The sequence below is a fragment of the Mytilus galloprovincialis genome, chromosome 7 (genome assembly GCF_965363235.1).
Source record: "Mytilus galloprovincialis chromosome 7, xbMytGall1.hap1.1, whole genome shotgun sequence".
Lineage (NCBI taxonomy): Eukaryota > Metazoa > Mollusca > Bivalvia > Mytilida > Mytilidae > Mytilus > Mytilus galloprovincialis.
Window position 1 is genome coordinate 51,051,783 of NC_134844.1, and position 72,089 is coordinate 51,123,871.

At 32.6% G+C, this 72,089-nt stretch overlaps 3 protein-coding genes across 3 annotated transcripts; all 3 read left to right on the top strand.

The window, feature by feature from the left end:
- Positions 1-9,557: 9,557 nt before the first annotated feature.
- On the top strand, positions 9,558-15,721 carry LOC143083226 (glycoprotein-N-acetylgalactosamine 3-beta-galactosyltransferase 1-like). Its single transcript, XM_076259477.1, has 3 exons — positions 9,558-9,849; positions 12,492-13,150; positions 14,755-15,721. The coding sequence occupies exons 1-3, from the start codon at positions 9,579-9,581 to the stop codon at positions 14,893-14,895; spliced, it is 1,071 nt and encodes a 356-aa protein (XP_076115592.1). The 5' UTR covers positions 9,558-9,578; the 3' UTR covers positions 14,896-15,721.
- A 14,571-nt stretch (positions 15,722-30,292) lies between these two features.
- Positions 30,293-33,190, top strand: LOC143084212 (glycoprotein-N-acetylgalactosamine 3-beta-galactosyltransferase 1-like). The gene is made up of 3 exons (XM_076260623.1): positions 30,293-30,713; positions 32,122-32,148; positions 33,171-33,190. The coding sequence occupies exons 1-3, from the start codon at positions 30,293-30,295 to the stop codon at positions 33,188-33,190; spliced, it is 468 nt and encodes a 155-aa protein (XP_076116738.1).
- Positions 33,191-36,374: 3,184 nt separating this feature from the next.
- On the top strand, positions 36,375-49,769 carry LOC143083227 (alpha-L-fucosidase-like). The gene is made up of 8 exons (XM_076259478.1): positions 36,375-36,892; positions 40,507-40,613; positions 41,355-41,485; positions 42,898-43,031; positions 43,874-43,971; positions 45,085-45,217; positions 46,369-46,539; positions 49,161-49,769. The coding sequence occupies exons 1-8, from the start codon at positions 36,540-36,542 to the stop codon at positions 49,435-49,437; spliced, it is 1,404 nt and encodes a 467-aa protein (XP_076115593.1). The 5' UTR covers positions 36,375-36,539; the 3' UTR covers positions 49,438-49,769.
- Positions 49,770-72,089: the final 22,320 nt, after the last annotated feature.

Here is a 72,089-nt window from a genome sequence, read left to right on the forward strand (position 1 = left end):
CTGTCAGAGAAAGGAATAACAAAGTGTATATTTAGATAAATTATATGGTAATCATTTGGTAGACGTTTCATCCAACTTACTGGATATTTAAGAGAAGATTTTGCCATTCTTATGGAGGAATTATACCTTCTTAAAAGGACCTGTAAAAAGTATAGACTGGTTAAAGAAATATTTTGTACTGGGTCTCAAATAGACCACTTGGATTTATCATGAATCCGCACATTTAATACTACATGGGTTTATCATTAATCTGACCAACAAATTTTGCGATACTTAACTAAATTTATGTTTTAGTTTCATTGTTCACATGTACATTATGTGGAACATTTTAATAAAATATCTGAACATCTGTATTTGGTCTCATTTGCCAGAGCTCAGTCACAGAAGAACGAACCTTGAATCGACAATAGGGAACGGTGACGCATAGCCCCCCGACCCTCCTGTTACATCATAAAAAATATCAATGTCTGACATAACAACTCAATGTACTGAATCCAGTGGTGTAATTATTTTTTTTCTAGCTTCGATAAACGATCTATAAAATGAAAAGGCGGGTTACTCATTAATAAATTTATACACATTTTACACACACAAAATGTACACAAAATGACACATTGGTTGAATTTACTTGCATGCAATATTTTGAACATCGAAAAACCAAAAAAACAAAACAAAACAGGCATTATGTTTGTTAACCATATTAATATCATTGTGGAAAACTTTACACAAAAATCTGTATTTTGGTGACATTAATCATTTTTTATTAAAAATCTGATCCGTTAATTGGTCGGATGTATAAAACCCGGTCTGTTAATTGGTTTGTTTATGAATGGCAATAAAAGTATAATTCGATTGCTATATATGGGGTGTTATCGGAACAAATGGGTAGGCTGAAGACGAGTGGCTAAAAAGTACGGAAACAACAAATGAACAATGGAACATAATATATACGGAAACAACACATGAACAATGAACAATTTAAACAATGGATATTGAAAATTGATAAAAATGGTTTCAAAAAGTTTAATATTTAAATAATATTAATTTCATCCAAGAATGGTCGCATACATCATGTGAATTCTGTTTAATTCTCATGAATGACACCAATTTGTCAACTACATTGGTAACCAGTATATAAATCAGAGATAAACGTCGTAATGTATCTAAACATCAGTAATTAAAATATTTTTGGAGTCTAAAATATAACGAATAAAATAGAATAATGAGTAAAATAAATAAAGGTAGAGAAAAGTGACTTAACAATTTAAAGAATACAGAAATGAATAACACCCCCAATCCAGACCCACGAGAATCTGGATGAAGAATATTGATTCTAACATGAAGTCTTTTAAACGCTTTGAGTACACACCAGTGGTAAAATATGAATATATTGTTTGGGCTGTTCCGAACGTACTCTTACGGCATATGCTGTTTTACCCGACGACACAGAACGATTACATCAGAATATAAGCATTTTCTGGGAAAATACACAATTGCTAAACCGAAAATCATCACAATAAGGAAATATAAACAAACGATGCTAACATATGTTATATAAGCCATTTTATTGTAAAAATATAAGACATATAAGTACAAGTATTATTTATATTTATTTAAACCTATCTAAATATATTATTGTAAATATCTTAAGCATGTCACTTATTCAGTTAGCTCCGTTAATTTACGTCAATTCAATAGTGCGTTTATTTATGGGAACGGCAAATGGTGCCTTCCCCTAGAGCGCTTCGATTCAAAACAATTACCGTATTAGTCCTTTCAGAATCGAAATAATTCATAAGGGATTGAATATATCATGATTTTACCACGGGTTGTTCCTTAATGCCGATATTTAAGGTCTTTCCTTTTTCTATAAGGAAAGACCTTACTGTATTTCTTCTGATTATTATTATTGTTCTTTCCGTCAAACTTTAACGACATTTCCCAAAAAAGTACGCGACATGTTAAAATGATATTAGGTATCTAATATTGGTTGACCAAAATCTATCTTGTGGTGAGGGCACGACCCCCTTACATTTCCTTTATAGGGGTTATCTCCCCTAACACCGAAAACCTTGTAATCATTCTTACTCCGTAACCATAATAGGTAGAAAAAAACAAAGGGTGGAATTTGTTCAGGAACAGACCCTGGTTCTTCGTTACATATATGGATCGAAAATATTCAACGACGCATTGGTAGGGTTATGCCCTTTCGAAAATTAAACGATGTCGGTTGGCCACTAAAACTCAGAAACCGTAAGTTGTAGCCACCTAGGATCTTCACCAATGATTATCAATTTATGTGACTAAGAAAACTGACCTAAGGTCAAAGGTGAAGGTCATGACCTAGATTTTGACCTTAGCTTGTTATCGGATTTACTAAATAACCGTAAAAGATGGCTGATAAAATATAACGAAGAAAAGGTGTGTCTTGTCCAGATCTACATTTGTTATGTTTGGTTCAAAATTATTGGACCAATTATTATGGACCTAAAACTGTTTTTCGTGTCCAAAATGATGATTTTTCGCTTATAGCTCAAAAGAGGTTAGAGATAGGAAAAACCTTTGAATTGCAAAAATGATCAGAATAATAAGATCTATAAAATTAGGTCAAGGTCAGAGGTCAAGGTCCCTAGCAGCGACATAAAACACCTTAGCAACCATATATTTTTGAACTTAGAAGGTTATGAATAATATAAATATGAAATTTTTAATACTGGAAATGACATTTTTGTTCCTAACAACGACATTTAAGTCCTTAGCAATCACTTATTTTTTTAACTTTAAATACTATGAATAGTACATATGACATTTTTAATACTGGTAGTAATATTTTTATCCTTAGGAATGATTTTTGTCCTTAGCAACCACTTGTTATGAACATAATTTTTAACCCTTGTTAACGCTCAGGGTAAAATATTTGTCATAAAAGGCCAACCCGTGGTAAAATTGCAATATATTCAAGCCCCAATGAATTATTTCTTAATAGATGAGGACAGTAGAGAGAAATGCATTGCTAAAAAGGAAAGAAAAAATAACAATTATTTGAGAATACAGACATGAAACACCCCCTTTTTACTATTTAGACCCTTGAAGATGATTGTTAAAACAGTTTTGCCATTTATTCCTCATCTCCTTATTTTTAGGTTAACAGTATAGACAACGATATCTTTACATATGCTTTAAAATTTTAAAATTAATAAAATTGGGATTAGAAATGGGGAATGTGCCAAAGAGACAACAACCCGACCATAGAGCAGACAACAGCAGAAAGTCACCAACAGGTCTTTACTGCAACGAGAAATTCCCGCACCCGGAGGCGTCCTTCAGCTGGCCCCTAAACAAATATATACTAGTTCAGTGATAATGAACGTCATACTAAACGTTAAATTGTACACAAGAAACTAAAAGTTAAAATATACAAGACTAAAAAAGGCCAGCGGCTCCTGACTTGAGACAGGCGCAAAAATGCGGCGGGGTTAAACATGTTTGTGAGATCTCCACCCTCCTCTTATATCTCTAGCCAATGCAGAAAAGTGAACGTATAACAATAAGCACATTAAAATTCAGTTCAAGAGAAGTCCGAGTCTGATGTCAGAAGATGTAACTAAAGAAAATAATACACAAATAACATCAGACTACTAGCAGTTAACTGACATGCCAGCTCCAGACTTCAATTAAACTGATTGAAAAAGTATGTCTTCATCATATAAATATTAGGCACAATCCTCCCCGTGAGGGGTTTAGTATCATACCATCATAGCATATATGAGAAGAACATAACCCGTGTCATGCCAACAACTGGTTTATTAATAATAAATGTGTTTAGTTCCGATGCAAAGACCCTATAAGTAAATCAATATTAACGCCAAAATATGCAATCTTTAATGACCTGACAACAGTATCGTACAATGTAACTATATCCCTTCTTAATAAGTATATTTAAAGGTTTTGTTAACTTCTGAGGTGAAAACTGACAATTTTGTGCTTTATAAAGAATATTTCCATAAAATATTGGATGTGAAATACCTGAACGTATAAGAAATCTGCATTTAGAGCTATATTTCCGAATGATGTTCTCATACCGATGATAAAATTTAGTAAATGTTTTGACTAGTTTGTGATATCGAAAACCCTGGTGTAATAATTTTTCAGTAATACATGAATTTCTCTCGTTAAAATCTAAAACATTGTTACATACACGAGCGAATCGTACAAGTTGAGATATATAAACACCGTAAGATGGTGACAAGGGAACGTCACCATCTAAAAATAGATAATTAACGATAGGAAATGAGAAATCATCTCTCTTATCATAAATTTAAGTATTAAGCTTTCCGTTAATGATATACATATCAAGATCGAGGAAAGGGCAGTGGTCATTGTTAGTATTAGCTTTATTTAAAGTAAGTTCAACAGGATAAATTTCTTTAGTATACATACTGAAGTCGTCATTATTGAGAGCCAAAATATCATCCAAATATCTAAAAGTATTATTAAATGTGTGTATCAGATGTTGCTTCGATGGGTCTTTGCTGATTTTTTGTTATAAATTGTAACTCATAGCAATACAAAAACAGGTCAGCAATAAGTGGTGCACAGTTAGTCCCCATTAGAATTCCGATAACCTGACGATATACGGAATCTCCAAAGCGAACAAAAATGTTATCTCGTAAAAATTCAAGGGCAGATATAGTATCAAAGCATGTCCAATTGACATAGTTTGTTTTTTTTTTTTTTTTTGCTTATTGCTACAAAACAATGACCTAAAAGAGTTTTTAAATCCCCATTTAAGTAGGTGTGTGATTTTTTTCTTAATGAGAATGTGAGGCAATGTGGTATATAGGGTAGACAAACCAAAGCTTAAAGCAGATTCAAAATCACCAATATAAGCATTCAATTTATCAAGTACTTCCAACGAGTTTTTGACACTCCAAAAGTAATTAATTCCACTATTCGAAGACCTTATTTGAACAATTTATTATCAGGTTTTTGATTGTACCAAGTGTACTGGTAAGAAAAATAGATATTTTAGTAGTGGAACAATGGCTTGAAGACGAAATAAATCTATATTTGTAAGGTGTTTTGTGTAGTTTCGGAAGCCAATATATAGTTGAGACTTTCATTGTTTTTGTTTCTGCTTGTAAAGCGGTAGCTAAAAGTTTATGTTTGTTACAGATGTCGTTTTCTGAAAATGGGGCCAGTTGGAATGTTGGTGAATTGGTGATTTCTTTTTGTAGAACCTCAATGTAATATTTACGTCAAACAATAATAATGTTGTTAGCAGCTTTATCGGCCGGGACAAAAACAAATTCCTTGACTAGTTCTTGGCTAGTATATCACTTTATGTTATTTGAATCTGGACTCCGATAAACATTGGCTTCCTGTAATAGCTGAATCTGATAGATCAGTAAATGTTGCATTTATTGTATTTAGTGTACACCAAACAAAATTGCAGGGGTGTGGGGTGCAGCTCTCCTCTGCACTTATGTAAAAATGAATCAAACAGAATAAAATTAATTAAAACCTAAGATAACCAAATGTATCTGCATTCGCTCCTTTCAATTTACTTCTTTAGAATGCTTGTAAACAACATATGATTAAGTTATAAAAGAAAAGAACCATGTGTATGATGCTGACGAATTACGGTTAAATGTCCAGTTATATAATAATGCTGTAATTAACATTGACTATTCGAAAATAGTAGCCAGGATGAGAGACAATAGTGCACGACGCGACAGGGGAGTGCACTATTTTTCCATACCCTGGCTACTATTTTCCGTAGGCTATGTTAAACACAACATTAATATCATTATTATACTGACTGTTTACTATTTTGAATAGTTGTGTACTTCAATGTAAAAAATGCCCTTTATGTAACTTTGAATATACATGTATTTATAGTGCAACTAGTTGTGTTTATTTCCTAAATATAGAAACATAGCTATATTTTGTATAATGTCAATTTCATCAGGGAACATATTGTCCGCAATAAGAGGTCCATTAAGGGATGAAAATAAGTTTGACATTTGTGTTACGATTAACAAAGCTATCATTTTAATAATTCAATTTGCAGTATAAAAACAATATTAGGTCAATGTCATCAATATGTAAGCTTTTTTTGTACTCGGCGCAAAACTGGGGAAGGGCAAATAATTGATTCAATAGTATGTTTTGAGTAGAAATGATTGATGTTAACTGAATATAATTTTTGCAGACTACAATTTAGTCAATAATCGACTTTAAGGATTATGTACCCTTCTGTTGATTCAATGCTAAACATATGGAAATTTTATAGAAAATCCAAAGCCTTTATCCTTGTACTTTCATATTTGGCAATTTGATGACTAATAGATATAGGATTCTTGCATGCAGTGCTAGCATTGTTTTCCTTAAAACAAGTGTATTAATGTAGTTATTAGTTAAAACAAATAAAAATATGGACCGAATCAAGTACACCTTTGAGGGTGCACTCGACTCTAGTGTCTCTGCACGATGTATTTTTGAATTTACAGGTTAGTTAGAACATTTTGTAGAAAATGAACACTAGCACATCATAGAAAAGTAAGTGAGTAAACTATGTCTCGAATTTTATAACGAAAATCTCTGTATTAAAGGCTGTGGATTTGCTATAAATATATTGGTTTATTTGCCACAAAATACTTTTTTTCTAGTAAATGCAATGACACAGTAATTACTTATGTTTTCCATCAAGTTTCCTCTTGGTATATGTACTAAATGGCCTATCTCTATTATTCATTATATCTGTAGTTCTGATACAATTAAAGTTTGAAAAATTCGTAAAAAAATTGCTACAGAAGAGGTCATTAACCTTAATAAGTGGTTTATACCATCGTCATTTCAAGCGCACATATGATCAGGCTTATAACTTCAACTCACTTGTCTGTCAAAGCGACTACGCTCCGACTTTGCATGTAAAATTAAACAATGATTGACGTGAAAATCAATAGTCTATCGCAACAGCAATGCATAAAATAGTGCAGTTAGCGCTATATATTTCTTTTAAAAACTATGCAAAAATAAAGCAATTCTAGTACACAAAGCTCATTTGTTAAAATTAATGTCACCTATACATTGTATAACGTAGAAAATTGCTTGATTACTATTATATCTGTACAAATAATGTCATACATGTAATACATGTAGGTAGGCAAAAATAACACGTTCAATTGTATATATGTTATTGCTTTCATAATAATTTAAATTCTAACAATTAAAGAACACGCAACTAATATCTATTTAAGATAGGCAGAGGGAAAGTATGAACAGAATGCGACTTTTTCTAATGTAAAACAGTTTAACATGTTATTCAAATGAAGAAAGTGGATATAATGTCTGTGCTCTGGTTATCCGTGCATCTTTTAACTACATGCAATATATATGTGGCTCTGCAATTATCACATAATTAATATATATAAGTTGTATTATCAAAACGTTCACACAGACTAAATGTCTGATGACAAACCTGCGAAATAAATGAGTTTTGGATTATTCCTGTAATTGTATGGTAGTTGCTCCCTCGAGCTCATATCTAAAATTAACTCGTCTCGTAATCGTAATAAAAGCATTTTTCTGGAATTAAATTTTTATCAACAGCCTGATTAATTTGAATACTTTAAAAGTAGAATTTAAAATGATCTTACTATTAAATGCCGTTTGACATACCAATTTGCATGCTGGTTAAATTCCATAAGCATGAACTGGAATCTCTACCACTGCGCCATCAACTCCATGATTGAGGTTCGTTTATAAGCTTAGGCGATGACGGATTCACTAATACTGGGCATCTAACAAAGACAAAACAACAATCTACCTTTTACTCTGATTTACATAATAAAGGGATATAAAAGTTAAACTTCTGTTCCTCCGTATATGTAGCACACTTATACTGCAGTATTGTCCGCAGTTTCTATTTATTTCTTCTGAGTTGATATATCACACAAATTTAAACATAGTTATTTCATACATGTACCCATGTTCCAGTTAAGTAGATTAAAACGTCACAATTCTAGATAAGGGAAAAAAGGGGGTGTTAGTGGCCGAGTGGTCTAAAAAAGAAGTGTTTTCTATTGTAATCACTAGCCAGTAAAAACTAAGGTTGTGAGTTCGAACCTAACTTGTGTTGGCACTCTCGAGTTCGATCTAAATCGACTAGGATTGTCATTTTTCCTACTTTTTTACGGTGATTTTCTCCGGGGACTTCGGCTTCTCAACCAATAGACATTGACCACCACGAAATAGAACAGTGGTGTTGAAAGTGGCGTTAAACACCAATCAATTAATTAATTACAACGTGTAATGAACAGAAAACTCTCCCCCACGTTGGTTCCGTGAAAGAGTTTCCTGTTTATCTAGCGCTCGGTGTATATAGTAATCAATTTCAATTTGATCGACTATTGACGAATGTGTTTCATTCAATTTATGACGTAAAAAAACATGAACATAGTAGTTAACAATATTATTCCTTAATATAACTTTTATTTAAAAAAAAAAAGAAAAAAAAAAAAAAAAACTGTCGTCAATTTCGATTGCAGATGTTGCATCATTTATTTTAACACTCCACTGGACGTTTATTGTTATCCTTATTAAAAATATATAATTAACAATTCGAAGAAGACGCTTGTTATCAACAATGACGACAAAACAAAACATTGCTTTTCACTACAAGTTCTTTTTTATTATAATAAAAATAGTGCATTGATTGCTATATACCTAATGCATTTAAAAAAAAATTGAATCCACTATTTTCTATGTAAGGAAATACCTGTAGCAAGTCAGGAATATGACAGTTGTTCTCCATTCGTTTAATTTGATGTATTTGTGCATTTGATTTTGCCATTCGATTAGGGATTTTATGTTTTGAATTTTCCTAAGAGTTCGGTATTTTTTGGATTTTACTTCATACATGTTGTGAGTGCAAATGCAAATGTAAAATTATTTAAACAATGTCGATCTTGATCATGTTGTCTGTTGTGAATATCATCATCGTAAACAATCCTTTATCACAATGTATGTTCCTATGTAGACTGGTCAGGTTATTTAACTGGTTGTTTTGAATGTCGGGTTGTTGTTTCTTTGACACATCCCAATTTCCGTTCTCAATTTTATACTATAGCTAAAAAGTAAAAACTGAGTATGAATGAGGACTATTAATTAACTATTATTTTCTGGTCATCGTTATTTGCTAGGACTATGGAAGACAATGATGGAAAGCCTCCCAAACATATCTGATCGAGACTATGTCGTTCATGTCAATTATTGTTAGTTGAATGAGCTCACTTTACATTTCCAAATCTAATGCAATATATTTTTTTATTGATATAGGTATGTTTAGCAAGCTGTTCATCTTTTTGTGATAACTAAGATCATTGTAGAAATTTTAATTAGGTAATAGAATCATTTCAAACAACCGTCTGTTTTCAATCGATAAATATTTTTTTACTTTATTTATGTACGTTTTTTGTCAAACAAACTAAATAAAAGGAAATCAGTCGATCTCTTATTTTTGAACACATTAACATGTATTATACATTGTAATCGTCTGTAGATTTTGTACGAAAATGAATCGATATAGTTATATTTGTAAAATACATTTTCTTCTTGGACTGGTCATCGGGATTATGACAGCTTTCTTAACAATGGTATTCTTACAACCTCGTTATCAAATTATAAAATCTTCAGCGTCGAATACACTAGATTCATTCTTTGAATTAGGGACAATGGCGAAGATATCAGGTAGATTATCTGATTTTGTAAAGTATGACGACACACACAGGACATCAGGTCAAAACGCCACCAATATTCCTATCGACGACAGCCATATACATCACGGTAAGTGTCCTCCTATTATTGGAATTTGCGTTACTGATACTGTGGATGCATTTATTTTCGTGGGTATTTATTTAAGTAGATCGAGGAAAACTTGCATTTTCGTGGTTATTTGATTTCGTTGTTTTGTAGATTTCTGTGTACAAAGCTTATAGAAAATTTGAAGTTCGTTGCATACTTAAATTCGAAGTTTAGCTGTTCCCACGAAATCCACAAAAAATTGGTATCCAACGAATAATAATGAATCCACAGTAGATTTTTTGTATATATAAAAAGTTTGATATATTATATCAGTTTGAATTTTGATGGCTTAAACTTCAAACTTAATTGTTTTCAATGGTCATTTTCAAATTTGGATTAGGGAAACCGGGAATATGGTAACAGATCTGGAAAAGATCGTATCCAGAATAATTCTAATAAAAGCACAGTATTCGACAATCGATTGATACAAATACATATGCAACACCGGGGTTGAGTGAAAGACCTATCTACTCAATCAACCAAAATAAATCAAAAACAAATTGCGAACCATATTTCTTTACAATATATGAGATTGATCATGACTGTATCATGTGTAATCCACTGTGTACAAAATATTTAAACAGATCAACAAAAGGCCTCAATCGTAACGATATATTAAAGTTGTATTCGATTGATCACAATTGAACTTCAACTGTCAACACAATCAGTGTAACCAAATAAAATTACCAAGCCTCGATTGTAACGATAAATCATATCGATAGCGATCAAACAATTCCTGTCCACTCAATTATCTCAAGCAATCATCACAAAGACTCGATAAAAACCTCGTTTGATTGGTCTTCCCGGTTACAAACCAAAGCAAATAAACATTGACCAATCAACCAGGAAAATGAGATCAATGTGCAATGAACCATGCCAGGCATGTACAGTTTACAATCCTTCCATACAACAAATAAAGTGGACATACTACTTATACAGTTATAGATTAAGAACAACAGACCAAAACACAAATACTTAACACTGATCAATGAACCGTGAAAATGAGATCAAGGTCAAATAAACCATCTAGAATAACATGTACATTTGTACATCATAAAATATTCGCATACACTAAATAAAGTTAACCAAAACTCGAAAACTTAACTTTGACTATTGAACCATGAAAATGGGATCAAGGTCCGATGACACTGCCAGTTGAACATGTATATCTTACAATCATTCCTTACATCAATTATAGTAGACCTACAGTATAAGAAAAACAGATCGAAACACAAAACCATAACATATATAACCACTGAACCATAAAAATCGAAGTCATGGTCAGATGACACCTACCAGTTGTACATGTACACATTATAATCAATCCATGCAGCACATATAGTAGACCTATTATTGCTTATAGTACATTTGTGTATCTTAGATATAGACTTGCAAGGTACGTTCATATCGAATATATAAAGTTATTATACTACTCATACTAAGAGGGGAGCTAATATGTTTTCAAATAGTCACTGACACTGAAAATAAGGTCAAAGACATGTGACAGACGGAACTGCGTAATTCAATGCATCTGTATACAAAGTATGATGCATCCAGGTCTTCCACCTTCTAGAACATAAAGCCTTTAAGAAGTTAGTCGCCGCTGCTGCTGGATCACTATCACTATGTCGAGCTTCTGCGACAAAAGTCGCAGGCTCGACAATAAATGCAAAACTATTAAAATGATCTTATTGTAAGGTATTGTCATTAATTATTAGATATGATTAAAGGTTTTCTTTACAAAATTAATAATGTGTGGGCCTGCCAAATCCGACTATATCATTGTAAATGACATGGTTTTTTCTAAGTATTTATGTTCAGTTCATTTTAACTTTGGTGGATACTGTATCAATGATAAGCATACCTTTTCTCCGTATTTTTATAATGTGTTACGCATTTACGTCAGACGCACATTTGTTTGTATAAGACTGAGCAGTTGAACTCAAATAAAAACCATCAGAAGGCCAAAACAAATTCGAAGAAAAAGATCATTCGAAAACCTAAAATTCCAAAAGTTGTGCAAAATACTAAAAACCTTTGGTTTTTCAATGGTTCAGTATTTGTTTCACAGAAAATTCACTGGACATGAACATAAAGTATCAATGATATGAAATGTCAATCAAAAGTGATAAATACTGGTCAGCTGATACTCTTAATAACGAAAGGTCAACAAGTAGTGGTTTCGGACCAGTTGTTATTTAAACACAGCAAAGATACCCGGCCTGCTCTTTTGTCTAAATAAGACTCACCAGTTAGGCTGGATTAAAACATTAGAAGTACGAAATCATATAAGATGTGGCGAAGTATTCATAACCGACAGTTCTGCCAAATATTGCAAAAGCAATATTAATTCGATGACAATGCCTCTCTCTATACGTCCTTACCTTCGTAGTTATATCTCAAATATACTTATCAGAATAAAACAAACAAATGTTATATACAAATAAACTCATCATAGCTACCAGGATTGAAATTTTACATTACGCCAGACGCGCGTTTCGTCTACAAAAGACTCATCAGTGAAGCTCGAATAAAAAAATGTTAAAAAGGCCAAATAAGTACAAAGTTGAAGATAATTGAGAACCAAAAATGTCTGATAGTTTTGCCATTTATTTTATTTTTAGATAATGACATAACAGCAAAAGATTTAGAAAGAAGAATTCGGGTCTTATGTTGGGTAATGACAAGTCCTCGGAATCTACACAAAAAAGCCCTTCATGTAAAGAATACATGGGGGAAAAGATGTAATACATTACTTTTTATGAGCTCAGTGTCAAATTTAACTTTCCCAGCCATTGGTCTGAATGTTTCAGAAGGTAGAGAACATCTCACTGAGAAGACAATTCTTGCATTTAAATACGTATATGAACATTACAGGGATAAAGCAGATTGGTTTATGAAAGCGGATGATGACACTTACGTTATTCTGGAAAATTTAAGATATTTTCTGAAAGACTATAATACAAGTGATCCTGTTTATTTCGGTAAACATTTTACCAATCCCGCTAAACAGGAATATATGAGTGGTGGGGCGGGATACGTTTTAAGTAAGGAAGCATTAACAAGATATGTCATGAAAGGAAATGATTCTACAGTATGCAAGCAACATGGACCGAATGAGGATGTCACTTTGGGTGAATGTATGGAAAAAGTTGGTGTTAAGATTGGCAACTCTACTGATGCACTAGGTCGAAGTAGATTCCACTGTTTTATCCCAGAATATCATTTGAAAGGAAATTATCCAAAATGGTATTACAGTTTTTCTGTGAATGACCCTCAACAGGTAATATATCTTAAAAGAGAGGCACAAAATAATAAAACACAAAACAGAATAAACCTAGGGGATATAAGTTACATGCTGCGGGAGGGTAAATATTGCTGATATGAATATACATGAATAATTAAATGTGACAATAATTATTATTTTCTTATCTATCATAGAAGCTATGGACGTTATAGACATTTTGTTTTTCAATGCACACTGTCTTTTGTGAATTTTGTTATCAGTTTAGTTTGCTAACGAACTGCTTTTTTCAAACGTTTAATCTGAGTAACACGCGATCTTGTAATAACTTGATATATGGAAGTGACGCCTTTTTACCTTTTGATGTCTTTTTGTTTGCCAAGTCAGGCACTTTGTGATATTAATTGTTTGGTGTCTTCAGTTTGTTTTTTTTTTGTTTTTTTTTTTTTGGTCTTTGGAGGACTTTGCTGCTGACGTTGGTCTAGTATGGTTCAGATATAATCATTGTATTTCACTCGGAGATGATTCAAACTAGTGTCGAGCATGACTTTTAAGTGGTTAATAACTGGTCTAGATAAACTTTGGAGCTACTAATCAGACATTCAGGAAAGGTCTCTTTATATCACCGTTGGTCCGGTCAGTTTATAGTTTGCTATTATATGACTCAAATTCGATTTTTGACTGTTTGTTTTTCCCTTAAAGTTATAGATGTTTATTTCAGGCGTTATTCAAGTTATATTATTTTCATAAAAATGATAGGCATATTATGAAGAAACCTCAATTTTAAGATAAGGTTTTTTTTCTGTAACTAAATAATTTAAACCCGTATATTCATTTTAATAACATAAACCAAGAAAAATACGCAAGATTTATAAAAGAACAATACCGACTGTGTCTAACAGTGGGGACAGTATGCATATTCATCTATGCATGCAATAGAAACATACAATCTGTAACATGAACCAAAAAACATATAGAAAACCATACGAAAAAATTCTGATCTAAAACAATATAAAACGCTCCTGTTTGACAGCATTATTCTAAGCTATGAAAATTATGTATCGTGTTTAAGTTCAACAATTTTGAGATGATACAAAGCTACATGTATATGGCGTTTTCTTTTATTGTTGTGATATCATTTTGGGCGAGACCGTCTTGATAATGTCCTTGAAACGTACATCGCCACTGGTACATACATATAGGAAAAATATGACAAAATAAAACAAACTACTTAATTGCAGTTATTTTCCTTCTTCTTTTGCTTAGGTGGCGGATTAGTATAAGGGATCCTACCTTAACCGAACCTTTTGTATTTATATATTATTGTATTTATATGTTTGTCATGAATATGCATATGGTTTAAAGAAAAAAGACATATACACCTTATAGGGTACATATACTATTTCTGTTTGTATTATTGTCATATAATTGATGCAAACCTCTTTCGTTTTATGAGTGGTAATTTCAATTTCTATGATGTTATTAAAACAGCAACTAAAATACTTATTGTTATGTACTTTGTTTAACCTATTTTTAATTTTATCATGTTATTGTAATCATTCTAATTATTTTGGAAGCCGTGATTGGCTAAGTAAATATTTGTTTGTTCTTTGTGTACATGTCTGTATATATTTATTTTACAGGGTACAGAGAGTGTGAGTGACTATGCAATAACTTTCCACTATATCTCACCAGAACAAATGCATGTAATGGATTTTTTTATCTACCATTTAAGACCGTATGGTATATATTCTGGCGAGCAACAGCTGAATGGAAATAGATAATTTGCAAATAACACTAACATAAAATGTTTTATGCATGTGGGTGCAAGCCAAATATTTACGGAATTACAGAGACTATTGTGTATATCAAATTCAATTAATATGTGAAGTAATATATTGCTCTTTGAAACAGTGTCCTATAAAATAATGTTTCATTATTATATATCACTATGTGTTGTCCCAATCTATGAACAAATATCCGTGAGAATGAACAGGTCCCAAATGAAATGTTGTCTATATCATGTATATGTCAATATATTTCCTAGATTTGGTGACCAATTAAAGTGGGGTTATCCAACGTTATAGGGTGCGTTCATTACGATTATCCTATTGTTAGACTCATATATATTTTTGTTTTAAATTAGAGTATTGAGATTTTTATACTCTTACTGAAGATTCGCTTATATAAATCTATGGACACAATACAGACTGCGTTGTTTCGAATCCAAATAGCATGAGTTGGAATCCCGGGGAGGGAAGAACAAGAATCGTTTTCTGTATTAACATTGTTGCGCTTAATATATTAAGAGTATTTATATATATATATATATATATATCTAATGTTGAATCTGCAAATTGTTGTTCTTCCACTAGCCGGGATTCGAACTCTATATGGGATATCGCCGAGACAACATTACCTGCACTATGCCTATCGCTCTAGAATGTTTTTTTTTCAACCTCATCCCTCATTAATTTGTACAAGAGACCGTCACCATGCCAAATTATAATAGTACTATGTATTTGGTTGGTTAATGGTTATTATAAATGAATTTGTAAAACACTATGCTGATTTTTCCTATTCCTAACAAGTTTTCAGAATAGCAAGCAAGGAGTCATTAGTACAATGTAACATTCATTAGATATTAATTTAATTTTGGATGTAACGCGTCTTCTGATTGGCTGGCGTTATTTTATTATGAGCCCATAGACATAATTTATTGACGTCATCAACGTTTTTTCATGGTTTTCTACGGTTTAGAATGGAATTTAGAATTAAATTATAAGAAATGACTGTAATATTTTTCTGTCTATTCGAAATAACATAAAAAATGTGGTGCACACTGTTAAATAACCCGCAACGCGCGTTATTCAGTGTGCACCAAATTTTTTATGTTATTTCTTCATAGACAGAAAAAATATTAAAGTCATTCCTTTAAATACATTATTGCAAAATCTCGATTGGAAATGGCGACTTGCACTGTAGCGAACATGCATACATGATATTATCCATTGTTACATATACAATGAACAATATGTGATGAGACATATACCAAATGACAAAGAAGTTAATAATTTTAGGTCGTTATTGTACGTACGACCATCAACATACAATCATTTAATTTATAACTGAGTTTAATGGACAATGAAATATGTATATTTGTACATATACATGAACAGGTAGAACTGTGAATTAATAATTCATTATAAGTGTTATGAGGTGACTTTAATTAATTATTTGTGTATTATAAATGAACAAGTAAGAATAAAAGTTGAGACTGATGTCAATGATTATAAATGTAATAACATTTTACGTTCATTATCACTGAACTAGTATAAATATTTGTTATGGGGCCAGCTGAAGGACGCCTCCGGGAGCTGGAGTTTCTCGCTACATTGAAGACCCATTGGTGGCCTTTGTCTGTTGTCTGTTCTATGTTCGGGTTGTTGTCGCTTTGACACATTCCCCATTATCAATTTTATCTTAATACAGGTTTAATTTATATGAAATATAGTACAGAGTGATCTAAATTGGTGGTCTTTTAACACAGGTTTTTGCTTAATACAGTACTGTAGGTCTCTTAAGTAGGTTCGACTGTATTATCTATATTGAATATACAGGGATTTTTTTTAGAAATGACTGCTGCGCTGAATATACTTTTTGGAATAACGGTCTACAAGGAGAGATTGTTTATACACAATTTTCCTTTAATTGGGTTTTCAAACATGGTCATTACATTATAAAATGATAGACACAATGGTTACCAATGCGACAAATCTACTTCATATATATGTGAATGTTAAAATTAAGACGTAGTATGATTGTCGTTGAGACACATCTCTCTTTCCAGAAACCAACTGACATAGAAGTTAAAAACTATAGGTCACCAAACGGACTTTACCGATTAGCAAACCCAATACCGCATATAAGCTTACCAATGTCACGAAACAAGTATAAAGTTTATACAATATGCCTAAGCTTGTATTTAGAATTTCTTCATAATTCCATACAGCCAAAACGTAAATAAAATGTCATCCAAAAGAATTTTAGGATTGCGCATATCATAGAATTTTGCATACTGTAAATATGGTAATATATTTATTAAATTCAGAGGATTCAGAACATTTGGGGAATTTAAAATTGGGCAATATGATTGACAATAACCCGTCATGTTGATAGCACTTAACAGTTTACATTTGAAGCATTGATTCTATTTAAGGTGGTAGAGGTCGGAAGACATTTTCAAATGGATCAATAGCATTTAATTTACCTTGTTTTTACATACTCATTTCCATGTACTGATTTTTTATAATATTATTACATATAAATTACCAACACACACTAACGTATTCCCCTATAAATTGAAAACACACCAGCGCATGCAGAAAACAAAATTAAAAACGAGTTAGCATCGGAGAACCGCCCACCCCTCTTTCCACAAGAAAAGGCTAAAACAAATAAATAAAGAGTATTTTACAGAAAAATCGATATAAACAAAGAGAAAAAATATCTAAAAGGAAGAAAAGGCCACATTTTAACGAAATGCAACATTAACACAAAAAAAAAAAGGATCAAATAAGGTAAAGGGCATACTTTTTATAAAGGTCCGTGCTTAAACCCAATAATTGCACTTGATGCAGTACATACTTCCGGTCAAAGATGGCGTCGACCACGTTTTTTCTGTAGAGACAAAAACAGCCACTAAGCAGCCAAAATCCTCATATATCACATGCATATAAACTAAGAAATATATTTAACATTTAAAGGAATCACTCATTATGACTACGGCTGACCAAAATAACGAAATAACTGGTGATAAACACAAAGTAAACATTACCTCGTATGACCTCAGTTTCAACAGTGTGTATAAGGACTACCCAAAACAATGCTTCCCAGATAAACTCAGTAAACCAGCAGGGACAAAAGCAAAAGAACTTCAATACGAAGTACTTGATGAAAGTCTTTATGAACAGCAAGCCAACATGGTTGCATTTAGAGTCCCAGTAAATAAACTTGTCCCATACATAAAGAGCCTTTCATTACTTTACTATGAAATATATGGAGCAAATGACCAATGTCTTGTTAAATGGTATGACGATCCATTACAATGGAACAAGAAGTCTGGGGGAAAGAAAGCTATCTGTATAGACGTTTCAAATCGTGAAATACCCTTGTTATTCAAAATAACGTTTCATATAAATACTGGAATTGTTCAAATCCAAGGAACATACAAAGACCAGTTTGTAAATAAGGACTTCCCCATCTTGATAGACATCGTGAAACAAGTCATTGAACACAACACACCAACTGACATACAAGTAGAGGGTAGTGATGAACATTTCACAGTTAATCAAGAAACAACTGCAAAGACATTAGTAGAAACTACTGATCAGCCATTTATAAATAATGATGGTAATAACAACAAATTGAAGGTTAAACATTCTTCAAACCATTGCTGTGGACCAGACCACTGTCAAAGTGTTGTAGCATATAACCAAGAAGAGTCGGTAAACAAACTTATGCACAATTTTGAAGATAAATTTACATTAGCGCTTGAAAAAGTTTGTAGTCAGCAAACAGCAATGCTCTGCAAAAGCATTGAGACAATGCAGGAAAAATATGCACAAAACATTAAATCCTATGATACAAAATTTACAGACATGCTAAATAAGTTTAGTACTATTATTGACAAATGTGTCACAGTTGAAAAAGAAAATTCAGAACTCAAATGCAAGCTGAAAAACCAACAACATACAAATACCTTGGAGCAGCAAATTATTAAATCCGAACTGGATGCCAAATGTAATTCTCTGAAAACTCAGTTTGACAATCAAAAAGACATAATCCAAAAATTAAACAATGACATCGGAAGAATTTCTTCACAATTAGCTGACAAATCAGTTACAATCGACAATCTTCAAACCGAGATAACTTTTAAAAATAGTATCTTGGAACACAAGGATATGGAAATATTAAGTTTAAAAATTCATGATAGCAGAGATGACAGATCTGAATTTCAACAAGTCCCAACTAGAAACTTAAAACAAAGAAAACCTCATGTTACAATAATCGGAACTTCTAATATAAAAGGTATTCAAGCAGAAAAACTCTCAAATCACTTCACCACAGACAGAATTACTGCATTTACATTACATGCATTAGAAGAAACTGCAACGGAAATAAAACAACTAGCTCAAGCCCCATCAGTGCTTGTTCTACACTCACTAAGTAACGAACTACGTACAAAGGAGGCTAAGGACTGTGTTGAAAACATGTCAACAATGGTTAACTTCACACAAGACGAGTACCCTGATACACCAATAGTGATTTCTTTGCCTACCCCTAGAAAAGACTCTGATGAACTTAATTTTAAAGGGCAAATGATAAGCTTAATGTTAAAAGAGCGCCTTAGAACAAACAGAAATGTATCTTTTTGTGATAACTCTAATATGTCATACAAGGGAGAGGCTTTGCCAAGATTTATTGATGACAAGGATGGTTTTCATCTCACCCCGAATGGTACTGCAGTATTGGCATCAAACATCAGAGACTCTATTGACAATATTTTAGACTTGCCTAAACGTGTACCAAGAAAACAAAATGGCAATCGAGGTCGGGGCAACCCTTATTACAGAGGACGAGGCGGTGGACGTGGCCGTGGTGGATACAGACGAGACTAAATAGTATTTGGAAAAATAATATCACAAACTAGTATCTGTGAAGATATTATTCATTGAGAAACATTAGTTTGTTTCATTTTTGTTTAAGTATTGTTATTGAAATTTTTATTACTGTAGAAAACCAAGAGTGTTTCATTTAGATCTATTTTAAAGTACAGATACTTTTATCTTTAATTATTACACCATAAAACATTATAAAAAAAGTATAGATATAACACTCTTTTATATATACATTTGTAACTAGATACAAAATCAGTTAATTGTTTAACTGCATAGAATTTAGAAGGTGTAATTTAAATCATTATATATCACATATTAATACTTTAGGGAGATTAAAATGAGAACATCATTGAATATTTCAACATGGAATGTGGGGGGTCTTATATCAGAAAATCATGACAAGACAACAGACCCTAGCTTTTTAGCAGAGTTCAAAAATGATGACTTAATATTTTTAACAGAAACACATGCCGGATACGATTCAATTGTTTCATTTGAAGATTTTCAGTATTACCCTTTTTGTAGGACTAAGTCGAAGAACAACAGATATTTTGGTGGGTTAGGCATTTTGATACGTAATAGTATCAGAAAAGGCGTAAAATTTCAAAATGATGGTACATCTGAATATCAATGGTTAAAACTCTGTAAGGAGTTTTTTAACTTTAAGAGAGACATATTTATCTGTATAGTTTATTACGCCCCTAAATGCTCAATTGATTTAATAGAAATCTTAGAAAAAGACATAATTGAGAAATATGGAAAAAAGGGAGAAATCATATTGCTTGGCGATTTTAACGCCCGAACTGGAAATGATTGTGATTTTATTGAAGGGGACAATACCAACCACATTCCATTAAACAACAGCAATTATAACCTTGATATTTTGAATGAGAGAAGAGCCAGCTGCGATAATACTGTAGATTCTAGAGGGAAAGACCTTCTTGATTTTTGTATATGTAATCAAATCCGTATCTTGAACGGGAGAATATTAGGTAATAGCACTGGCAAGCATACATGTTTTAAGTATAATGGTTGTAGTGTAGTTGATTATGTGTTAGCATCAGAACAATTATTTTGTAACATTTTATATATGTGTGTATCAGATTTCAAGGCAACTTTTTCCGATTGCCACTGTAAACTATCATTTAAGTTATTAGCCTCATTTACAAACGAGAACACTAACTCAAATTTAAAAGATTTCCCAACAAGATATGAGTGGAATGAGGAAAAATCAATAAGTTTTCAAAATGCCTTTGCTCATCCCGCTATCCAAAACGAGTTAAAAAACTTTATAACAGAAGATATAAGTTTTGATTCAGCTGGTATAAACCAAGCAACTAAAACAATCCATTCACTGTTTGAAAAAGTTTGTAAAATCACCCTTAAGAAAAAAAAGAAAAGAGTGAAAACTGATAAAAAATGGTTTGATCATGAACTGACATCGTTAAAAAAAAATGTTGATGGAAAAGCTGCACTGATGAATAAATATCCTAAAGACCCATTTATTCGTGGGTCATTTTTTAAAACATATAAAAAGTATGCAAAACTTAGAAAGTATAAAAAAAGGGAATTTAAAAATGTAATTCTAAATCGTCTAGAAAATTTGGAAACTGAAAACCCTAAGGAGTATTGGAAAATTGTGAACCTCCTACGCAATGAGAACACGGATAAGCCAGAAAATAATATTGATGGTGAAACCTGGTACAAATATTTTGCTTCTTTAGCATCTATTCCAATAGACAAACATGATCAAATAAAAAAGATTGAAGAGAAATTAAAGTTACTAGAAAGTAATATAACCAGCTTCACACTTTTAGATAACAAGATATCAGAAGCTGAACTAAATAAAGCATTTAAAAAGCTTAAATCAGACAAAAGTCCTGGATTAGATAATATAAGCAATGAGATGCTTAAGGCATCTCAATCTTTTATTAACACAATTTTACTAAAACTTTTTAATGCAGTTTTCACCTCTGGTATATACCCAAGTGAATGGTCAAAGAGTTTTATTTGTCCAATATTCAAAGCCGATGATAGAAAAAAACCTGAAAATTACAGGGGAATTGCTATAAACAATAGTATCGGAAAACTATTTAATATTATTTTAAATAACAGATTTGACCTTTTCTTAGATGAAAATAATATAATTCATGAAACCCAGATAGGGTTCTCCAAAAAAGCACGTACCTCTGACCATATTTTTGTATTAAGATGTATCATTGAAAAATATTTAAAGACTGGAAATAAAAAATTATTCGCATGTTTTGTCGATTTTCGAAAAGCTTTCGATAAAGTCATACACATTGGTATTATGTATAAACTACAACTTTGTAATATAAATAATTATTTTTATAGAATATTAAAATCTATGTATACCAAAGACAGATTATGTGTAAAAATAAATGATAAAATGACAGAGTTCTTTGTATCAGGGGTTGGTGTAAGGCAGGGGGACGTTTTAAGTCCAAATTTATTTAAATTTTTCATAAATGAACTTCCAAAAATTTTGCTGGAAAAGTCAGAATCAGTTTGTTTAAATAACGAAAAGATACCATGTCTCCTATATGCTGATGACCTGGTCATTTTTTCAGAATCTAGAGCAGGGCTTCAAGACAAACTTGATATTTTATATAACTATTGTAATGAATGGTGTCTTGAAGTCAACTCCCAAAAAACCAAAATAATTATATTTAATAATAATGGACATTTGATAAAAGATGACTTCCATATAGGGGAGGAAAAAATAGACTGTGTAAAGCAGTATAAATACTTGGGTCTTATAATTCAAAACACTGGTAAATTTACTGAGGCTAGAAAACAACTTTACCAAAAAAGTCTTAAAGCCTGTTTTAAGCTCTATAGGGACTTGAAATCCTCAAAACCTAGTATTGGTACTTTTCTTCATTTATTTGATCATTGTATTAAACCTATTATTTTATATGGTTGTGAAAACTGGGGCACTATTAATATAACCCCTAAGAGAAAATCATCATCTCTCTTTGATATATTTAAGGATTGGGAGTCTGAAAAACTTCACCATAAATTTTGTAAATATATCCTTGGAGTTACTAAATTGTGCACTAATATAGGAGTTCTTACAGAACTAGGAAGATATCCTCTTTACATAGACATGTTAAAACAAGTCTTCATGTATTGGCACAGACTTGAGAATTCCCCATCAAACCTGCTGAAAAATGCATATAAGGAGTATATGCATTTACATAGCTTAAACAAAGGTAATAATTCCTGGTACACTAATATACTCTTTTATGGGGAAAAGTTAAACTTTAATTTGGCTTATTGTAAAACCCTAAGTAAATATAAATTTAAAAAATCACTTAAACAATGTCTCCGAAACAGTTTTCTTGAGACTTGGAAAGTAACCAGAGATTCTTATTTACAGGATAAAGGTAAATTGAGTACTTATTTCAAATTTAAATTTTCATTTGGTAAAGAAACCTATCTATCCTCTATAAATAATGGCAATTGTCGAATTCTTACTAAATTTAGGTTAAGTAATCACAAATTAAGAGTTGAAACTGGTCGTCATGAACGCAGGGTAAATATGTCAGGTAAATTAGAGAGTATTCCACGATGTGAAAGACTTTGTCAATATTGTAATTTGAATGTGACTGAGGATGAACACCATTTTTTATTGCAATGTCCTCTATATGTAACTTCAAGAACCATTTTACTTGATGATTTATTTATGGAATATCCAAAACTAAGAATACTTAACTCGCAAAACCTATTTATATGGATTATGACAAATGCATGAAATGATAATGATAATTTTATTAAAAAATTATGCAAATTTTTAACTTCAAACTTAGAAGTGAGAAATAATACTGTCAAGTGAATTAATACAGGTTTTAATGATAATATTTGGGGAAGAGTTATCTTTCTTTTGCTGAACTGACAATGTCGTATATATATGTACTATTGTTTTGTTTTTATATAAATCATATTATAATGTTTAAATTTCATATTGTTTCTAAATATGTATTTTAATTTATGTTTTGTCTATTATCCATTTTGTTTGTAATTCATATGCCTATAAGGGCCCTTTGATTAGGAAATAAACATATTTGATTTTGTTCCTTGTCTGATAACTTACGTAAAGCTAGGTTCACACTGCTGATCAGATCAACTCGATGATCCCGATTGTCCAAATTTCCACGACCAAGCTCAACCAAAATCTTGATCGGGCCTGTTAACGACTTCTACCCGACCGCCATCCGACTATACACGACCTTAACTCGACCATTCACGACTCCTTAATGACATCATAACGACTCCATCCCGACAACAAAATGAATACTTATTCGATAATTCCGATCAATTCACGATCTTTACACGATCTTTACTCGACTAGCTAGACCAAATCAACTACTAGTATTCACGATCTCAGCCTGATCTCGACCAGACCAGATCGACCTGATCGTTTATGGGTCGTATGGATAATCGAGAATTGGTCGGGTATGCACATTTTTAGTATAAAAACGTCCGAACTTTTTATTCCCTGCCGCTTCGAAGTGGACATTTAGTATTATCCTTGTCCGTACGCACGTACGTCCCAACATGACCCTTTAAAATGTTGTATATGCTAGCTGGGGCATTATTGGTGTCCCATGGACACATTCTCCGTTTATTTTGTTATATTCAGTAGAAGGTCCGAGTAAAATCATACATTTAAAATATGTACATAGAAAAAAAGCAGTTGGATTTGTGGGCAAGCTGGTAAGAGTTCAGAGAGACAGGTTGATAGCTGTGACGGAGCTTGAAGAGTGCATAGAAGACGAAGAAGATGGTGTAGACATCAACAGGCGCCAAGAAATCTAGGTGAGGCAGTGGCTGACACGACGACCACTGTGTGGGCAGTTTGAGAGACTTGAATTAACTCAATAAAGAGAAACTCAATGCTAATAAAAAAAAATTTCTAGTGTACACTGATATGTAATGGTAGTTTCATTGCTGTTTTTGTGGAAATTACACCACAAAATGAGATTTGTCACTGGATGAGTACTTATGATGTTAGATAGCAATATACATAAACTTTACCATCCCTATTTCCTTGCTTTCTTACAAATAAAAGCGTACTGTTGTTCAAATATATGTGCTTAAGTATGTAATCAGTATTTCAAATAAATTAGATATCCAGTAGTTGAATGGTTCAAGATATTCGATTTCTTTTTGCTGTATGGCAACAACCTGTATGTATTTGTCAAAAAATATAGCAAAAAGAGGGCAAAGATGTCACATAGTTCACCAAAATTTGACCAAAATTAGAATTTCAATCCCCTGAAGTGATACCTCTTCCAAAACAGTTTACAACTTGCATATATCTATCAAGAGATCAAGTCTGCATTTCTTTCTAACCAAAGTTTGGTAAACGTTGTGTGCCGTTTGTTATAGTTTGTTAAACAAACAGAAGTGGAAACAAATGCATCGTTTGGTTAGAGGGGATTGAAATTTTGAGTCATTTTAGACAATGTTTTGAGTTATGACAAACAAAAACACTTTTAGATAGTTGATTTAATGTTAAAGTTAGAAAGAAATGCATCGTTTAAACTAACAAACGACGAACGACAAACTGTAGACGCATTTGCAGCGAGTGTATAGTTTGTCAAAGTGTATGCAAGCTTGCAAAAGTATGTTAGAAACAAATGATAAAAACTTGTGCTCGCTAATCGTTACTGTTAGAAAGAAATTCGGACCAAATAAAAAAACATTTGTCTTTCGTCTCATTTTTGTGTGAAATTACGTCAAAAAGTTCGAATGAAACAAAAAAATGACTGAAAGATGACCTATAGTTGTTTTTGATAATTTCTGTGTCATTTGGTGGTCTGTGTAGAGCTGTCTCATTGACAATTGTACCATATCTTCTTTTTTTATGCTACAAACATTTCTGGACAAACAGAAAATACGGACAATTACTTTTAATATTACTATTTGATGAATCCGCCAGTGCCAAATTGCAGGATTTTCTTCCCTTCAGGAACATCTGAGAACATCCCAGGTTTTGTTGGGTTACGTGTTGCTAAGTTTTTAGTTTTTTTTTATGTTATTTGGACTGCTGTTTATCTTCTCTTCGGTTACCGTTTTTCGCTATAGTTGTGTCGGTTTGTTTTCGACCTCTGAGTTTGATTGTTCCTTTGGTGTCTTTTGTCTCTCTTTTAAAATGTTACCTCTCCTTGCAAAGGTTAAAACACGTACTGTACATGGAGGAATTTTTGTACAGTTGAAAATAATGTTGCCAATATATTTTTGCGGAAGCAGAATTATGAGAGTTAATCAGATCTGCATACACTTTTAGAGAATCGTGTAGCAGTCATGTGTTCTCGTGTATGGGCGAGTAGAGATCGAAAAATGGTCGAATGTGGTCGCGCAGGTATCGGGTATTGGTCGAGTTGGTCTGGGATAATATAAATATACAAGTCGCAGTGATCTGGAAGCGATCGGGCATTGGTCGAGTTAATGTGGAAATAATCGGACGTTAGTCGAGCAAAGGTCGAAATGATCGAGAACTGATTGGTAAAACTTCTGTATTCCGACCAAACTCGATCTCTACACGATCCTTTCCGTATCAATTCGACCGCTACTCGACGCATTCTCGATCTCTTTTCGAGTGACTTGCTTCTCGATCTTTACTCGAATGTTTTTGACATGTCAAAAACTCTCGGGTAGAGAGTTAGATTGGTGACGAGCAAGGTAGACTATCCCGAACATTCTTGTCGATTGAGTCAAACCAGTCTCTCGATCACATAATTTGTCTTGATCGAGTTGATCTGATCGGCAGTGTGAAACTAGCTTAACAAAAGATGGCTATTCAATTTTATAAAATATAATCAAATTAGCTTTATGACCATATAAAATAAATGTTTTGTAGTTCCTCGAAGTGGACACAACAAATAGTTATTAGATCAATCCAAATAAACCTTACATTAGTACGTTGTACATGAAAGTATTATAATATATATAGTTATAGATTTATTGACTGGTGTTAGGTACAAGTTCAGCACTATTGTGCTATTGTGCTATGTCGTGACGATTGTTATTAACAAGTTTCATACAAATACAAAATAGAGTTTCAATAAAAAAAAGTATAACTGATTACATCTCATATAAGTTCTATTGTGCCAGAGTATTGTGACAGCAAAATGCATTAAGTGTGTAGGTAAATGTATTATCTTTGGTTAGATTGCTTACTATCTAAACCATGAAGTCATTATTATATTACTAGGAATACTACCCTTCTTCAAGAGTAGAATAGTCCGGCAGATAACCAATCTATCTGTCTGTAGGACTAGACTACTCCGGAAGAAGGGTACTAGTATACCTAACATAATAATTACTTCACGGCAAGCAAACTAACAAATGATATTTTTTTCTTAAAACATTTACCTACACACTCAATGCATGTTGCTGTAATCAATTCAATTAAAATGATTTGTTCTTAATATATAAACCGAGTATTTATTATTTTTCCTTGACCACTTCAGTTAAAATAGATCATTGATTTTCATTGTAGATATTAATACATACATAAAAGCGAACATCTTAGTTCAAAAGATTATAAACAGTAACATCTGGTCAAAATACAATTTGTTAAAATATCTGACGATATAATTTAATATAATATAGTATAATATAAGACTTATATCTTTCAATTCCCTAGAAGACGTCATGGTATCTCAAAATAAATACGGGAACCAGAATTGTCATTATTTTACGAACAACTCCATTCTACCTGAACTTAACTTGAAGGTCATAGGTTTGATTTCTCTTTTGTGTGTCGTTTTCTGTGCAATATCTTACACGATGATGTATACACCTACTTCCCAAAGAAGACTCAGAGCTAGAGTACTTGTCAGAAAAAGCAAAGATTTCACAGCAAACAATAGCTGGATATTCACGGAAAGTAATGAGACAAGACACATCACAACAGATAGAAATTCAGTGGATTTCACCAGTTTAACTTTAAAACCTGAAAGTAAGTACACCATACATTATTTTCTAAAGGACATCAAGATAAAAAAAAAAAAAAACAAGAAAAAACGAGTAAATGCCAAGTTACCGTCATAAGATTAGTTTTAATAATTTCACTGATATTGTTTTTGACTTTTTGGCTAAAATTCGGTATACATGATTTATCCATGTAGTGTCAATACAATTATAATGCCTCACTTATGGCCTTACGTTTGACTGTCTCTGCGTCTGAATAAAACTAAAAAAAGGTTAATACTTCCATAAACATAGAGTCAAGAACTGATCCATTCAAAATTCAAAATAGTGAAATAATGTAAACTGAAGCAACACAACTTAAAGGATGAATAAATATAGAAATTTAACGATAGCTATCAATAAAAGACTTGAACGAAAGAGATAAAATATGCTTAATTATGAATATTACTTGCAGTCTAGTAAAATGAGTATCTTCGAATGTCTGCATAAACCAGAGGTCCATGTATGAAACGAGTTCTTTTTGTTTTTATTCCTGAACCTAAAATAAATAATACTAAAACAGTGCCTGTCTTTCAAATAGAAATACTTAAATTGAGAATGGAAATAGGGAATGTGTCAAAGACACAAGAGCCCGACCAAAGAGCAGAAAAAGCATATGACCAATAATAGGTCTTCATCGCAGCGCGAAAACCCCCGCACCCGATTGCGGGCATCAACTGGCCTCTTAACAAAAAAGTGTACTTGTTTAGCGTCACACTAAACACCGAAACAGGAATAAACTTTAATTAAAAAAAAATTTACCTGACTGACAAAGACGAGTTGTCTCTGACGTGGAACATGCGCAAACAATACGGCGAGACAGAACAAGTGTTGTGAGACCTCAACCCTCCCCCTATACTTCCAGCCAATGGCGAGACAGAACAAGTGTTGCAAGACCTCAACCCTCCCTATACTTCTAGCCAATGGCGGAACAGAACAAGTGTTGTGAGACCTCAACCCTCCCCCTATACTTCTTGCAAGACCTCAACCCTCCCTATACTTCTAGCCAATGGCGGAACAGAACAAGTGTTGTGAGACCTCAACCCTCCCTCTATACTTCTAGCCAATGGCGGAACAGAACAAGTGTTGTGAGACCTCAATCATCCCCCTATACTTCTAGCCAATGGCGAGACAGAACAAGTGTTGTGAGACCTCAACCCTCTCCCTATACTTCTAGCAAATAACGGAACAGAACAAGTGTTGTGAGACCTCAACCCTCCCCCTATACTTCTAGCCAATTGCGGAACAGAACAAGTGTTGTGAGACCTCAACCCTCGAACAGAAAAAGTGTTGTGAGACCTCAACCCTCCCCCTATACTTCTAGCCAATTGCGGAACAGAACAAGTGTTGTGAGACCTCAACCCTCGAACAGAAAAAGTGTTGTGAGACCTCAACCCTCCCCCTATACTTCTAGCCAATGGCGGAACAGAAAAAGTGTTGTGAGACCTCAACCCTCCCCTAGTATTCTAGCCAATGGCGAGACAGAACAAGTGTTGTGAGACCTTAACCCTCTCCCTATACTTCTAGCCAATGACGGAACAGAACAAGTGTTGTGAGACCTCAACCCTTCCCTATACTTATGGCCAATGGCGAGACAGAACAAGTGTTGTGAGACCTAAACCCTCCCCTATACTTCTAGCCAATGTAGAAATAACAAATATACATACAATGCTCCGTGTTGAAGGCCGTACTTTGACCTATAATGGTTTACTTTTATAAATTGTTATTTGGATGGATAGTTGTCTCATTGGCACTCATACCACATCTTCCTATATCTATATACAATGTTTACTTTATTGCATATAACCTGGGCAGTAATATGCATACTTTTTTCTCTAACTAATGTATGATGTCACAAACATGTCGAAATTTACATATACATGTACATATATGACAAAAAATATCCACAAATGGAGATAGGGATATAAACGTCAATGAGACAACAAACTAATGACGAAAAAAAAATCAAAAGACATTAATTTTATAAACCTACATGTAAGGGCTTATTAGTATATCTTGACTTGATAAACGTAAAAATAAAGTAAAACGTACCCTTTTTCAATAATTTCTAGCCTAAAACCTACTTTAAACTTTGAATGTCTATATATCCAGACTTAACTAATCGATCAGATCGGTAATCGAACACTAGTCAATCATATTCGATCAGTACTCGATTGATGACTTGAAGTCATCGATCAGTAATCGATCAAACTCTCTCATGAGTTTGATCGATTAGCGATCGATTAGATTACTGATCGATTTAAGACCGATTACTGATGGATTAGTGATTGATTAATGACAGATTAGTGATTGTATTGTTATTGAGAAAACAATGCTATTCCAGAAATAAGCCTTATGAGAGACATGGATATATACTTTATCATGGTTAATGTTATCATACTTATTTTCCTTGGTAAAATTTAACAGTTTTATGTGAACTAATTTTTCAGAAACTGATGGACCCCAGAGCGTCAATATACGCATTTTGTGCTGGATAATGACGTGTCCTAATAATTCACACTTATTTGCTATCAACGTTAAAAATACTTGGGGAAAACGCTGTGACATTTTGTTATTTATGAGCTCGAAGCAGGATAAGGATTTCCCAGCGATAGGTCTTGATACACAAGAAGGGCGTGATCATTTGACTGCTAAAGCCATGCAAGCATGGCGGTATGTGTATGAACATTACAGAGATAAAGCCGATTGGTTCCTAAAGGCAGACGATGACACTTACGTCATTGTAGAAAATCTGAAATACTTATTGAAAGATTATATTACAAGTGAACCTATTTTCTTTGGACAAAGCTTAGTTAAACCTGATATAAAACAACCTTTCAACTCAGGAGGACCGGGCTATGTTTTGAGTAAAGAGGCATTAATAAGACTCGGAACAAAAGGAAATAGCAGTGAAGCATGTAAACAAGATGGGCACTCTGAAGATGTTAACGTTTCTAAATGCTTACTTAAATTCGGAGTTAAAATTGGAAATACATTAGATAAGCAACATCGGACGAAATTTCATCATTTGCCTATAGACAATTACCTATTTGGGAAATATCCTACGTGGTATTATAAATACAACACAAAGACGCCGCGCAAGGTAACTCATATATTGGGAAATTAAAGCAATATGCAGATGTAGAATTTACAAAAGAGAGACAATAGCTTAAAATATTATTTTTGAACAAACCCACCAAGTAAAAAAAGACCTTGTATCACTGGAATGTGAAAAGGGTGGATTTTGTTTGTTATTTGAACATAAGAATAAAGGAAAAAGAGTAGTACGGCGGCTTTGTGACAAATTGTGCACATCCTGCTATTTCTGTGTCCGCCATATTGGATATCACCGGAAGTAGGGGTTTTAAAGACATATGTCCTATAAATTGTATCCATGAGAAGCACCAAAGAAAGGTTTCTGCACAATATAATGATAGAAGCAATACGTTAAAACACATTCCAATTACCCTCCCTAAAAATAAGCTTGTTTTAGAAATTTAGTACAATGTCCGCCATGTTGGATTTTACCGGAAGTAGGGATTTTGAAGACATCTAATCTATATTATATATCCAAAAGTAGCACATAACAAAGGTTTGTGACAGATATTATGATAGTAGCATGATAATAAAACCTTTTCACATACTAGCCATCGATATTGGGCTGATTTAAGTATTGTATAAACGATGAATAGTTGAGGAAGGTCTATGCAAAATTTCATGTCTGTAGCAGGATGTGCACAATTCGTCTTAAATATGTTTGTAGCCGCTGCACTAGAGGGAAGCATTAACATAAAACATGATCTGCAATACAATAAAGTGATTTTTGATATGGATTATATTCTATATAAAAAAAGGAATATGTGATATGATTGACAATGAAACAAACAATTGGTAAAAATTAAATAATTATTGAAAATTACTTGCAGATTTTGACTTCTTATTAAGAAATAATTCATAGGGGCTTGGCACTTTATGACAAATATTTTACCATAACATCGCGATATATTCAAGCCCCAATGAATTATTTCGAAACTTGTAGGACAAATACGTTTTTTTTTTTTTTATTGAAGCTCTCTAGGTGGAGGTATTATTTATGGGTATATATTTTTTTTATTGTTGAAGGCCGTACGGTGACCTTAATTGTATAGCTGTAACCTTCTATCTCATTTGGTCTTCATAATACAGGCATTTGTCTCATATATATATATCTTTTTAAAGGAATATGAAAGAGCAAAACAATTAAATACAGAACAAGTGCCTGTGCACTAAAACTATAAAAGCGTACTGAAAATGTTGAATCTTCTGATGCAATTTGATCTGTTACAGCCGATTTCATTGAGTGTTTAGACAAAGGTAAGTTCTTTGGTTATCTTGCTTGCTAGCTTAACCGTGAAGTCATTATTAGGTAAGGTATACTACCCTCCTTTCGAAGTAGGTTAGTCCTACAGACAGATAGATTGATTACCTGTCGGACTAGTTTACTCTTAAAGGAGGGTAGTTTGCCTAACCTAAAAATGACTTCACGGTTCAGCTAGGAAGCAAGCTAACTAAAGATATTACCTTTGCCTACACACTTAATGGAATCGGCCGTAAATGTATCACGGATATTTGTGAAACAGTAGTCTCGGTAAATTGAGTAGCAAAACTATTCGGATTGCTATGTATGTCAAAATTGTCATTTAACACGTTATCATAACTTTGATTAATTGGTTGATCGTTGGTTGATTGATGTTCAGTGGCAAGTATTTTATGCAAGTTGTGGACGAGAACAAATTAACTTTCAAAACAACATGTACACTGTTATTCCGGTAAACGAGACAATCTGGAACAAAGTTTAAGGTAATGTGGACTGCCACTGCAACAGGCGAACTTTCTATCCATCAAATAGTATTTGCAATGGTTCCACACACTCGTTACTCGAGGCATTGGATTTAGCATCCCAAATTTTGACTGGACATGGCTACGTACACTCCACTCAACCAACAGGGACGCCGAGCTATGAAAAGTGTTTTATTGCCGGTCGGAAGAAGACCAAAGTGACCATAATTCTATCCTTAGATGATCACTAATTAAAACATCATTTTGAATTTGAATATCCAATCTTAAATTGAAATACCATACATACATTGCAGATAACAAAGTTAAAACTCTTATATCTCATGTAAAGTATAAAAAAAGGCCGTCACAAATGAGCAACATGAAAACAGCTAGCATGACTCAAAACGGCCTAGCGGTCAAGAAAAAAATACATGCAGACTAGTCATCAAGTTCTAAAATGATTTTACAAAAGTTTTAACAACCAATGTGTGACGCGACTCTTTAAATTCGATTTCAATTTTTAAAACTTACAATAACAGTCATCTTTCTCATTACAGAGCCCAGACAGTATGAGTGAATATGTTATATCGTTTCACTATGTTAAACCAGATTTGATGCATATCATAGATTTTTTCATATATCATATGAAACTATACAACGTCCACTCGACCTAACAGTCTTTAAGACAATACTCATAACGTCATTATTTCGTTTTGTTTTATATTATTACTAGAACACACCCGCGAAATCGCGGGCATTCAGAGCGGAGTTAAAAGTATGTAAAGTGTTGTTAGAAGTTTTATACCTCCTCCTTCATTTCCAAAATTCCCAATTTTTGGTTTTCTATCAATTTCAATATGAACATACATTTAGTATGTTATGAACATTTAAGTAAGGAGCCTGTAGTTCAGTGGTTGTCGTTTGTTTGTGTGTTACATATTTGTTTTTCGTTCCTTTTTTGTACATAAATAAGGCCGCTAGTTTTCTCGTTTGAATTTTTTTACATCGTCATTTCGGGGCCTTTTAAAGCTGAGTATGCGGTATGGGCTTTGCTCGTTGTTGAAGGCCGTCCGGTGACCTATAGTCGTTAATTTTGGTCTCTTGTGGAGAGTTGTCTCAACATGGCAATCATACCACATCTATTTTTTTGTAATCAATGAATTTTGTAAAATATTTAATGAATGGAGAATTTCAGAAAAGGTATCAGAAGTTCACATGAATAATTTTAGCGCTTATCTGTATATTATTATATAAATAAAGTGTATTTACTTTCAATTCTTAGTTTAGTAATCGATCCATGGTGGTCAATTGACATAGTATGCAGACCCTCTCCATTTAATAAACTCAGAACAGAATTAAAATACACTTTATTCGTACTATTTGTTTGTTCAACGTATACAGAAAAACGCAAACCGGAAGTATAATCTGACTTAAAATTTCGTCCAATGACGGGACAATATCCGGATGCCTTTTTTCTCGTTTTTCTCCCAAAATAACTCAATCTGAATAATCATATGAATGGATGACAAATGCGACTATGCACTGTACATATAGGACACAGAGTCGTGTTGATTAATTTATTGTGGAAAGAAGAGAAGCGACACCAAAAATGAGGTCTTCTCGTTTAATAGTATAGATATTGATGTTTTGGGAGGCGACTTTCCTGATATGGAACTTGAGCCCTAGTTTTGTTTGATAACTTTTATACTACTTATACGTCAAAATCAATATCAAATATTCAGCAGAATATTAAAGGGCTGTTTTTAATTGATGAAAACTATGTCAAATGATCTCTTGTGTAACTGTATAGCTCTGTGTCAATACTTGTGTTTATTGTCGGTCATTAGTTATTGTTATGTTCGTATTTTACCAATTTAATGTTGACATCTTGTTATTAAAAAAGCGGTATTTTAAAGTAATTTATTAATTTTTTGACATCCTTTACATGAGTGAAATATTTGCCACTGGATATTTAATATTTCTAACGAAAACTATGTCGATGAACTTTTACATTTTGTTTTATATATAAAAAAGATGTGGTATGATTGCCAATGAGAAAAACTCTCCACAAGAGACCAAAATGACACAGAAATTAACAATTATAGGTCACCGTACAGCCTTCAACAATGAGCAAAGCCCATACCGCATAATCAGCTATAAAAGGCCCCGAAATGACAGAGTAAAACAATCTAAATGAGATAACCAAGTTGAACGTTTATGTTTAATTATCTCTGCATAACCTAATTTTAAGTCTATAACATGGATGAATTCTAAAACTCGTAAGCGAACTCGTCAGCAGTTTAAATTTAACAATTTTAGAAATAGTATTTTAACATTCCATATTTGGTGAATTTATCGTTAACACATATTCTTGTCATTTCGAATATATGATTGGATGAGCAGACGGTTACAAATGCAATCCCGATCATGTTATTCTTATATGTAACTAAGCCTTTGTTTATGATGCTAAGTGAGGAATCTGATGTTCAGTGTTGTCGTCTGTTTATGTGGTTCATATTTAGTGTTTCTGGTTTTGTTGTTTTTGTATAGATTAGACTGTTGGTTCTCCCGTTTGAATGGTTTACACTAGTAGTTTTTGGGGCCCTTTATAGGTTGCTGTTCGGTGTGAGCCGAAGCTCCGTGTTGAAGGCCATACCTCGACCTATAATGGTTTACGTTTATAATGTGTGACATAGATGGAGAGTTGTCTCAATAGCACTCGTACCAAATCGTCCTATATCTATTTGGGTGCATTTGTATGTTATGTACTCACTGTTTATTTTTTTAGCTAACGATAAGTAACAAAATCAATGTTATTTAAAAGTCAACAGAAAAGCCAATGGTTAGTAATTTCTTGTGTTTCACTGTCTAAAGTTATGTTGATCACGACCAGAATTATAAGACCTCGAAAGACGATATCGTTTTATGTTCTTATATTCCGGGAATGCCGCATGAGTTTAAACTTAAGAGGCATACAGCATGTATGCCAATAACGCTCCCCCTTTTTTGGGGGTATATTTATGCGACAGTCATGATGTATACACAAATGAAAGTCGATACAGTAAATACACTTTTCAGTTTTGAGAGAGAACATTCTGAAATAGATATTAATATCCCAATATTCCAATATCAGCAATCCAGTACTACATGCAGTGGCGGATCCAGTCATTTAAAAAAAAGGGGGGGGGGGGGCCCAAACCAGGACAAAAAAAGGGGGGTCCAACTATATGTCCCCAATCAAATGCATTGATCGGCAAAAAAAGGGTGGTCCAACTCCCGGACCCCCCCCCCCCCTAATCTGGATCCGCCACTGACATGTAGTAATCATTTTTTGTATACATATATATATATGTACATATATGTATAATATATATTTTACATACACACGTATAAAAATTGCGGTTTTTATCCAACGCAATCATAGGTTTGAACGTAGTTTTATAATAATATATATATAGGAAGAGACATTTTTGTAATGCGCATATATCAGTTGTGTATATTTCTTCCTTGTTTTGGTAATATATGTCTGTTTTCATACATGTATAAATGACATACAGAATCATACGTATTACTGTATAGAAGCTTAATTTACAATATAATGATTCTTAATAATTTCATCGATTTCATTTTACAAATTACAACAATCGATTCAAACAGCTATTTTTAGATTTAAATATCAGGTTCCAATAATTTTTATGGTTAGTTGATTTTCAGTTTTTATTAGTGAGTTCGGTTCATATGACTAGATCTATTTTTAGTCATATATATGTCCGCTAATTCATTGTACTGTTGTGGAAATTCATCATTGTATGATTTGGAAACTTAACACTTACAGTTGAATCCGCCAAGGATAATTTTGTTCGATTGAGAAACTGATATTAGTGTAGATATTGCTAGGCAACATTGACAACGCCATTTGCTAAGACATGCATGTAAATATTGGAATTTACGTAACTTTGATTTTGCTTCTCGTTTGCATTGTCCAGACTTCAAGTAAAAAATATGAACCAAACTGGGAGTCTATAGACTCACGACCTTTGCCTGGCTGGTTCGATGATTCCAAAGTCGGCATTTTGATTCATTGGGGTGTGTTTTCCGTGCCTTCGATTTTGTCAGAATGGTTCTGGTACCAATGGAAGACGAAGACTCCCGTTCTGGTTGATTTCATGAAAGCGAATTATCGACCTGACTTCACCTACCCAGACTTTGCACCACAATTAACAGCAGAATTTTTCAATGCAGAAGAATGGGCGAATTTGTTGAAGCTTTCAGGAGCCAAGTAAGTAAAACTAATACTTTACGGGGTACTACATCATTACATGTATATATAGAAAATCAATATTCGTCATAGTTTAGAATACACATGTGTGTATCATTGTACAAAAACAAGTAATTTGATATTTCAACCTGGTAAAAATAAAAACTTGTCATGTGTTCACTTGATTTGACAAGGCGTTGTCAGCTTATTTTCGATCTATGCATGAGTTTGACTGACCCTCTGGATTGTCTGGTATCTTTCGCCCCTCTTTTTTTTAAAGACAAGGGAAAAAAATACAATTAAACCTCTATATTCTATATTTTTGAGGTAAATCAGTGTCTTCTTCCATTCACATTTTCATTCTGATCAGTGTTGTTTCTACCAAAGAGTAAGTGATAACGTTTGTCCCTCGGCATGTCGGATGGTGATGGGATTTGTACCACGGCCCCTATTCCTTGTTAAAGTATTATACATTTTGTTTTGTTTTAATCATTTTGTGTTCTTTAAGATTTATTATTTGTGAAACTAGGGGGATTGAAGAAGATGTTGTATGATTGCAAATGAGACAACTGTCCACAAGAGACCAACTGATACAGAAGTTAACAACTATAGATCACCGTACGGCCTCCAACAATGAACAAAGCGCATACATGCATTTAGATATATACAACATATACCTAGATGAAAGTTGAGAATCAAAGTTGATGCACTCAGATAATAGTTTAGTATTCAGTTACAGTGGAGTAGCTAGGTCATTTTTACGTGTACGCCCGAACCTTGGCGAGGGGTCTGAGGACCCCAAACTGATCCATGTCAAACAATTTCTGGTAGTGGATTAGATCTAGGGAGCGAGGCCCCCGGAAGCTAATGAGTTATTGAGAATGAACACCATTCCTGTCATTAAAAACTTATCAGTAGCAACATACATGGTTTATTTGTTATGTTAAATTATTAATTTTGTTAATTTGAAATATAATGGTCAGTGGATTCAGAGATAATGTCAAAACTAGTAACTTTTAAATATGTTTTAAAAAAGCTGTGAGGGTCAAGCAATTAACCAACAAAATCACCTTTCTATTTCCAAATTTCGTAAATGAACATTAATCTTCAGAGATGTTCAGGTGCAATATTAGATATCGTAAAGGGTTTTGTGGAACCCTGTTTTTTTTTGTCAAGGATTCCCCCTGCAAAAAGTGAATCCATTTATCAGTCCATTGCAGGATTTTAAAAATATCCAACATTTTCTTTAGATATTTTGTCTTGATCTGGAGTACTAGTTTTGGCCCAAGTTTCATGACAATTTATGAAGACTGATGTATTGATAATTTATAAAAAAGCCATATGGGTCATTATCAAAACAACATGCAAAACTATGTTATTGGGTCATTTTAAGTCACGGACATGAAAATATATCAAAATAACACTTGCATATTATATATATGTTAGATATGAATGTTTTGTGATACACAATATACAGTTGATAGTATGAAATGTTATAAAAACTTCCTTAATGTTTTCTTAAACCCTTGGAGATGGCCAAAATTAACTTTTATTTATTACTATAAATCCTTTCAGACTAGAAATAGGACTATTATTCATATCATTTGTTATTATGATTTATCACTTTTTATTGCATTTTGACACATACAAATGTATGTCACAGGCTCGACAAAACTGTAAACCACAAAACGAATCTAAGGAGATAAAGGATTGCTTAAAACAAAAGGGAAGGGAGTATAAAAATCACAGTAGTTTCGGACTTGACAGAAAATGAACAAATAAATGATATGATACCATTTGACTGAAAGTAAATTTCGTCAATTTTAGCCACAATTACAAGCCAACGAAGAAAAAATTATAAAGCTGATGTGCTTCTAAAAAGTTACTTTTATTTTCTCTAGATTAAAATATTTTTTTAACAAAAGTCAAGTGTACGCCCGGGCGTTTTGACGTAGACGTAGCTACGCGCCTGAGTTACATGTTAAAATTATTCCTTGTATATGCTTCTTTACAATCAATAACTAATCTAGGTCTTGCCATATCTTAAGAGTTAAAACCGTCCCATATATATATATTTTTTCGTTCTTCCAAAAAAATGTGTTGTAAACATAGTAAACACGACTACATTTCTCAGTTATTATATATTATATTCAAAATACCTTTTACTATGTAATAACGAACCTTACATAAACCATATACTTCCTGTCTATAATAATGTACTGACTTTTAAACTTCATGCATGATTAAACGGGTTGTTTTATATCATGTTTAAAGGTTGATATATTCGTCATTACTTTTTTTAAATATAATACAGACGGTCAGAAAAATACCACAGGTTTAATAATATAAACAAACCTTATGGACATGGTCAAGTATTATACGCGTGATTGCGTTTTTGTATAAATTGAAAACTAAAATTCAATAGCATTATAAATTTTGCTATTTCTTAAGTTTGAACCCGGTCGTTCCATGTTCGACTCTTCTCGTAGTTGCTATGAAGTCCTGTGCTTCAGTCCGGTGCTCCGGCTTCCCGAACCAATAACTATAATCGCCAATACATGTGTATAGACAAACTTGCTAAAAGTAGGAATTTAGCAACAATTAATACATGTAATCGCCAATCAATCTAAAGTCGAAAGAAATAAACCGTCCCTTACTTGCCTTATATGACATCTAACCGCAATTATTTGAAACTTGGGAAAAATACATATTGAGTGAATTTGAACGAAAATACACTCATTCAATATACATCGTGTTTTTGTCGAGCCTTCGTCTGCGGCGGCTGCGTCCACAAATATTTACTCTGTGGTTAAAGTTTTTGAAATTTTAATAACTTTCTTAAACTATACTGGATTTCTATAAAACTTGGACAGAAGCTTGTTTATGATCATAATATAGTATCCAGCATGTCCAGAAGTAAATTTTGTGAAAATAAAATTTCATTTTTTCCGTATTTTACTTATAAATGGACTTAGTTTTTCTGCCAAGAAACGTTACATTAACTCTGTGGTTAAATTTATAAAAATTTAAATAGCTTTCTTAAACTATCATGGGTTTGTACCAAATTTGGACATAAGCTTGTTTAAGATCATTAGCATGATGAGATAGTATTCAGAAGTAAATTTTGTAAAAAGATAAATAAAAAAATCCTTATTTTACTTTTAAATGGATTTATATTTTCTGTCAGGAAACAAAACATTCACTCTGTGGTTAAAGTTTTTAAAATCTTAATATTTATCTTATATTATTTTTAATTTGTACCAAACTTGGACAGAAGCTTGTTTATGATCAAAAACTAGTATCTAGAAGAAACTAAATTTTGTACCTGTGTATCTGTATTTTACTTCCAAATGGACTTAGTTTTTCTTCCAGTTAGCATTACACACAGTATGCAGTTAAAGTTTTTAAAACATTTATTAGACAATGTTAGATTCGTTAACTATCTTGGATTTTTACCAAACTTGGATAGAAGCTTGTTACAATTAAACGATAGTATCAAGATGAATATTTTTATTGATTTTTTCCCCTCATGTTTGTTCAGCTTGCCATTCACAGCAAAAGTAGGCGAGACACTGGTTTCCGCGAAATCCTAACATTTTTTTTTTAGTTGAATATTTACAACATTTACATTGTAGGTATGTAGTCTTAGTTGCCAAGCACCATGAAGGTTATACCATGTGGCCTTCCAACTATTCCTGGAACTGGAACAGCATGGATGTCGGCCCTAAAAGAGATATTGTGGGTATGGTTTGCAAATATGAAAAGTATTTTTTCAATCATCATTGAATTATAGTAGAGTTATGAAAAATGGGGTAATTAAGTTTGTTATCCAGACGATTGCTATTTTTTTTCAAATTTTCAGAAACTCGAAAAAAAACGCGTTTGATGCACTTATATGTTAGAAATGATGGGTCTATTTTTAATGTTAAATTTTATCAACCAAATAATGCATAGCATAAACACCATTTAAAACAAAGTATTATGGTGAAAACTTTTCACTGAAACCGCAGTGCAGCAATACAAACACAAACAAAATCACATTATGCTGAAATTGTTTGCATGGGATAAACGGAGGTGTGGAATCATTCCTACGCTTATGGCTCTATAATGAGCAAACATTGTGACTGTATGCAGTTCTTTGTAAATGTATAAATATAACTGAATAAAAGAAAACATTATACATTGATGTCAGCATTAATAGTCATATTTTATACGTACAAACACAAACTTTCATACATTGAGAATCGGTATAAGAAAGGCTCGTATATTTTAAGGAAAAGGAGGGGGTATGTTTCCATATCGTTCATCTTTTTTTACATATTATTTATTTTGTACTCTGATGGTTAGAAGAACATGAGTCAAGTTAAGCTTCAACTGAAACGTGCAATTAATCAATTTGCTATAGCTATTTAAACATCCCTCTGAAATGAAAATGTTAAATCATTTAATTTTATATTTTGTGTCCTTTTTTTTTTTATTTCAGGTGAGGTTGCAGACGCCATAAGGAAGAATACAGACATGCATTTTGGACTTTACCACTCCTTGTTTGAATGGTTCAATCCAATATTTGAGCAAGATAGAGCTAATGGTTTCAAAACACAAGATTTTGTTTCTGTAAGTGTTTTGTAAAGCTCACTTTTGTTTTTCTTAATGTGTTATAGTTGTAGAATATGTCCACACTGGTCGAATACCCTTCGATTTTAAGTAGTTACTGTATATCGATTTGTCTTAAATATGCAGTACACGAATAAATATTCTACTCTTTATATTATTACCGATCTGATTTCTAATCACATGGCACTTCATCGGTTAAGTCCTATACTATAAGACTTCGAAGGATTTTTTTACTTACATTCAACGTTTTTTATCGGATATTTTTTTTTGCTATCAATGTTGAACCCTTTTGAACTAACACGTTTAAAGTGCGACTCAATGTATCGGTTTGGTACAATAAGGGCTTCTATTCATATGCATGTGAAGTTTACCACTGGCGGTTAAACACATATTCACGATCATTTATAAAATCTTGTGATGTGAGGATAAAGTCTATTATATTTGGAATACTTCTTTCCAATTTGAGGATTTTAGCGCTGAATTAAATATTACATTACGGCATTTTCTTAACCTACAAAACTAGGTTATCTAGGTTAACATGAAACCCTTCATATACATAATGATCCGTTTGGCTAGCCAGGGTGTATCAATACGCAGTCACGTCCAAACAAAATCGGGTGATAAATCCGAAGACTCGTATACGAAGATTTTTTCCGCTTTCTGTACGCCACATAAACATCATATGACTTTGACCTCTATTGTTCATTGGTCAATATTAGATTTTTGTGTTTTGGTATGTTTTTCAAGTACCATAAGAAATAGATCAGCTGTTTTTGGCGTATGAAATAATTGTAAATGAAAATGTCTTATCTGGGAGATATCATCTGTCCTTGACATTAAAATTACTGTTTTGTGTTTTTATCTGTTTTTCAAATACAACAAGTCAGCCATTTTTGGTGTACTGGCACATTAACATGTATGTAATAATTCAGGTGAGGTGCATATGTCTGTTTTGCAGATTTAATCGGAATTTGATCTGATCTTCATAGTTTATTGGTCAATATTGAGTTTTTGTGTGTTTATCTGTTCTAATGTCAATAACATAGACAATTATAGGTCAACTATATTTGGTGTATAGAAACATTGTAAGGTGTACATTTTTATGTCTGTCCGACACGATTTATCTGATCTCGACCTAATTGTCATAGATCTTACAAAATGTTACGTTTCTGTTTTTCTTAAAACCTTTATCTTCATGACTTTAAACATACAATCAATGGTCAGTTAAGAAGGCGAGACACTTACGCGTGCGCACCCTTGTTATCATTCTCTATTATTTCATGCTAAAATTGACAGAAAATAAAACTGAGCAACAAAGCTTCATACTCACTACAGTTCAATATCTACAAATTTTGTAATTGTGGAAGAAGTGAAATAATTTATCTCTTTTTTATCTCCTTCCATGCTTGTAGATGAAGACAATGCCGGAACTGTATGAAATTGTCAATAAGTACAAACCGGAAATAATATGGTCAGATGGGTCACATGCTGCCAAGGACGACTACTGGAATGCTACGAATTTCCTTGCTTGGCTCTATAACGACAGGTAAGAAGTATATAGAATAATATTTTAAAACTTTTAAATTCTTTTTTTTTTCACAGATCTTTGGGGTAATCGTCAGAAAAAGTGCCTGGTCCTGGCAAGGTATAGACCGTCATTTACAGTTAAATTTACAGTATCATGTCAACTGTCAGTAAACCTGTTATATCATCGGAATGTCAATTGTCTTTTTTAGACTTATAATAAGCAATTTAGAGAGTTGCCTCAATGTAAAGCTAGTATACCTGTCTTCTGTTGCAAATCATATTTTAACATGTTGTATTTGCTGTTGGTTTATATTTCTTTTTACAAACGTAACACGTCTATATTAATGCAATTTTATTCAAGTACTCTTTTCTATGCACAATGTACGTTTATATACAGGACTCTTACTGAAAATCGTTGTTTAGTTTAGTTCAAACATATTTATTTATAGTGGATTGGGAAACAAGTTATTGCAACTTACATCTTTGTATATTAATCCCTCTCAACTTTGCGGGTGCGAGTGCTGCCTTGTAGCGGCATTAGCATACTCTTTTTCGAAATCTACAGTAAGGGTGTCTTTTACGTGCAAGAGATAAATAATAAATGGTTCGTCCCTTCCATCGTCTCTTAAGACCATACTCTCAAATGGTGTCGAGGGAGAGCCGAAAATTCCTTTCCTGTAATTTTTTCCCCGGAGCGGGGATTGAACTGGGAATCTTTGTGTTAGTAGTCCGATGCACTACACCACGGCTCTCAGCACAAACAACAGTACACCACGGCGCTCTACGAAAATTGTAGATTATCTCGGTTACAAATTAATTCTAATGAGTTGTACCATCTAGTATTTTCTCATAATATTACAGCCCTGTCAAAGACTATGTTGTGACCAATGATAGATGGGGTGTCAATGACAACTGTATACATGGTGGATTCGTCAATTGTGGAGACAGATTCAATCCAAGTTAGTGGTAGATTTTCAACATAATTATGTTTCATGGAAGGACACATTTTAAATTGCAACTTCATGCTAAGGATGTTTGCTTTTCTGTTTCAAAATAGCAGTTTTTTTTAAAAGACTGATATAAATTGATACTTTTAAAATTAAGGATCGAAAGATGCCGAAACAAATAATTAGTCTAGATCTGTGTGCTTGTTTTCGAAATATTAGCCTTTCCAACTTTGGCGGGAAATAATTCTATCTAGACTTTCATATATTTAACAATGGCAACCTTTTTAGTTTTCAATATTTGAAAACAGTAACAATGATTGTATATTATTTTCAAATATGACTTTTTACATATGTGTAATAATATTATTAAAAGAAAAGTAAGGATTAGAGGGGATATGATTTTTTTTAGGTATTTTATTGATATAATCAGAGGATTACGAATACCTAGTAAAAATCTAAATAAAAATGGAACGAACATTCGTATTACAATACTTTCATATTGTATCAATACATGTATGTCGTTGTAAGCGCCCTGTCCTCTAGCTAGTGGACAAGTTCATTGAAAAGATCAAGAGTCTGGTAAAACCAAACATATAAATTAAAGATAATTCTTGCTGCCTATATTTTGGTCGTTTGTACAAGGAATAAATAAATGATCAATAATTTATGGCCAGCTTGTTGTACATGGATTTTACTCAGAGACTTGTGTTCTTGTGTTACAAAATGTATAATTTAACATTTACAGACCGAACTAGGTGATTCCTAAGAAAAATATTATTGATCTTAATATGCATCAAGGACTTAATTATATGTCCTTGTATGCATGTATATTTGCAACTGGAAATATTGTTATGGCAGAGGGCGTTGGTACTTACTTTGAAATTCATAACACGGTAAATGAAATATTAATATAATTTAAATACATGAATAGGTAGTATTTCCACAATATTTCATTCTAAAGGAATCATAACAGAATAAAACAGTCATTCAAACCGTATATACATCAATCTATCATTTCCACCATATTTTACTTTGTTTTCAAATAATGCATGATAAATCGAATTAATGGACCTAGTATTTCAGTGTAATAATCGGTAACGTATTAATTTCATGTTTTTTAAACAGAGGTTCTACATAAGAGAAAATGGGAGAATGTTATGACACTAGATCGTTATTCCGCTGGATACAGAAGAAATGCTAAACTTGCTGATTATTTTTCTGTGCATGAGTTGTTAACCGAGGTCGCTCAAACAGTCAGGTGTGTATTGACAATCTTTATGTTTTGATTGTCAATTGTACGTATGCATACTAGATAAGATATACTTATTCGTGGAAAGATTATACCCGTATTATCACCATGATACACAGCTCATGATACATACAATACTTTTAAATCTAAGCAATTTTGTACGCATATTAAGATTATACACGTTGATTTCTAAATATACAATTTGGACCCTCCCAAGGTGCACAGTATAAACAATATAATATATGCATGTACTATAGGCAAGGTTTCATGTAATCATATTGTATGCTAAGCAGGATGCATCACCCTTCAAGCAAAACCAGACTTGGCGAAATGGGTTGACGCACTGAATAAGACTCATTCATAGAAATAACAAATAAAAATAATCATATATTGCATTCTAGATGTTGATTGGTTATTTGTGTCATTTGATAGCCTTTTCTCTGGAACATACCATGGATCGTCTTTACACATTATATTGCAATGATGTAGTCTCGTCTGCAGTAAAATTCGCGTTATTTTGTGTTGTTTGCTCGACAAACGGATGTCTGTATATAAAGCTTCATTGTTTTCTCTCAAAACGTTGATTGCTAGTACCTGGATGATTTATACCGTTTTTAAAGAATATACCTTATGTTACGAAGTTGATTTATGTCATATGTACATACATTTTCATGCTCCAGTGAATGCATGTGAATTTCTTACTTTATTAGTGTAAGTATTAGAATAACTTTCATTAGTACTTGTATATGGGTTCTTTGCAGCATTTTTATGTCTCTAGACAGGGTTACCTCAAACTCATTTCATTGATGAGTGATCAGGATGCAAGTTACGTAATGAGGTCCGTTATTCGGATACTATAAGCAATATATCAACTATATTTGGTGTCTAGAATGATTTTAAGGTGTACATGTCGGTCTGGCCGGTATCACTTGACCTCAAACTCATTACATGTATCATGTTTATGTGATACTTGTAGTAACACTTTTATTCTAAAGAATTAATTTCAACATGAAATCAATGGCCAGTCATTTATTCGACACATGTCAGCATATTTACTCTTGTTATTTTTGTTATGAGATAACTTTGATCTATTTTTTTTAATGGAATAACAAAATGTTACAAAAAATTTATAACTTATAAAATCTTTATCTGATTTACAGTTGTGGAGGAAATATATTGATTAATGTTGGAATCACCAAAGAAGGGACAATCACTCCAGTATTTCAGAATATATTGCTGAAACTCGGTGGATGGCTTGAAGTCAACGGAGAAGCTATTTATGGTTCCAGACCCTGGTTATATCAAAGTGACAATGTAACAACAGACGTTTGGTAAGACAATCAATTTTCTCTATCCCTGTAAACACTATCATATCTCGCTGTGTTGAAGACCCATGTTGGCCTTCGCCTGTTTTCTTGCTCTTTGGTCGGGTTGTTGTCTCTTTCACACAGTCATTACCGATTTCTGTTCTCAATTTTATCAGATCTTTTGGTTGTTTATTCTTTTCTCCATGATCAGGCCTCTACAATAACTTTTTTTCAACTTGTCCGAATGAAATTGTTACTTGTCCAAATTTTTTTTCTAAAAATAACCTGTTTTCATCTTAAGTTGATTAAAGGAATAAAACGAATTTAAACAATAGAACAGAATTTGATGTTTTTCTTTTGAAATACTTTTCAAAAATATGAGTCAAGTACAACTGAATCTAGTCATGTCACAGGACTTAGGTTCTAGTTTTCATCAATGCTAGTCTCATCAGACTCTGCATATGAGACACCATCTGATAGGCCTGTACACTCATTTGACATTTATATCCTATATTTTTCTAAGTTGAAAAAAAGTGTATTCAAATACAATCAATAAAAAGAAGATAAGGTCTGATTTCCAATGAGACAACTCTCAGCAAGAGACCAAATGACACAGAAATTTAAACTATAGGTCACTATATTGCAAGTATTGTTTTTTCTACTTATGATCAAATATGATTTTGTGAATTTTATGGTAAATGAAAAAAACATATTTTTGTGAAGAAATTACTGGTATGGTATGTATTATAAGGAACAGAATAAGGTAGCAAAATGAGGTCCCGAAATGTCTCCTGCCTTGCCAAACTGTCTATCAATAATGTCTACTAAATATTTTTCTACTAAATATTTTTCCTACGGTGCCAAACTGTCTATTAAACTCGGAGCTAAACCTGGTGAGGTGACGAACTGTACTGTAAAGTTACCTTATCTACAAAGCGCATCATTGATTCGGATCAGTTAGACTGGTTTCCGAGAATAGTATACCTTTTACCTTTTAAAATGTACCTGACAAAGAACTAGTTCAAAATTATCGAATGCAAGTAGAAAAAGAAGAAGAAAACGGTTTTGCATTTGAATAAACAGAAGACAGACACATGTCAAATTGATATTTGTATTCTTGTTTTTTGTTTATAATTACTTTGTTCATCAAAGTTGGATTATTAGAATTTATTTCCTGCAAAATAATTGAACTTCTCCGGACGGACAAGTTTGATACAGCTCTTACTTGTCCGAACTTTTTCCCCTCTCGTACCGGACAATCGAACAAGCGTAATTGTCGAGGCCTGATGATGCTCTTTTGATTTTAAAAACACTATAAACATGAGTCCTGAGTTCAAACAATCTGACATATGAAAAAGAGGATATGGTCTGATTGCCAATAAGGCAACTCTCCACAAGAGACCATAGCACAAAACAAATTTAAAACAACTTTAGGTCACCGTACGGTCTTCATCTATGGCCAAATCCCACTGACATGACCATTTCATTTACAGTATACATGACCAAACTAGATAAAAACTGGTGCATGGTACACACGCTACAACTGCTATATAAAATTGAGTATGGAAACGGGGAAATTTGTAAGAGAGAAAACAACCCGACAAAAACAGAAATCGTATCAATGCCACCAATTGGTCACCAGTACAGCAAGAAAACCCCACGCCCAGAGATTGATTTAAGTTGACCTGTTAACCAAAAATATGTATTAGTTCAGCGAAACTGGACATAACACTTAACTCTGGAACATATATCTGAAGTTTAAGTAAACTATACAAGACTAATAACATGAATAAAGGCCAAAGGCTTCTGAACTATGACCGATCCAAAATGTGTCAGGGTCAAACATGTTTTCTGAGCCTTGAACCCTTCCCTATACCTCTATCTTATGTAGGATAACCAAACACACTGCAATATTATACACACAATAATACTCAGATTAAGGTGGTATCCAACTTTCACTAAAATTATTTTGGCTCGTTTAATTTTCATAAAATGTTGTCAAAGTATTTACTTTGACCCTTTAACAAAAATATAAAAATTTCAAAAATTTTGAACCAACCGTTTAGTTAGAAAAATTACACTGGTTACATAGCAGTTTGACAAACACCAATTTTGATCATTGAGAAGCTTAATATTCCTTTTACAACACAACGTAATTTAAACGTTTAGCCGACTTTACAGAGTTATCGCCCTGTAGTGTTGGGTACCACCTTAAAAGAAGTCCAAGTCCGATATTAGAATACGTAACAGACGAAAATAAGCAAACTGACTATGGTACAAACATTATATCGAATTTTTATGGTTTTTTTTACTAACAAAGAAAGACAACCGGTAACATTTCGTTGATTATGAGTAATCGTTTTAATCTACGTCCGATTTCGGAAAGCTAATCGGTACTCAAATACTGAACTGGGGCTACGATCCCAGATTAACAGAGTACTCAAAAATATATTCACGATAAACTTTTTGAGTTTAGAAGTTCAGAGATATCTTTCGTTCAACCATTAACTATATAATCAGAGTACAATGGTAACTAGTCAATTTGATAAGTTAATGTAACAAAATAGTTGCAATTGTAGTATAACAATTACTTTCTAGGTACATCTCCAGTACTGTCGCATATTAACGTGTCAATATATTTATAGGTACACCTCCAATATGGTCGAACAAGATGTGTTTGTGTATGCAATCCTGTTATCCTGGCCAAGGAACAACAACACGGTATCACTTGGATCAACAATTATGACAACATCTACAACTGTCGTTAGCATGTTAGGATATAAGGGTAACTTTTCCTGGAGACCAAACGCATATGGAGGAATCGACGTTACCATACCACCAATACCTTTTAACTTGATGCCCAGTGTAGATGCATGGGTACTGAAAATATCAGGACTGAGAAACGTTTATAAACGTAACTGAATGTGTTTCTTAATTTTTTTACAGCTATAATTTTTGTACTGATTGATTTCTGAACTTTTGAATCTCATATTTTTATAGTGCTTAATATTTTTTTGTTGTATTTTATATTGTCACACTTACTTTCATACTTTTCTATGATGTAATCATGGTAATGTTAGGATCACTCTTGTCTTAAAAAAGCATAATACTAACTTGTGTTTGTATTTATTTCTTAATTCAATATCTTCCATAAATTGTCTGATAAGGAAGACAAATAATTGTGTCATACATGTGCATTTTTGCCACTGCCTTCATATAATGACAATTATTATAATAAAATTAAAATACATTCATTTGACTTTTTTTTGCAGAAACAAATCATGCAGTGAGGGAATTGCTTGTGTATGCTGTCTTTTAAATTGAATTTTGTCTGAAAGAAATCATACTAATATCTTAAAAGAAATACCATAGAAAAAATATTATGTAATAATAAACACAAACTTGTCATGAAATAAGACAATTTCTTTTGTAGTAAATCCGACTTAAAGTAAAACATAAAGTTAAGATACTTTTTAGCTTAAAGAACTGTATTTCCCATGTTTTTAACTATACAATTTGTAGCAAAGTAAGTTTGACTAAAAATCATGCACTTGGAAAGTACTCTTAAATACAAATTAATATCACCATACTAATCTCTAAATAACAATACAGATTAAAAATACTTATCTCTAAGATGTCTAAGATCTAACATTGGTCTTTTGTCAGAAAGATTTGCATATTTTATAGGTCAAACACAGGCTAACAATGGTTTATCTTATGTTAAAAAGATTTCACTTTGAAAATCAACTAATGCTCTCAATAAAAACTTGTTTTTTAGTGAAGCATAAAAAGTAGAGTGGTTTTAGCGTCAGGTTAAGCCAGTTATATAATGAATAGGAACTGTAGATGCTAATCAAATTACGGAACATTCAAATATTAAGAGATTTTAATATATAATGTTATATCTATAAGTATAATCCAACAACAACAAGGTTTATAACGATGAATATGTTGATATAGAATCCGTTTGAACTTATTGACATAAATAGATTTGCATACAAATCACTCTTGTTATGCAAGCAGTCAATTTGACACAATACTTGCATGTTCGTGTGGAAAAATGAAAAAAAAAAAATGAATTCGAAGAAAGAGATAGTGGTGTAAAAATATGTGATGCACAGCTGAAGCTGTGTACACTGCCTTTAACAATGCCATTCATGACTAAAACTATAACATCAGGTTAAGAGTAGCATGGCTATGATGGAAAGTTTGAAAGTTGTATAAAGTAATCACGAGACTGCTCGTTGCAAGGTGTGTTCGACTACGATCATATTTGAAAAGGATGTCAGTATGTCTGCCGGAGATCTGTTGTTCGCCCTCGGAATTATGGCTTTCTCCATTAATTCATACTTTCGACAATGTCACTGAATGTTAATTAACAACCAATGAAACTATGATCGGACGAGTTTTTGTCGTTGATAATTGAATAATATTTGTCTAACAAGTGCAAACAGCAGAAACTTCCATTGTTAAAAAAACTAATTCTTCGGTGAAATTCCGGTTCCGCTCTTCTAATAAAATTGTTTCTTTAAACCAAACATACAATGGACGTTTCCTTTATAATTTGAATAATACATTCACAAGATGTAAAACATAAATTGTCTTACAAGAGAGCAGTGGGCGTATCCAAACCTTGACAACGGAAAACAAATTGGAATCTAAACAAAAATTCACGAACGAAACAAGCCAACATTTATAGACTGACAAACGGGTACACGAGAAAAGAGGTATATGAACTATAAAATTGAGAATGGAAATGGGGAATGCGTCAAAGAGACAACAACCCAACCATGCATGGAACAGAAAACAGCAAAAGGTCACCAACAAGTCTTCAATGTATAAATATTTCAAATTATTTTTAGAGCAAGATTATTAAATCCTTTATATAATGCATCTAGATTGTATTGAAGTCGCATACAGATTTGAACGGGGTTTGTTCCTTTTTATATCACTAAATGTTTAATGACTGTTTTTTTTATCATTAAAATTATCCATAAGCTTCATTCTCTCATACAAATTTCTTTATAGGCAAATGCATCTGTTATAACACTTTTTTTGTGTTCTGTGCAGCCTTCATTCCTTATCAGAATTATATTGACTAGATCTATAATAATTCTCCACAGTTATTCTTTATACTTTTGACTAAATGATTCTCTATTTTTAGTTTTTCGTAAAATTGTGTCCTGCTATTCAACAACGTTTTGAACATTATCTTTTATTCTGTAAAACCCCACCCAGGCCACCTAATATGTACAAATTTAGCATAACTTTGTTATTGTCACTCCGAGGTTCATGATATTTTGTACATATATTCATAATGGTTGATTATTCCAACAAAACAATGTAGACACTGTTTTAAAAGTTTATCAAGATACGATACAGTTACAGGCCTGGGGAAGGTAAAGACGTTGATATCATAATATAATATCCGTCAAACAGCGACATATCTTGAAACGATGCATTTTTTTAGGGATTTTTATGACAAGCTTGAAAATATTACAGAAACCTGTATTTTTGAATGGACAAATAACTTGGTACACTGTACTCCAGTATTTCAAACTCCAAACTAAAAGACAAATTAAAAGAGCTTAGCTGCATAAAACAAAATACGCAACGGAAATACAACGAGAAAATCCTATATATATATTTTGTAAACAACACTGATTCAAACAACAAATTTTCTGAAACTAACATTATCAATATCATAAAGGTATGTTTCTTTGTGTGTTACATTGTAGTGTTGTGTCGTTGTTCTCCTCTTATATTTAATACGTTTTCCTCAGTTTTAGTTTGTTACCCCGATTTTGTTTTTTGTCCATGGATTTATGAGTTTGAACAGCGGTATACTACTGTTGCCTTTATTCATGCTTGATTTTTAAATTGACAACACATTTGATACGCTTGGAGGACGTGTTAGTCAACAATCGATCAGCATTGGTTTGGGAACAAACTGTGCCCTCTTCTTGCCGAATTGTCACTTTATTTACTTGAGGCTGATTTCATACAGAACTTAAGCAGAAAGAAAAAGAAGTTAGCAATATCCTTTGAGTTCAATTTCAGCTATAAAGATGCTGTATCTCTCATAAAAATTGAAAATTTGATAACTATGTTGAAGGAATCTATCATCGATCTTAAAAGGTCAACGATACAAATACAGTTAAGTCTGCATTATGTCTTAACTAACATCTAGGAATTGACGATGGTGGTTAGTTGAATACATAAACTTTACGACAATGGAGATGATGTAAGCTTCCCAATTGTGTACTTTCCATTTGATGTAGCAACATTCCAACAGCGCCGGTTGATACGATACTCCAGGGTTTTTTCTCCTTCTTTCCTTGATATAGAGTTGCTCCTCACAAGAAAGAAAATGCACCAAGAATTTGTGAAGTTTAAGTATTCCCTTCGTAAGTTTTAAGGACGCTATAAATATTTGGTGTATGCTTATGGAATATCCGTTTTAGAGATGATAACGGATATGTTCGTAATGTCGTAACTATAACCACGTGTGCCTAAGTTGTAATAAATTGGCTTGTCTTGTCTGTTTCAAATATTTACCGTCCAATTTGACTTATTACCCGGTGTGTAATAACATGAGTAACACGAAGGGTGCCACATATGGAACAGAATTGCTTCCGGAGGATCAGAGCTCTCCAGTTTTGGGTGGGATTCTTGTTGATCAGTCTTTAGTTTTCTTTGTTGTGTTTTGTGTACTATTAGTCGTGTTATGGTCTTTTTATTTTAAGCCACGGTGTTGTCTTGGAATGTTTGTCCCCTTTGTTGACGTCACATACGATATAAAGTTAACCAATGTCAGCAAATCTTGGAAGAGAGAGAATAAACTTGTTATACATATCGTCTAAAACAATCCTTAGAAAAACAGGGGCTTTCGTTATGGCTGCACTCTTAACAGTAAAATTTGAATTATCAAAAAAGCTCGACAAGATTTGAACTTTAATATTGACACGGTTAATAGTGAAAACAGATCGTATAAAATTGAGAATGGAAATGGGGAATGTGCCAAAGAGACAACAACCCGACCATAGAAAAAAACAACAGCAGGAGGTCACCAACAGGTCTTCAATGTAGCGAGAAATTCCCGCACCCGGAGGCGTCCTTCAGCTGGCCCCTAAACAAATATATACTAGTTCAGTGATAATGAACGCCATACGTAACACACTTGATGCAGTAGTGGAAAATGTGGATCTCAGTTTCAATCTGGTCAAAGGGTGACAAGTTAGAGATGAGATCATGAAAGACTATTGCTAATTTGTTCATCGCTTCTCTGCCTTTGACGTCATTTATATTAACACTGAAAACCGTAGTTGCTAGCCATGTAGTAGCATGAAATGAAATATTATCACAAAGATCAGAAGTGAAAATGCAAAAGATAGCTTTATTCTTTCGTAATTTATTGTGATAGACAATGTTTTGGAACAACGGCTGTATGGGTGACCGACATGCCTACACTTTAGCCATTGATAGCCTCTTGTTAATGGTTACAAATGATGCCTTGTTCTAACAAAACAATTTCCACGATCAAACACATTGAGTCTGTAGCAGTCACTATACACTTAATATCAAATTAAGTACGCCAACAACTGATTCAGCACGCTTCGTAATTCATTTTTACTTTTCCTCTCTGATATTACACTTCAAAGGAGACATTTCAATAAATAAGATTCAAATACATTTTCAGATTATTTCCTATTGGTTTTATTATTACGTTTTAACTGATCAATTTGGTTATTTCACACGGAGAACATTTTTTAATTTCCCAGCACTGTTTGAAAAAGGATTGAAAATTTCAGATATATCTTCTTTTCAATTAACCAAGTAACAGACAAAATGGTTTAATGTAGTTCTGGTTATGGCATTTGAACTTTGATATTCAAATGATAAACCTAAACGATCAAGCTTTATCCAAAAGACACTATTACATGTATCGTGCATACTGAACGTGTAGTATCTAACACTCAGTGTACAAAACCTCTAGATAAGAAGTCAACTTTACTTAATATCTGCAATATTTACATTTATTAAATATAATAGCCCTGTCGTTTTTTTAAGGATACTAAAAGTACAATAAGAAATGATTCTTACTGACAGATACCAGGGAAAATCCAGGTTACCTTTCGTTAGGTTATAAATTGGCTCTGTACGTGATATTTAATTTCTTTTTTAAGATAACGTGTGTCCATGATGCCGACAACAGTTGATTATAACGCAATTCAATTGATAAATGCGAAAACGAACTTGTAGTGAATATATATATATATATTTTGTAATATTTTCGTTATGTGATGAACAAAAAATGATTTAACCAAAGAAAACTAACTTTTCCTTTTCATATTAACAATGCAACTAAGGATCTCTCAAAGCAAATTATCATTTAAATGACCACTAAGTTGAACACGGTTAAAAAATATCATTACGTTTCTTAAAGGTCCGTTTGTTTTTCTTTTCTTAATGTGATTTAGATGTAGCAACATTCCAGCAGCGCCTTCATACGGAGTAAAAATCTCCAAATTGATACAATATTTCCGGGCTTGTGTTTCCTGTAATGATTTCATTGATAGTGGATTGCTGCTAACAAGGCAACTATTAAACCAAAAGTTGCAAATGGTGAAGTTGAAATCATTCCTTCGTGATTTGTACAGACGCCATCACGAGTTGGTTTACCATTATGGAATAACTGTTTCACAGATGATATCGGATATGTTCTACAATAACCTTCCCTTCCCTTTTCACGAATGTGACCTACCGAATTAGACTATTTACCGGATTTGTAATAACATAAGCAACATGATGGGTGCCACATGTGGAACAATATCTGCTTACCCTTCCGAACACCTCAGATCATCCCCAAATTTTGCTGGGGTTCGTGTTGTTTAGTCTTTAGTTTTCTATGTTATGTCCTCTGTACTATTTGTCTGTTTGTCTTTTTATTTTTATCCATTGCATTGTCAGTTTATTTTCAATCTATGAGTTTCACTATCCCTCTGGTATCTTTGATTTGCACATACAACAATACCGGAAACAGGTAAAATAAAAAAATGCCGAACTTCAATGAAAAATCCTTTGTGAAATGCAAAATCAAAAGCCCAAACCCATCAAATAAATGGAAAACAACTGACATATAGCCGACTTAGTAAAGGCGTTTAATTAAGTAGAATATAGTAGATTACAACCGGGGTAAATAGTTAACTCAAATTCTCAAAATCTAATACACAGAGGTTTATCAACCAAAATCCAAATTGACATTTTGTCTATGAAACCAAGTGCACATAAGGTACTAATGTCTTCATCACTTGTTCATGTGTAGAAGAATTTACGTATGTTATAAGTGTGTTATCATACTGAAAAATCATTACTGACTCACATTCTAGACGTCTAGCCGTCCTAGCTAGGAAGGACAAATCTATTTCTAAAAGGCAACAATGAAATACGCAACATAAAATGAGGTCATATAAGTCACAAACAGTATGATTAAAATTAAATCATTGAACTGCAAAGCGTTTCAGAAAGGGAGCAATTACAGGATTTCATTTTAAATAGATTGAATTGCAAATAGCGTCTGTCTTCTCCAAGCTTTGACTGTCTTTTGCAAATGAAGATTAATGTGTGTGTCAGAATAATAAACATAGCATGTAAATTTACTAAGATACAGGCAGCCAATCATATTAATTTTCAACGACATTGAATTGAAAACAGAAGACGGAAATTTTAAGATAATCATTAGATGTGAGAATGTTGATGTGACCTGGCTGGGAGCGAATCCACGACGTTCAATGTCAATTAAGTATGTAATTCCTACAAAATCACTCAAACAGAGGTTTATCATCCAAATCCGAATTGACATTTTGTCTATGAAACCAAGTGCACATAAAATACAATTTTCTTGTTGATGATAGGCTTATCACATAGTGTGGTAGTATAAATTAACTGTGATTATATGTGAATTGCATTGTTATAATTGTTATAATTAAATTGTTTTTTCAGTTATTTGTGAAACGATTTTAGGTAATCTTACAGATGTTCTTACTGCGTAACCCTATAGAATAATCATTACTGACCCACATTCTAGACGTCTGGACGTCGACGCTAGAATAAACGAATCTATTTTGAAAGACAAAAATTAAATACACGACATGAATTGAGGGTTATATAAGTTAATACAATTCAAAGTTTGCTTACATAAATTGATCCAGTATTTTTTTTCAATTGGACTTGTCGCAAACAGCGTAATAAAAAAATAAAATCATTTAATTGGCGTATCAGAAAGAGAGTTATTCAGGGATTAGATTTTAATTAGATTGAGTCACAAATAACGTTTGTCGTCTCCAAGCATCAACTACTTTTTTGCAAATGAAGATTAATGAGTGTGTCGGAATAATAAATCAAACGTATACATAAAATGTAAATTTACTTACATACAGTTAGACAATCATACTAATACTTAACGACGTTAATTATAAAAAAAAAAAAAAACCAGAAAACGGCAATTTTCAGATAAATAAAACAATCTATTGTCATCTAAAATGATTTAGACTTGGTATATCAAACATATCAAATGCATTTATACAAATAGAGGTTAACTCAAATGCACTGTTTCTTATACTTTTATAGGCATGAAAAGTCTAAGCAAATATTAACTACAATATGTGGATTTAGTTGTGAATGTTCACGATTATAAAGGAATGTACTTCATAAAATGAATGTTTCATAAGATTGTATCACAAGAATCCTTAAGTATCCTTAAGCTTTATTGACGTAGTAAGCGCGACATAGGGACTACTATCTGTATTAAACTTCATATTTCAATACTTTGAAGATTTGGTTGATTCAAACCTTTGATCATATTTAACGTTATGCAGACACCTTATGTTACGAAGTTATCGTCTATCATATGTCCATTATTAATGACCTAATTTTCATGTTTCAATTACTTCGTAAGAACAAGATATGTTTTGTTATGAGAATTTCTTATTCACAAGTAATAGGATAACTTTATTAAGAATATGGATTCCTTGGAATTTTTCCATGTCCTCCAGACAGGGTTCACCTGACCACAACTTCACTGTTGTTCTTGTTTATGCAATAATTGTAGTAGTACCTTTAACTTTAAGACTTCCAACCTAAAGTCAACGGCCAGTAAAGCAGGCGAGACATGTCAGCGTGTACACTCTAATTTATTTTTACTATGAGATGACTACAAATGTATGATACTATCAAAATCTCGAAGAAGTAAGTAATTTTTAATAATCTTAGAACTTATATAATATTATTTGATTGACAGTTTAGGAGCAAATATATTGATTAATGTCAGAATCACAAAAGAGGGTACAATCACTCCGGTGTTTCAGAATATATTGCTGAAACTTGGTGGATGGCTTGAAGTCAACGTAGAAGCCATTTATGGTTCCAGACCCTTGTTATTTCAAAGTGACAATGTAACAAAAGATGTTTGGTAAGAAAATTAATTTTGCTTTCCCTGAAAACACAATATTGTGACCTTCTGCTATTGTTTGTTCTGTGGTCGGGTTTTTGTCTCTTTGACACATTCCTCATTTTCTACTCAATTTTATTATATTTATTTAGATCATCTAATTATTTATTTTTTCTCCATGATGATAATCTTATTCGATCAACACTATAAGCATGAGCCATAATAGGTGAAAACGCCCTTTTTATTTTTATTTACAGTGTTTTATTTACAGTGTATTTGAACAATCTAAATGACTTATGCATGGCAAAATAGCAATGTTTAAAATCCACTACATCCGATTACTAGTATTTATGTTTCTATTTTTACTGACAAAGATCTAGAAAGACAACCGGTAACATCTTAATACAATGAACATGAATTTACTTTGTTCATTTGATAATATTTTCACAATGAACATTATCTTTTAGTTCAGGCCACACCTATTTAATTTCTTGCTCTTCAGATTTTTCCACTCCATAAATTTGGGAGAGTTACAAAATGTAGTGATTTGAAAATTTTAAAAGAGAAAAAATATTTGCAATTTTTTTTAGGTAAAGTTTGAAAAGTAACTTTTAGGCGAGCGATTATTTCTTTTTTGTAATCATAAAATCTTAGTTTCTGACACTGTTGATAAAAATAAAATGGTATTTAAAGACTTGATTTACCACTTGCATTTCTGCATTTCTAACTGCTGAAGTTATTTTTTCGCCCCTGTTTACTAAGACGTGTAAATTATAACTTGGATGGAGAGTTGTCTGATTGGCACTCATACCACATCTTCCTATATCGATGTAATGCCCACCTTTAAATGATTATATTTATTAGTGTAAGTATCGGAGACTACAAAATTGACCTGAATAATTGAATAATTTATAGGTACACCTGCATTTTGGTCGAACAAGATGTGTTTGTGTATGCAATCCTGTTATCCTTGCCAATGAACTACAATACGGTATCACTTGGATCAACAATTATGACAACTTCTACAACTGTTAGCATGTTAGGATATAAGGGCAACTTTTCCTGGAGACCAAACGCATATTGAGGAATCGACGTTACCATACCAGCAATACCTTTTAACTTGATGCCTTGACGCATGGGTACTGAAAATATCAGGACTGAAAAACGTTCCTAAACGTAACTGAATGTGTTCCTTAATTTTTATACAGCTATAGTTTTTGTACTAATTGATTTCTGAACTTTTGAATCTCATATTTTTATAGTGCTTGTTATTTTTTTGAAAAAAAAATGTTCATGTTGTATTTTATATTGTCACCCTTATTTTCATACTTTTCTATTCTGTAATCATGGTAATGTTAGGACCACTCTTGTCTTAAAAAAGCATAATACTATCTTGTGTTTGTATTTATTTCTTAATTCAATATCTTACATAAATTGTCCGATAAGCAAAACAAATATTTGTATCATGCATGTGCATTTTTCCCACTACCTACATATAATGACAATTATTATAATGAAATTAAAATACATTCATTTTACTTTTTTTTTGCAGAAACAAATCATGCAGTGAGGAAATTGTTTGTGTATGCTGTCTTTTAAATTGAATTTTGTCTGAAAGAAATCATACTAAAATCTGAAAAGGAATACCATAGAAAAAAATGTAAAGTAATAATAAACACAAACTTTTCATGAAATAAGACAATGTCTTTGGTTGTAAATCCGACTTAAACATCAAGTTAAGATACGTTTTAGCTTAAAGAACGGTAATTCCCATGATGTTTACCAAAAGTTGTGAAGCAAACTAAGTTTGACTAAAACTTATGCACTTTGAAAGCACTCTTAAATACAAATCAATATTGTCAATACTAATCACTAAATAATACAAAAGATTTAAAATACCTATCTCTTAGATCTACCAATGGTCTTTTGTCAGAAAATATTTGAATATGTTGTAGGTCAAACACAGGCTAACAATGATTTATCTTATCTTAAAAAGATTTCACTTTGAAAATCAACTAATGCTCTCTATAAAAACTTGTATTTTAGAGAAGTGTACAAAGTAGAGTTGGTTTAGCGTCAGGTTAAGCCAGTTTTATAATGAATAGGAACTGTAGATGCTAATCAAATTACTGAAAATGCAAATATTAAGAGATTTAAATATATAATGTTATATTTATAAGTATAATCCATCATAAACAAGGATTATAACGCTGAATATGTCGATTCAGAATCCGTTTTAACTCATTTGCATTAATGGATTTCCATAAAAATCACACTTGTTATGCAAGCAGCCAATTAGATACAATACTTGGCATGTTCATGTGGAAAAATAAAAAAATGAATCAGAGATAAAGATTAGTTGTGTAAAAATATGTGATGCACAGCTGAAGCTGTGTACATTGCGTTTAACAATGCCACTGAAACTATAACATCAGGTTAAGAGTATTATGGCTATGATGGAAATTTTGACAGCTGTATAAAGTAATCACGAGGCTGCTCGTTGCATGGTGTGTTTGACTACGATTTTATGTGAAAAGGATTGTCAGTATGTCTGCCGGAGATCTGTTGTTCGCCCTCAAAACTATGGCTTTCTCCACTAATTCATACTTTCGACAATGTCACATAATGTTAATTAACAACCAATGATACTGTGATCGGACGAGTTTTTGTCGTTGATAATTGAATAATATTTGTCTAGCAAGTGCAAACAGCAGAAACTTCCATTGTTAAAAAAAAAAACTAATTCTTCGGTGAAAGTCTATCTGCTTATCTAATAAACTAGTTTATTTAAACCAAACATACAATGGATGTTTCCTTTAAAATTGGAATAATATATTCACAAGATGTAAGAGCTAAATTGTCTTACAAGAGAGCAGTGGGCGTATCCAAACCTTGACAACGGAAAACAAATTGGAATTTAAACAAAAATTCACGAACGAAACACACCAAAATATATAGACTGATAAACGGGCACATGAGAAAAAGAGGTATATGAACTATAAAATTGAGAATGGAAATGGGAAATGTGTCAAAGAGACAACAACCCGACTATGCATGGAACAGAAAACAGCAAAAGGTCACCAACAAGTCTTCAATGTAAACATATTTCAAATTATGGTTTTGAGCAAGATTATTAAATCCTTTATATAATGCATCTAGATTGTATTGTAGTCGCATACAGATTTGAACGGAGTTCCTTCCTTTTTATATCACTAAATGTTTAGTGATTTGTTTATCATTAGAATTATCCATAAGCTTCATTCTCTCATACAAATGTCTTTATAGACATATGTATCTTGTTATAAAACTTTTTTTGTGTTCTGTGCAGCCTTCATTTCTCATCAGAATATATTGACTAGATCAATGATAATTTTCCACAGTTATTATTTATACTTTTGACTTAATGATTCTCTATTTTTAGTTTTTCGTAAAATTGTGTCCTGCTATTCAACAACGTTTTGAACAGTATCTTCTATTCTGTAAAACCCCACCCAGGCCACCTAATATGTACATATTTAGCATTTGTTATTGTCACTCCGAGGTTCATAATATTTTGTACAGATATTTATTATGGTTGATTATTCCAACAAAACAATGTAGACACTGTCCTTACAGGCCTGGGCAAGGTAAAGACGTTAATAACGTAATAAATTATCCGTCAAACAGCGACATATCTAGAAACGATGCATTTTTTAAAGGGATTATTATGATAAGCTTGAAAATAATTACAAAAAACCCTATTTTAAATGGACAAATGACTTGATACTGTATGAGGATTTCTTCTAATTTTCTTATTTTTTACAGTTAGATAGATATGCAGAAAAAAGCATTATTTTCAAAGAGTTCTGACACAAATTAAGTGCACATTTTAATGAAGAAGATAATGCAAAATTATTTAACACACAAAATTATCGGCATGTGTTTATCTGTTGAAAAAAAGTTATGTATGCTTGTCAAAAGAATAGGAATGTCCAAGAAACCAAAAGTTTTGAACCCATTTAGATTTCAAGTTAACACATGAATGCATACTTTTCATTAAAGATTAGAATAAACTAACTAAAACAGCTTGTATGCAAATTTTCGTCAAATAGCTCCATGGGATCAAAACATTATTGTATGCCATTTATGACCACGATCAACTTTCTATATAGCAACATTTCAACAGCGACGGTTAATACGATACTCCAGTGGTAGTACCGTTTTTTTTCTATCATAACTTCCTTGATAGGGAATTGGTGCTCACAAAAATTCAAATGAACCAAGAGTTTGTGAAGTTGAAGAGTTCCCTTTACAAGTTTTATGGACGTTATGGATATTTGTTGGAGGTTATGGAATATCCGTATCACAGATGATTACGTAATGTATAATTACATATGTTCGTAATTTCATAACTACAACCATGTGTGCCTAAGTTGTAATACATTGTTTTGTCTTGTCTTTTCCAAAATATTACCTACCAATTGGACTTATTACCCGGTTTGTAATAACATGAGTAACACGTCGGGTGTCCCATATGGAACGAACATAATCTGCTTACCCTTCAGGAGCACCTGAGATCATCCCAATGTTTTGGCGGGATTCGTGTTGCTCAGTCTTTATTTTTCTTTGTTATGTTTTGCGTACTATTATTCGTCTATGGCATGGTCTTTTTTTAGTTTAAGCCATGGCGTTGTCTGTTTATTTTCGACATTCGAATGTTCCTCTGATATTTTGTCCCCGTTTTTGACATCACATCTGAAGTTCACCAATTTCAGTAAATCTTGGAAAGGAAAGAATAAACTTGTTTTACATATCGTCCAAAAATCATTTGAGAAACAAATGTTACCGTTATAGCTCGTACAGTACGATATTTATCCACTCTAAACAGTAAAATTCTGATTATACAAAAAGCTCGACAATACTTGAACTTTAATTTTGATATTAAAATTTTAAAAGTGAAAACATATCGTAACACACTTGATGCTGTACTGGAAAATATAGATCTCACCTTCAATCTGAAATTTTCACAACAACTGCAATATTTCTGACCAGGTACAGGACACCAGGTGACTTTCGCTTAATTGTCATTGATTATGAAAGACCATTGATAATCTGTCTATCGTTTTCCTGCCTTTGGCGTTGTTTATACATGTATTTACATTGAAAATGTTCGGTCGTAGTTTTTTGTCATGATTTTCATCACAAGGTAGTAGCATGATTGAAAAATTGTCACAAAAAAGATCAAAAGTAAAATACAAAAAATATCTTTAATCTTTATTAATTGAATGTGATAGACTTTGTTTTGGAACAACATTTATATGATATTTATATAATTGATGGCCTCTTGTTAATGGTTACAAACTGTTTCATGTTCTAGCAAAACAATTGCCACGATCATACCCATTGAGTGTGTAACAGTCACTATACAGTTAATATCAAATTAAAAACGCCAACACCTTATTCAGCACGTTCTGTAATTCATTTGTACTTTTCCTATCTGATATTACACTTCAAAGGAGACATTTCAATAAATAAGATTCAACAAATACATTTTCAGATTATTTCCTATTGGCTTTATTATTACGTTTAAAATGATCAATTTTGTTATTTCACACGAAGAACATTCTGCAATTTCCGAGCACTGTTTGAAAAAGGATTGAAATTTCAAATATATCTTCTTTTCAATTAACCAAGTAACAGACAAAATGGTTTAGTGTAGTTCTGGTTATAGCATTTGAACTTTGATATTCAAAAGATCAACCTAAACGAAAAGCTTTATCCGAAAGACACTGTATTACATGTATCGTGCATAATGAACGTGTAGTGTATCGAACACTCAGTGTACAACACCTCTAGATAATAAGTCAACTTCACTTAATATCTGCAATATTTACATGTATTAAATATAATTGCCCTGTCGTTTTTGAAGGATACATAAAGTACAATAAGAAATGATTTTTACTGACAGATACCATGGACAATCCAGGTTCCCTTTTGCTAGTTTATAAATTGGCTCCTTACGTGAAATTTAATTTTAAGACATACGATAGCGGATGTCCATGAAGCTGACAACAGTTGAATATAACGGAATTTAATTGATCAACGCGAAAACGAACTAGTAATGAATATATATATATATTTATTTGGAACGACAACACTGTCTTGTTATGACCTTTTTCATTATATCATGTGCATTTACCTTTATATGATGTGAAATTGTCACTATATGATGTACAAACACCTTTATATGATGTGCAAATATTCTTATATGATGTGCAAACATCATTATATGATTTGTAAACATCATTATATGACGTGCAAGCAAACTTATATGATGTGCATACATACTTATATGATGTGCATATAAACTTATATGATGTGCTTATATACTTATATGATGTGCAAATATACTTATATGATGTGCAAATGTACTTATATGATATGCAAATGTACTTATATGATGTGCAAACATTCTTATATGATGTGCAAACATTCGTATGTGATGTGCAAATGTACTTATATTATGTGCAAAGATCCTTAAGTTATATCATGTGTATGATATGTACATATCATTATATGATGTGCAGTTACCATTATATTATGTGCAAGTATCTTTATATCATGAATATGCTGTGCTTGTGTCATTATATTATGTGCTTGTAATCTTATATTATGTGGTTTAGTTTACTTCATCAATGGCATCATCGTCCTTATGGTCAATGAACATGATTACGATTAGAATGATTACTGTCTACGTCATAACTGATTCCAATCTGCTTCTGTTAACTATAAACACGGCTCAAATATGTGTCTATCGCTTGCGAGAGTGCAATTAATATGAAAAATGAGAAAATGCAATTAAACAAAATCAACTTTTCAAACATTCCGGAGGGAGATTAAGATCAATTAATACAGGAGCTAATTGGAGAAATTTGCGGCTGTTGCAAAAAAATGATAAATAAAATTTTGAGGCTCTTTATAGGTTGCTATTTAGGTTAAGCAAATGCTACGTGTTGAAGGTCGTACTTTGAGCTATGAGTGTTTACTCTTCAAATTATGACTTGGATGGAGAGTTTTCTCATTGGCTCTCATACCACATCTTCTTATTTCTATTCATTGCAAAATACATCATTGAACTCACAGTCAGTTTTAAAAAACAATTCACAACAATAGCTATACAATTATTTACTCATGCATTATATGGCAATATGGTTTGTTTTATAAAATGTTATTGAATAATATAAATGGTAAAATGTATAATGTAGTGTTACTCCTCCAAAACCTTACAAAGTCGGAAATATTTGTGATATTACGTATACATGTAGTGTTTTGTACTTCCTTAATTTGTCTTTTAAACAATCTTTCTTCCACAGAAAAAGCCAAAATGTCCAAATTCGGAGACTGCATGCTTAATCCACGTACTGGCCGCAAAATGCAAAATGGTCAGGTTTGGTAATGTTCACATATTTGTATATGTTCCGAACCATATGAGTATTTAGACCATACGCATATGGTCATGATCATATGGGTACATGTATATACTCATATGGTCCGGCCATACGCGTATGGTCCGACCGTACGCGTATGGTCGGGGTAATTAACAAGTTTACAGGTAACACCCATTTATTACATTGGTTGCAATGAATTGCATTGATTTTCCAGTCAAATAAAAACCGATAATTTCACATGTGAAATAAACGTGGTTATTTCACTTTCTAACGTCATACAACAATAGGCGTTGTCAAGACGTCGATAACGCCGGATCAAAACATGCGTAGGAAAAAGATATAGTTCCTAACATTTTCTACATTAATTTCATAAAAAAAAGAGCCATTTGCCAATGTAATAAAAAGAATAACTAATCAAAGAATTCAAATATCGAAAAATATTCAACTCGTGACCGAACAACACTGATAATTAAATCATGCGCTACGCGCATTCGTGAATTAATGTGTTGTTCGGTCACTCGTTAAATATTTTACTCTATTTGAATTCTTCGATCAGTTATTCTATAACTCTTCATAAGGTATAAAAATTGTAGTTGTCACGTCATTAAAAAGAAGATATCAAAGGTCATTTCATTATATTATAATAACAAAATAAGCAGTTTTGTGCATTTAATTATAATCACTAGTCACTATAGTAAACACATTTTATTCATATAGTCATTACCGACTTGTTGTTACGAGTGCATGGCAATATGTCGACTTAGGTAGATATTTCCATAATTTCTTAATGACTGTCATTGAGTTTCCATGAGACCTCGGGATCACTGCACGCAGCTGATAAGAAGGCTAGTTTTTCGCTCGAATGCAAATGGTGTAACTGCAAAGGATCAAGACGTGCAAATGCAGAAAAGTTATGGTACCATGTGGAAGTAAATTCCATCCTAAGCGTAATTTTAAGAATACAATTCGCGATGAAAACTAATTGTGGCATCTATATTTGGTTTTTTTTATAGCCTTTGAATTATAAAATGAATACATTTTCATGTAAATATCATTGGTTTTTTTTAGATAAAGTTTATTAATATTTGAAAAAAATACCTATATGGTCCAAATACTCATATGGTCCGGTCCGTTAATAACCAAGCCAGTATATATACCCATACGGTCGGACCATATGAGTATACGCATATGGTCATGACCATACGCGTATGGTCCAAATACTCATATGGTCCGGAACATATATATGTTATCCGAATTTAAAGTTTGGTTGGCTTGCTTGCTTTGTCTGCATAAATGTGTGCTCAAGCATTCAATAAGAGATTCATATTCAATAGTTTATTAAAGTCTCACCACATACATACAAGTATAAACACAAAATAATATCAAGTACACAATATACAAATTTAGAATGCATGTGCCATTCTTAAAAGAACTATGAGAGGACTGTTATATATAATTGTAAAACAACAGAATTAAAACAAACCAGAGATTACGGAATAAGAGCAAAAGCTGGTCGGCTCGAAATCAGAATATGTCCGGGTAAGGTGAGATGTCTTCCTTCGGAAAGAATTTTGTGAACTAGCATGTTACGTATGACACCAGTACAGAGATAACAGAGATAACAGAAATAACAATGATAACATTGCAATATATACAAAACAAGAGAGAGAGGTTTCAAAAGTTTTTAGTCAGGAGGACAAACGCATGTGTTTATATTGTTTTTTTTTATAAATGAACAAAGCTTCTTCAGGACTGGTTTTCGAGTACTCGACACAATATATTAAAAAAATTAAGATATTTTTCTAATTCTATTTCCAAATCTTCTGGTATAGTTCTGTTAGTCCTGTAATATTTTTACTCACGAAGATTTTTTAAGTTATAAGGTGGACACAGTAAGGATTTAAAGAGACGAAACCAGGAACATGATGCAAAAGACGGGCATCAACCCATTCATCTCTGTTGGAAAATATAAATATCAAATACCCTTAATTGGAAAAGTGTGATTTTCAGTGGTTTTTTCCCTTTTAACTAAATAACCGTATGAACTACGTAAAATCCTTTGACATTACCGAAAAAGATCGAAATGAGTTCATAGTGAAAAAATACCATCTCATGGGATGAAAAATAAAATCCAAAAAACTTCAACAGGAATCAACCCCTCTGTATCTCAGAAACCGTTGATGCCACTCCACATCTGTTGACATACTCAAGTTGCAGAATTTTATTAGCAATAAAAAAAATCCCCATTTAAATAAGTTGAAAATAAACAATATGTATATACAAATATGTGAACATTACCAAACCTGACCATTTTGCATTTTGCGGCCAGTACGTGGATTAAGCATGCAGTCTCCGAATTTGGATATTTTGGCTTTTTCTGTGGAAGAAAGATTGTTTAAAGGACACATTAAGGAAGTACAAAACACTACATGTATACGTTATATCAAAAATATTTCCGACTTTGTAAGGTTTTGGAGGAGTAACACTACATTATACATCTTAGCATTTATATTATTCAATAACATTTTATAAAACAAACCATCTCGCCATATTATACATGAGTAGATAATTTTATAGCTATTGATGTGAAATATTTTTAAAACTGACTGTGAGTTCAATGATGTATTTTGCAATGAATAGAAATAAGAAGATGTGGTATGAGAGCCAATGAGAAAACTCTCCATCCAAGTCATAATTTGTACACACCCATAGGTCAAAGTACGACCTTCAACACGTAGCCTTTGTTTAACACAAATAGCAACCTATACAGAGCTTCAACATTTGTTTTATTATATTTTCGCCAGAGCCTCAAATTTCTCCAATTAGCTCCTGTATTAATTGATCATAATCTCCCTCCGAAATGTTTGAAACGTTGATTTTGTTTAATTGTATTGTCTAATTTTTGCTATTAATTGCATTCTCACTAACTATAGACAGATATTTGAGTCGGGTTTATATTTTACAGCAGAAGATCGGAATCAGTTATGACGTAGACAGTAAGTATTCTAATCGTAATCATGTTTATTGACCACAAGGACGATGGAAGCACATCATATAATGACGTTTCGCCATCATATAATGAAGTAAACCAAACTACATAATATAAGATACTAGCACATACTATAATGACACAACCACATCATATAAAGATATTTGCACATAATATAATGGTAACAGCACATCATATTATGGTATGTACACTTAATATAAGTATATTTGCACATGATATAAGTATATTTGCACATCATATAAGTATATTTGCACATCATATAAGAATGTTTGCACATCATATAAAAATGTGTGCACATCAAATAAGTACATTAGCACATCATATAAGTACATTCGCACATCATATAAGTACATATGCACATCCTATAAGTATATTTGCACATCATATAAATATGTACTTACATCATATAAGTATGTTTGCACATTATATAATGATGTTTGTACATCATATAAGGATATTTTCACGTCATATGAAGGTGTTTGCACATCATATAATGACAATTGCACATCACATATAGGTAAATGCGAATCATATAATGAAAATGGTCATAACAAGACAGTGTTTGCGTTCCATATTTTTTTTAATATTTTCGTTATGTGATTAACAACAAATAATTTAATCAAGGAAAACTAATTTTTCCTTTTTATATTAACAATGTAACTCAGGATTTTTGAAACCAAATCATCATTTAAATGACCAAGAACATAAACAAGTTGAACACTACGTTTCTTAAAGGTCCGTTTGGTTGTGTTTTCTACATGTGATACAAATGTAGCAACATTCCAGCAGCGCCTTCATACGGAGTATATATCTCCCAGTTGATACAATATTCCCTGGCTTGTGTTTCCTATCATGATTTCCTTGATAGTGGATTGCTGCTCACAAGGAAACTATTTAACCTAGAGTGCCAAACGGTTGAGATAATTCCTTCGTAAATTTTACGGATGCCATCACGAGTTTGGTTACCATTATGTGATAACCGTTTCACAGATGATATCGGATATGTTCCTTATGTCGAAACTACAATACCCTTCCCCTGTCACTAATATGACCTACCAAGTTAGACTTTTTACCGGATTTGTAATAAAATAAGCATCAAGAAGGGTGCCACATATGGAACAAGATCTGCATACCCTTCTGGAACACATCAGATCATCCCTAGATTTTGGTGGGGTTCGTGTTGTTAAGTCTTTACTTTTCTATGTCATGTCTTCTGTACTATTATTTGTCTGTTTGTCTTTTTATTTTTAGCCATGGTGTTATCAGTTTATTTTCAATCTATGAGTGATATCTTTCGACTCTCTTTTAAGGCGAAGTATAAATTATTAAACTACACAATGGATTTTTTTTTTTAAATTTTACATGTAGATTCTGCTTGTAAAAATAAATCGGAAAATAAAATAAAAAAGGGGGTAACCGTTTTCGTTTTTGAGATACGAGCTGTTGAAGCATACACCAAAATTACAAAGGATATATAGGGAAAATCGTGAAATTCGGCAGGAATTGTTACACATGTTACTTTTCCAAGATTTTCTATTATATTAGACAATCGATTTTTTTTTTAATTTATGAGACGATTCTAAAATGTCTGAGGAATAGATTATTGCAAAGAAAGTCCTTAGCAACCGTGCTACTTTTCAAGCTATACCCTATTAAAGTTGAATCTTGAATGTAAAAAAACAAAAAACAACGACAACGTTATTGACGTCGCCGCAACAGTTACGACGCTACAGTCCTATACTTGTATGAAATATATACCGTTTTGTTGGAGTTCGTGTTGCTCGGTCTTTAGTTCTTTATGTTACGTTTTGTGAAGTATTGTATTGTATTTGTCTATTATATTCGGGTGCGTGCAGAGATCACCAAGCTAGAAAACGGTTGACATTTTTTTCATTATGAACTAGAACTATTTTCGACCTTGGTGCCTTATTTTTGTAAAAATCTAAACACTGCGACGTGTTTTCAAAATCTTTGTTCCCATAAAACTTCATTTCATCAAGGTCTCTTCTCAGAATATCAGCCATCTGTCTGGCACAGGACAACAAATCAATATTTATAATTAAGTAAATTTAAATTGTGTGGTAATTCTTAGTACATTTGGGTAAATTAGTCTTATCTTTGTGCCGCATAAGAATCTCTATAATTCAACACATCCCTGAGCCACGATATTATATATTTTATGCATTGCATGCGCTTCTTTTTATCACAATCCGGACCGGCTAGTAACCGTTGTATAAATTTACACGTCAGAAGACGAATATTTGCGTGAAACATTTTTGTATGATTTTTATTTCTGGAAATCAATCTGAAATCTACAACAGTCCATTTCCGAAAGTCGGGCTGGACGTTTACTTTTATGTGCATTCGGGATTTACACAAATTGTAATAATTCAGTCGTATTATTCAGCTGATGTACGAATGCTACATTTCTCGTGTGGGAGAAACTCGGACATGGAAAGGGCTTAAATTATTCGAGTTACTCAAATTAAAACTCGGGAATATATTTCTAGCTGTTCGGAATTCGCGGAAACAAATGATTGTTTTTTTGAATCAATAGAGATACCAATTATTTCTTTTAACAAATTCGAATACCAGTCAGTTTATAGGACTTCAGTTTGAAATAGGGCCGGCAATCCATTCATTTTATCCAATCAATTGGAAGAGGGGATCAACATTGATAGTCAAAAAGCCTTGAAATATTCGATAAAAAACGTTGAATGTAAATTATATGAACTCCAAAGTCTCATATTATAAGACTAGTAAACCACAGGCTTCTCAATTCTTGTATGATCATGAACTAGGTGAACACCTAGAGCTGACCGAGTGCGAGATCCTCGTGGATAATCATCGAGGTCGTTAAACACCCCTTGTGCAGTAAACTTTGATTAAATTTAAAAAAAAAAATCGAAAAGTAATAGTCTGAACACATTTCACCTCTCATTCCACTAAATATTAAATTGCAGTTACAAGTATCACAAAACTTCCCTGACCTCTTTTCTTTAACCATAATAGAGGGAGGAGGGAAGGAGGGAAGGAGGGATCCAGATCCCGAAATCCCGGGCTTAAAAACACGAAATCCGGCGAGGTCCCGAATAAAAAAAAATGAAATCCCGACTACCCGACTACCCGAAATTCGGAAATAGATATCCCGGATCCCGAAAGGGTCAATCCCGTAATCTCGAGATTAAAAAACACCCGATCCCGGAGTTGCGATAAAGGTCCTCCTCCTCCCCCCGTAATTCTATATTCTATTCATTCATAAACTTGAATTGAGACTTAATACTTCAAAATTACATTCTCTAATTTTGAATGATGCACACAGGCACAATAAAAGAAAACAGATTTCGCTATATATCTCTTCGAAATTTGAATTTGTGAAAGAAGAAATGACATGTTATTTTTTATCTTACATGTGTACTTTCAATTTCAATATGGTTATAAATTTAGATTTAGTTTTCCCATAAATTGCGGACGGAATAGAAGACACCTGTTTATTTTCTGCACATGTAGAAAAAGTTGAAAACTGGGAGTTGAATGACATAATTTTTACTCATTTTAAGATAAATGTTAGAGTGAGACAACTTTTAAGCTACTGAGTAATTTTAGGGCCTAATTTGTTTATTTTTTGTTTGTTTTCCGTGTTTGTTCTTCGGACTGGTAAGTTTTGCACTAGTGGTCAAATTATTCT

Bases quoted from the DNA above. Each gene is read 5' to 3' on its own strand.
- LOC143083226 (XM_076259477.1), top strand. From the start codon at position 9,579: ATGAATCGATATAGTTATATTTGTAAAATACATTTTCTTCTTGGACTG. The intron at 9,850-12,491 runs GTAAGTGTCCTC...TTTTATTTTTAG, and splicing joins CGACAGCCATATACATCACG to ATAATGACATAACAGCAAAA. The intron at 13,151-14,754 runs GTAATATATCTT...TTTATTTTACAG, and splicing joins CTGTGAATGACCCTCAACAG to GGTACAGAGAGTGTGAGTGA.
- LOC143084212 (XM_076260623.1), top strand. From the start codon at position 30,293: ATGACGTGTCCTAATAATTCACACTTATTTGCTATCAACGTTAAAAAT. The intron at 30,714-32,121 runs GTAAACAAGATG...GATCTGTTACAG, and splicing joins AGGAAATAGCAGTGAAGCAT to CCGATTTCATTGAGTGTTTA. The intron at 32,149-33,170 runs GTAAGTTCTTTG...TTCTCATTACAG, and splicing joins CATTGAGTGTTTAGACAAAG to AGCCCAGACAGTATGAGTGA.
- LOC143083227 (XM_076259478.1), top strand. From the start codon at position 36,540: ATGCATGTAAATATTGGAATTTACGTAACTTTGATTTTGCTTCTCGTT. The intron at 45,218-46,368 runs GTGTGTATTGAC...TCTGATTTACAG, and splicing joins GAGGTCGCTCAAACAGTCAG to TTGTGGAGGAAATATATTGA. The intron at 46,540-49,160 runs GTAAGACAATCA...ATATATTTATAG, and splicing joins AATGTAACAACAGACGTTTG to GTACACCTCCAATATGGTCG.